The sequence below is a fragment of the Diabrotica undecimpunctata genome, chromosome 3, assembly GCF_040954645.1.
Source record: "Diabrotica undecimpunctata isolate CICGRU chromosome 3, icDiaUnde3, whole genome shotgun sequence".
In the NCBI taxonomy this organism is placed as follows: domain Eukaryota; kingdom Metazoa; phylum Arthropoda; class Insecta; order Coleoptera; family Chrysomelidae; genus Diabrotica; species Diabrotica undecimpunctata.
This window is the reverse complement of record NC_092805.1, coordinates 157,173,952-157,246,040: the sequence shown is the minus strand read 5'-3', so window position 1 is coordinate 157,246,040 and position 72,089 is coordinate 157,173,952. Positions and strand designations below refer to the sequence as shown.

At 33.7% G+C, this 72,089-nt stretch overlaps 1 protein-coding gene across 2 annotated transcripts; it reads right to left on the bottom strand.

Moving 5' to 3' along the window:
• Positions 1–15,871: 15,871 nt before the first annotated feature.
• On the bottom strand, positions 15,872–69,319 carry LOC140437648 (uncharacterized). Of its 2 annotated transcripts, none has more exons than XM_072527277.1 (9): positions 69,164–69,318; positions 44,035–44,228; positions 40,501–40,742; positions 39,145–39,395; positions 36,440–36,782; positions 34,704–34,958; positions 30,826–31,034; positions 30,209–30,407; positions 15,872–24,182 (listed from the first exon to the last, which is right to left on the bottom strand). In XM_072527277.1, exons 1-9 carry the CDS (start codon positions 69,291–69,293, stop codon positions 23,882–23,884), a joined length of 2,124 nt encoding a protein of 707 aa, XP_072383378.1. In that variant the 5' UTR covers positions 69,294–69,318; the 3' UTR covers positions 15,872–23,881. The 2 variants fall into 2 exon arrangements, with proteins under 2 accessions (XP_072383378.1, XP_072383379.1); XM_072527278.1 differs by having other exon boundaries at positions 24,043–24,182; positions 30,205–30,407; positions 69,164–69,319.
• Between the last annotated feature and the right edge of the window lie 2,770 nt (positions 69,320–72,089).

Below are 72,089 nucleotides of genomic sequence, written 5' to 3'. Positions count from 1 at the left end.
CAATAAGTACCATTAGTTACTTGCCGGCACATGAGCGCGCGCAAGATTCAAGGTTACCGGAAAAAAGTTACAACTTCTGAAGTATTCGATTCGTAATGTGTTGTGTCCATAATATTCTGAGAATTATGCGATAAATTCACAGTTCAAAGGTTTATAGCCGTCTCATGGTATTTAATTTTAATTTAAAGTCTTCAACTTGATAAAAAAAGAATTTTGGACAGCTTAGAACAGAAATTTGTTAACAACAACAAAATAGTTTTTTGGTCAAGGTATGTTGATGATTGTATAGCTCTCATACAAGGAACCCAAGATGACGCTTTACAGATTCTGGATGATCTTAATAACCTCCATCCTAACATCTCTTTTACATTGGAACCAGAATCTGACAATAAGCTGAATTTCTTGGATATGACTATATCTAGTAATAAAGATTCTGTTAAGTATGATATTTACAGAAAACCCACCCAAACAAATCATGTTATATATGAGACATCTAACCATCCAACCCAACATAAAATGGCTGCTTTCAATAGTTATATTTACAGGTTACTCAAATTTCCACTTTCGAATGATAACTTTAATTTAGAACTTAACACTCTCGAGCAAATTGCTTTCAATAATGGTTATGATCTCAACATTATCTATAAGCTTCTAAATAGGGCTAAACTCAAAATTGCAGAAAAGCTTGCATATTCATCACAATGTCTTCTTCAACCTAATGCTTTTAACAACATCAGATATTTCTCTTTTACTTATATTAGCAACATTTCCAATAAAATAGCTAAACTTTTTACTTCTACAATTGAAAACATTAAAATTTCCTTCAAGTCACACAACACTTTAGGTTCCGTTTTAATCAACACCAAAGATAGGATGAACACACTTGATAAAACTGGTATTTATAAATTTAAGTGTGATGATTGTGATGCCTCTTATGTAGGTAGAACCATTAGAAAGTTATCTACTAGAATTTCAGAACATTTGAAAAGACCAAATTCTTCAAGTTTTGGTCAATATTTATTATCTAGTAAACACAATTTTAACATCAATACTGGTTCGTCTATTTTACAAGACATCAGTAGAACGAAAAACTATTTGGAGTTGGATTTATTGGAAGATTTGGAAATCACAAAAGAAACAAATGGAAACTCTCATTGTCTTAATACTCAAATTAATTTAAATTGTAAGTTTAAACCTATTTTTAAAAACTTTATTGCAGCTTCACATCGTGGTGGACCCAGCTCGGCTGTTTAGACTTGCTGCACTGAGTATGCCCATTAAGAATTTATTAATTTTATACTTTGATCAACATTACTATTGTATTCTTTAACAATTTACAAAACTAGCTTGCTCAGGTTCAATTGATCCATAGTTGGCGTTAATTACACTCTCCATACCTCTGAATAATTTAGATATACCAATTCCACAGTTGTATATTTCAACATCTCCCACTGTTGGTCAGTTGGTCTTTAGTAACGCTTTTACATATTAGTTTTACAGTTCTCCCATTGACTGGGGGTTTAACTGAACTACTTGAATTATACCCCATTTATACACTGCTTTCAATTTTGTTTTAATTTTTAGTATTTCAATTTCATAGTCAGATTTCTTCTTTTTTGCAGTATTGATAGTGCCTGGTAGACCATTTTGTTGTAGTCAACCACCCACTGTCTAATAGATTGTTTAATTTTAGTCTATTTCTTTCATTTACACTTGATATCCACTTCATTTGCTCTCAAACTAACAACCTTATTATTACAGACAGGTGTGAGTGTGAGATCTGGATTATGCAATCTAGTTAAATTAAAATATTCTATATGTTATATTTCATAAGCTGATTTTCTATAGTAGTGTTAGTTGGACCTTTAGTTAATGCCAGTTTAGTTACACAGTATTTTAATATGTACAGATCACATATCCATAATTGTGACTGCCCATCAAACCTGTCATATGTCACATGTCAACATTTCCGTTAAATACCATTCTCTCTCCTGTTGCCGACAAGAATGTAGCGTAGAATATTTTTTAAATACTTTTAACTGTTTGTCCTTGTTCTTGTGTAGTGTTATGTACAATTTATGTTTCTTTTCATGTTTATTAGATTCTGCGCTTGCTGGATAGCCCAAATTTGACGAAGTAAGTCTAAAAACGTTAATCACAAAAAACTTTTATCATCCATTAACTTTAACGAGTTTTTTATCGAAGTTAATCAATTTTCTTCATTTAAAAAAAAAACGTTTCTTGTGCAAATGTACATTTAATAACTCTAATTCGGCTTAAGTTTAGTTTTTGGTTATAGATAATTTGCTTCTATTTATTGTACATGTTCCTAGCCTGTTCTATTAGTATTTTTATTTCTATATCTGGATCCCACTTATAAATATTGAGTACTACTCCTAAGAATCTGAATTTGTGAACTTGTTCTAATTGTGTTATTTAAGTCAATACGACAATTTTCATCGGTATTACTAATCACCCTTATTTTAGTTTTTTGAAGATTAATTGTGGACCCCATTACTTGACTTACATTATTAACCCTGTTTAGTATATTTTGTAAGTCTTCCACTTTTTCTGCTATCAGAACGGTAGCAAACAGGACAAATTAAAAAAAATGGACATAAGAAGTAAACAGATCCAGACCCATAATACGTCCTAAAAAGCACAATAATTTTGGGACAAAAAGGATTAAGCTTTGAATTACTATGAAATAGCTAAAACCTTTCGCAGGTCCTATCCTGTAAAAGTACCACTACGATATTATGTAAAAAGGCACATATTCAACAAAGGCCTGTTAAAAAAGGTGCATTTTCATTTTTAATATATGCAGACATGCAAGGAAGGACCCTTGTCGGCTTCCCAACGTTCTTCAACTTTTTATTCTTCACTTCGACCAACCCACGCACTTTTTCGTTCCTCGGTCCACCGCTCTTCACAGCTTTCCAACACAAATTTAGCTTCTGCAATTCTCGCATTTACTTGTGCAAACTGAATTTGTAATAAGGACGTTAAAGTGGTTTACCGGTTAGATTGTTTTTAGGTGCTGTTCACTCTATGATTTATTAGCAGAGTCTGCAATTGTTAACATAGGATTTTTTTATTATATATACATATAAATATATATATTTGTCTTGAAAAAGTAGTAATACGTCCCATAGCCTTCTAAAATTACATAAAACCAAGACAAAACAAAAAAGTTTCCAGGAATTAAAAGGAATAGGCAGCATGAAAAATTACATCGAATATTTGAAAGAAATTCATATTCTTTAATAATCTTCCAGTTTAAATCATAACGTTTTTCTATTAATTTTCATCATGAAAAATCAACTGCTTTTTCTTTGTCTATTTGTAAAGTAAATCGTTGCATTTTAAAGCACGTGGTCTAAGAGATTTATTTATTAAGAGCGGTTTCAACATCATATCTCATGGTGTATTGCTATAAGGAATGGAATAATGTTACTCAATCTTTATTTTTTATGTCCATTTGTAGTGTTTTCATCCTTTGCAATAGGTATTTTTAGGCATTTTTTTTCCAATATAGTCCGGTGTTAAATACTTGATCGGCACAATAGTCCCCATCTTCAATAATTTTCGTTAGCTCCTGTGGAAATATTTTTGCTGCTGATTTATCTGCTGTAGCACTCTCTCCTGTGATCTTAATATTATGAAATTCATTTCTTTTTATAAACCCGATTACGCATCCTTTGCTAGCTGAAAATTTTTTACCAGCTTGGGAAGTGGAAGTTGGTGGCTCTGACTGTTTCATTAACTCATACAACTGAAGAGCCCTTTCCTGGATTAATTAACAACTTACAGGAATTCATCTTTAAATTAGTTCCTCAATCCAAATTGCGATGCTCTTTCTGTTCTTTCTAATAATACAACCCTTGAGTAAGATGAGAGTTTGGTGCTTAATTTTGTACCAGAAATTATAGATTTTCTTATAGCAACTTCATTTTTGTTAATTGCTCTTACAGTTGATTTGCTTAAATTAAAATGTTTTCCAATTGACGTAGATCCTTCTCCTTTTCCCAAGCGATCTAAAATTTTTATTTTCTAACGAAATTAACTGTCTTTGATTTTTTTTTCTCCACTGCGCCAAACAAAATCTTAAAAAAAGAAATAAAAAATTAGACTTATAATAGTGAGATGGCAAAAACCTCTTCTAATGAAAAATAAAACTTTACGACACTCACTTGAAATCTTTCAACCCGAAATCGTGCTGCTTATTATACTGCAACTTGGAATCAGCAAAATTTTAAACAACTGATTATAAAACGAAGCACTGCTATTATAAAACGAAGCACTGCTAAGAGAAAAATTATTTTAAAGCAATAACAGGTTACACCTTTCAATGTGAAACTCTCAGTGATGTAATAGAGACACCATCTCTAAACCTTGTCGATAGGTGGTGCGTGAGATGGAGAGTAACATCTAATAAAAATAAAACACAAATGATTCTCTTCAGACGTTCTAGTCTTAGCGGAGACATCTCGAAAAATGTTTTTGAAATAATTGACATGAAGCTTTGGGGAGATCGGCTCCAACACCGTGATCGAGTACCTATGCGTGTTGTTTGAGCTGACGACGAAAACCCTTAACAGGGTGAGAAGAAGAGTCTGCTTACTCAAAGCTCTATGTGGAAAGATTCAGACGAACACATGTACGTAAACTGATTCACACACACAAAACGTACATCAGGCCAGTGATTGAATACACCTTATTTAGTCGCGACCTAACACAACAAGTGCCAGCACTGGAGAGAAAAATACTGCGTAAAGTGAACTACAAATGAAACGACCACCCCTCGGCCCATATTAATCAACTATTGGACATCCAACCCATAAATGAGAGGCTCACCTCTCTGTGCAGGAATTATATAATTAAAACCATCAGAGGCCAAAACATCCTTCGATAGTGTATTCATCAGACACCCCAAAAGAAAACTAATCTTCTCCCCAACAAAATTGCTGACTTCAGCCAGCAACGAACTCCCTGATGAATATGTGGACATCCTAGAGGTAACTTAATGTTTTTACTGTATTGGAGCTTTGACACGTATTAACAAATAAGTTCTGAGAAGAACCGTTTTAGCACCAAGCCCTTTCACCTTTGACCACCCTCTGAAAACGACCTCTTCCGCAGGACAACAATATCTATCGAGCCAATACCACCAGTGAGACACAACGGTCCCAGTACCATCATCCATAAAACACACCACGTCCTGAAGAAGTGACAGACACCTAAAACAGGATACATACACACTCACCGAAGACAAACAACCAATCCAGAAAACGACGTAACAATAATAGAAGTAGAAAAATACATCATTTGATCAGTGGCGGATCTAGAAGTTTTTATCGGGTGGGGGGGGGGTCATGGGTCTTGAGGGTGATTTTGATACAGGATTTAGATTTTTGCACCTTTCAGTGATTTTGATATAGGAAAAGAGATGTTTGCACCTTTACGATTGATATGATTTGTGCCTCATGTAAAGGAACAATTTTCTTAATAATTATTTTAAGCGATATGTTAAACCAATGAGAAGTTATTAAAACCCAAATACCCTACGGGTGCAAAGAAGGGTACAACATTAAGGGGTCTTTAATTTAAACTTAAAATTTAAAAATTTAAACAAGAAAAAAATAATTTAAACCCACATACTCAGTAAAATCAAGTGTACAAGACTATTAAACCACAGGAAAGTTATTAAAATATAAATACTGAAAAATCAAGGACTGTCAATTTAAACTAGGTGTTTTAAAGACAATTCATTTAAACCCACCTATTTTATAGCTACAAAACCAAGAACAAACCAAGGATAAATAAGTATAAACCAAAGTTAAGTAATTTAAATGCAATAACTCAATGTAAGTGTAAAAATTAATGAATGTATTTAACATTCCTAATAAATTCTATCTTATCGTTGGATATCCATCGATATTTGTAATAACATTCATTTATTCCTTATTGCTATACGGAGTGGAAACATGGACTCTCGGAATTACAAGTATGAGGCGTATAGAAAGAAGCCTTTGAAATGTGTGTTTTTCGAAGAATGCTCAAGATTTCGTGAACAGAGCACGTGACCAATAACGAGGTGCTGAGAAGAATGAGGACTGAGAGAGAACTCCTAAATATTGTTAACAACAGGAAAACGAGTTATCTAGGACATATTCACAGAGAAGAAAAATATAACTTTCTACGACTCATAATGGAAGGGAAAGTAGAAGAAAAAAGAGGTCCAGGAAGAAAAAAATGCTCCTGGCTGAAGAATGTAAGAGACTGGACAGGCATGGACACATATTCGATACTAAGAACAGATCAAGATAGAGAGCAATTTGCTGTAGTTATAGCCACCCTTCCGCCATGAAGAAAAAACTTTAAGAATAAGTGTAAACAGCATTTTATTTAAATTAATTTATTCAACAAAAAACATAATATAATTAAGGAATAGTTATTTCTTTAATTAGGCATATTAGGCTATAAGTGCACAAATCGTCAGCAACAGCCGGCAACGAGTGGTAAATAAAAGTTCAGTGATTAAAAATACTATAAGAAAAGTAAATATATAAGTTCTATTTCTAAGCCAAGTCTTTGGACGCTTAAGCGTAGAACGCTTTGTTGTTGCTGCACTGACTGGCAGTGTAATTAATATTTGCCGAAATATTCTGATATTTGGATACATAGGTATGAATATCGCAGTTTTCTAATACTTCTAAAATACAATCAAAAAGTTTTACATTATTTTGCACGACTCTTTTTTACTTCTGAATCCGCAGTGAAAACCCTTGTTCTACTGTGGAATGTGCAGTAAGTAGTTGGTCCAATAATATCCTGGAAGGTGGAAGTTAAGATATTGTCTAAAAGGGGTAAATAAATAGATCTTCAGAAATATTCTTCGCAAGAGTTAGCAGATTGGTTTTAACGACAGGTTTGACGAGAAACTATACGAAGCATCTTCAACTCAATGTCTAATTGTTCAGCTATTTGTTCACTTCATAGTAAGGTTTGCTAAAAACAGATTCAGCATTTGATCTTTTATTTTGAAGAATGCATTTAGTGTCCTCTATGGCCTCAGTAGCCTACTTAAAATCTAATTTTGGTGAATGAAGAAGACGACTAAGTGATACAGTTGTACCTAAAACATCACTAAGACAAACTACTGTTTCACAGTTTTACAAATACCTTGGACATCAGCCCCCAGTTCCTTTATTTGTATTTACTAACGTATCAGACAGAGCTAATGCAACAACAATAGTCACTTTGATATTTATTATAGATAAATTATAAAATGTAGCACACAGTCTCAACAATTATAATACATATTCAAATTACAAGCAACCAATTCGTAGACAAAACTGAAGATAAGAAATACCTAATAAAAACTAAAAATGTGCTGATTTCGTGCGAAAAGTCATGTCATGTATATTAGATAAGCAATAATGTGTGGCCGGTAATTTTATCTCATCGATAATCGAACGATTTTCTGGCACGCAAATGACGAATTGTCAAAATTTGAAAATCGCGTAACTCTGAATTCGCGAGAAAGTCAGGTTGTTAATCGAGGTATTACTGTATTCAGAATTGTTGATTTTTTTAAAGAGCGTTTATAATTCTACACTTACCCCTACAATAAATGAGTTTGAAGCATTTCAACTCTTGACTTCCTACTTTTAGGGTTGATGGGTTTTAAATTATTTTTTTAGGATTATTTGATTGTCATTTAATTTTGTTTTGGGGGTGGTTATGACCCCCGTGACCCCCCCCCCTTGGATTCGCCACTGCATTTGATAAAGGTACTCTGCCGAAACAACTGATAATAAATGAATAAATTTTGTAAAAGTGTAGAAAATAAACATTTTCAGTTGTTTGAGAAAAGGAAAACTTTTTATATTATTTATCTATGAGATAAACATTTACTTAATATAACAAAAATTGTGTTATTCCCTTTTTATTCAGAATTTACGGAGCAATCCTTGTATATTAAATCAAATATGACTTAAGCGTAATCACTAATTGATTTTTTCCTTTTCCATTAATTCCCATGAGATATTTAAGCATGCATTACTAATAAACATTCCTACAATTAAAAATATTAAATACGACATGGTGTGCGTAGCTCGTTTATTTTTATTTCCACTTCGAAAACGAGTTCGCGCAGGTTCAGCATCAAATTAGAGAAAAAAATATTGATATCAGCTTATTAGTACATGCCTTAAAACAAGGGGCATTCATTTATTTCACTTACTTTATTTCAATGGCCGCGGTCAGATAATATATTTGGTGCTTCGGGACTTCTCTTAATGCGTTTGTCTCTGAATGAGCAGTGTCGTTCTTTATCTGAATATTTGCAGGATGTTTCAACTAAATATGAAGCTTATTTTTAGTTTGGTTTATAAAGAACAATCGAAAAAGATCGTAATTTGGGTACTCATTAGGTACCCATACCAAAGGTATGCATTAAACATTCCTTTGGTATGGGACGTTAGTTAGTTCCAAACAGCATGTTATTTGGAGATAACACGTATTTAAGTGTTTTTTGCATTAAAATCTGATTGAATTAAGTAAAATATACATATTCAATGTTAATTTCTACTTTAATATACATTTTCAATTCTTAGAAACCATCGCTTATGAAGTAAGTGACGTTAAAACATAATTTTTTACGATGTAAACTGCTTAACTTATAAATTAAATCGTTTGTGAAATGATGTTTCATTGGTTTTAAGTGTGTAACCCCTACAAAACATCCCTTTATACAGAAAATACTAAAAAAGCCAATGTAGAGTTTAAGATGCTGATCCGTCTCATAATTTACTTCATGTTGTTTGTCTATTTTACTTTATTAATTTAGGATTAAAGATTATTAAGAATATTAATTAAGGATTAAAATGTTTATCAGTTTTACATATTTCTGGGGAAAATTGGTAGATAATAATCCCTGTCTTTAGAAATTAGGTAGTTTTAACATTTACAGTTAGTCGAATCAAGCGGTTCATTGTTCTCGTGCCCGCTACGTATTTATGTATTTCTGAGAAGGACAATACGGGTTTTCCCAAGATGAAATTTTATAGTTTTTAGAAACGACCTCCCCTCCACTAGGGGCTTCTGTTAGACGTTTTGTAATGTATTTTTAGCAGTATCATTTGAAACTCAGTTCTGTACACACGTTTAGCTTAATCAATAAAAGTTCTATCAAAATTGTCGTCGTATATTATTTTAATTTGATAAAATAATATTTTATAGCAACTATATCTTTAATTGCTTTAATTTTCGATTAAGGTAACTAAAAATTCATTCCTTACTTATGGAACGATATTTTTGAGTTTAAACTCTTCAACCCCTAAAAATCACCTCAAACACAATTACAACGTTAAAAATAGTTTTGTTTTAAAAATAGATAGGTTTTGGCGCCAATTGCGTCTTTAACACTGTTTCAAGTAGCTAGTGTCGATCCTAGGGGACCGACGACTTAACGTGTCCTCCAAAGCTCGTATCATTTTTAGAAATGAAAATGTCGTTGTTGGTGCACAGATATTCATCTACAAAACTATTATCCGTACTATTTTTCACACTCCAAAATTATCTCCCAAAAATATCATTAGTTTTTCTTCCATAAGTTAGTTAATTTTCAACTTTGATATATGTCTACATAGCCATTTATTAAAAGGTTATTCTGACGCCTTTGGAAGAGGATCTTGGGGTGTAAATAATTCAGGGTAGCACCTAAAGAAGTCTTTAGACCACCAGCTAAGTTACTTAATAAAATTTATTACTTTCCTGCCAACAGAGACAGAAGAGATGTTGAATTTGTTTCTTGGTCTAATTTTGGCACTTAGAAGTATATTCAATATGTCGTTATTAAAAAGACCACGACAAAATAGGCCAATTAGACAAAATAGACTCTTTAGAATCTTTGGATGATATTCAGCGACGTTGACTTTGCACAGCCACATAGGTGTAGTCCGTAAAACCAGGTAGGCTTTGTATAGAAGGATGTTATTTTGGATGTTAAGTTTTGATTTACTTTCAATTAGCCAATACAGTGCCGAAATTTTCAGTCAAGCTGTCAAGTTTTTAGTCTGGATATGTTTCTTCCAATTGAGCGTTTGTTATGGTTTGTATTCTTACATTTTCCATTCTTACAGTTGGGCATATGTTATGGCGGTTGGTAAATGTTATTTGAATTGATTTTGATTTGTTCACTTTTGTTCTCCATTTTGTATACCAATCTCTAACTCTATTCAAATGATGTTGTAGTTTTTGTGAGGCTTGTATGGGATCTTCATTTACAGCTAGTATTGCTACGTCGACAACAAAGGAAGCTATTGTAGTATTATTAGTCTTTGGTATATCGGCTGTGTAGAGTGAAAAAAGCAGCAGCCCTAGAACACTACCCTGCAGGATTACGGAGTTGATAGCACAGAGATTGGATTGTTCGTCATTGAAATTTATAGAGAAATATCTATTTAATATGACGGAATTGAGTAGGATCAAATAGTTACTGGATAGTGCTATTTTTACTTTGTAAAGTAGACCTTTTTACCACACTTTGTCAACCGTAATATAACGTTTGCAGTATTTCTCTTCTTCAAAACTTTTTGTTATTTTATTTATTATTTGATGGACTTGTTGGGTAGAGGAGTCATTTTCCCGAAAACCAAACTGATGTTTTGGTAGTAAGGTTAGGAATTCATGATCTGCGTATATCCTTTGTAGCAGCAATCTTTCAAAAACTTTGCTTACGGTTGGGAGTAGGCTGATGCGTCGATAAGATGTTACTTCACTGGGCTCTTTTCCTGGCTTGGAAATCATAATCATTAAATGCAACTGTTAGCAGAGTAATGATCTTGCAAAGAAGTTGTTTTAGTCCTTGTGCCAAAGTTGACCTGAAGCCTTTCGTGAGTTGAGTTTGTTTATTCTTTTCTAGACTTCTATAGGAGTAAAACTTTTATTCTGGAGGGACATTTGACATGCTACGCTAATTAGTTTTTCCACTTCTTCATCAGGGTCTGCTGGTTCTGTTTGAAATACGTTTGTAAGATGTTCAACAAAGACGTCTGCTTTTTCTTTAATGGAACAGGCCCATTCGCCATTTGGTTTACGAATGGGAGGGACAGTTGTGTATGGTTTCTCAATCTTCTTAGTTGCCTTCCATAGTCTGGTCATTTGCTGTAAGGTTTTTAATGTAATATTCGAAGGTTTTATGTTTGCGACTTTGATATGGCTACTTCAAGTTGCCTACGTAGTCTATTGAATATATTGTAGATCTATGTTGTTTCTAGATAATTGCCAAGTTCTCTTCGAACGACGTTTCTTAGCAATGAGTTGGCGAATATGCAGGGCAACATTTGTGGTATGTGTTGATTTGCGTTCAGTTCGTGGTTCAGTTCGTGGTACAACGGCATTGCTATGTTGCTTTTTGCACAAGTGTGATGAAGTATTGAACTGCTGTATCTATATCATGTGTAGATTTGATCCGCAGATTAAGATTAGTATTTTCTTCTAGGTAGGATTGAAAATCTGTCCAGTTAGTATTTTTTGACGTGAGTCGAGAAGAGGGTGGATTGTCTATAATTGTAGTACTCAGGCACATAATAACCGGTGTATAATCCTTCTTCATGTGCCGAGCTCGATTATCGAGCGTTGGCTATCAAACTGGCTATAGTTATTTTGTTGACGGCAGCTCGGAAAAGCTATAATCCTAGCTATGAGAGATCATAGCTGGATTCTAGTAGAAAGTTGTTTCTGGACACTCCTTTGCTTATGTAGTAGTCCAGTAGATCTGAAAGTTTTCTGGAGCCACTCGGCCAGTACGTAGGGATTCCGTTGGTGTGGCAATCATAGTTTTTTCGGTCGTTGCTTTTAGAAGATCTTTTAGAAGAAGCTTTTAGAACGACCTTTTGTTGTTGTGAGTCCTGAGCCCCAGTATATGTGTTTCGTATTCCAGTCTCCCACGGCTACGGATTTACTGCCGAGGGAAGTAATTGGAAGAAGGCTTTGTATTTATATTTGGAGAGTACGTGACGAGGTGGGTTGCACATTGCAGATATATTAAAGTGCCATGACGTTGCATTCACTTGAACGATTGCTGCCTGTATTTTTTCTGTTGCATATTTCGGCAATTCATGATGTGGTATGCAGCTGTGGATGAAAACAGTCGGTCACCATGAGCTGTACCATCGGGGTGAGGTGTGCTGTATGTGGTATAGAGCGGAATATTGAACGTAGTTAGATAGGTAAAATGGGTTTCCGAAATAAGCAAAACATCGATTTGATTCAGGTTTAAGAATTACTTCCTACTTAGTTTATTATCATACTATTTTGACTCATGAGTTGCGAGAATATGTTTTTGAACTCGTTTAGGAATGTAATTAGTTGTTGTTCTATATTAGTTTTAGGTTCTGATTCGTGGTTGGTTTGATGTGATGTAAAGTTTGCATATGTTCTTTGATGGTTTTGTAGAGTGGTGTTTAGCTGATTTGTTTCAGTACATAGGTACATGTGAATATTGATTGTTGTTGTTTGAGGCTGTTGGTTTCCTCTTTTTGGCATTGTCTGTTTTCTACTAGTACCCTGAAGACTACACAGCCCGTATAGTTAGTAGGGTAATCTTATGTGCATAGTGCACACTTAGCTGGAGTGTTTCTTGGAGATTTTTTACAATCTAGAAAAGAACTCGTGACAAGTTTCTTTTTCAGGCCAAAAATAAATGAATAAGTGGCTAATGTGAAGAAATTCAAATATTGGAGCAAAGATATAATTCGTTTCATCTTCATGGAAAAAATTTAGAAAGCCGCAGAAATGTACCTAATAAGTACCCCTTACGACAGCATTGTACTTAAATCGCATCCAAAAGCATGCTATCATAAACCAAATGAGCTCTTCTAATTTAACTTTAACTAATTATAATGCTAACTCAAAAGAAACTCAATATGTATCCTTTCTTGTTCCATATTTTTGGAAAATTATATTAATATTTTAACGCTAAGGTTAGGCAACCAACATAACATTTAAAATCATAAATCACACCGTTTAAGAATCACACGATTTTAGTATAAGGTTTATATAATAACTTGAATTCTATTCTACCTAATGTTTCATTATATTTATTTTGGCAATCCGTACATATTTATTCCTTCTTGAAAGTTTTAGTTTTGATATTTTTTGCAAATATTATTTATATTTTAACACAGATTAGACGACTAGCATAACATTTGAAAACATTGGGTACAAATTCGATTAATTCTAAATCTTGCACGATTTAAGCTTATTATTTACTTGTTATCTTGAATTTTATTCTACCTAATATTTCATTGTATTAATTTTGCTATTATTACGTCCTTATACATTTTTCTTTGCTTTCATTTCGTAAAACTTTTATTTTGATTTCTCTGGCAATTATATTTATTTTACACACTTTAGATTAGATAACCAACATAACATGTTGGTCCGTCAGGCACACGTCTCTGACCGACTCCTTGTATCAGTATTTCTCCCATTTCGTCTTGTTCTCTAATTACTAATGCTCCATGCACTCAGTAGAAGTGTTTTAAGAATTGAATATCTGTTTTATCTAGAACATTCTCTAGTAGGTAGAATATTAAAAAACACTTTGTATTCTACTCAATCGACTACCTCCTCACAGTCGATTAAACATATATTTAAATATATTTTTGTTGTTCTATATATTTTTATAATGGAACATGTAATCCCTAAATCCCATTCATTACAGTCTAATTAACATAGAGATGTTTTCTTCGATCACTAATTTGAATATCTCTGTATTTCCTTTATCTGGACCAGGACCACTGTCTGTTCCAGTTTTACTATTTTTAATAGATCTGATGATTTCTGGAAGTCAGTATATCCAGTCAGGTGCTTCTTCTAGATGTTCCGTGTTGTTAAAATTTCTGGGAATTTGTGGTGCAAACATTTCTATGTTCTCATTCCAAAGCATATAAACTTCAATGTTTTCGATTATTGTTATCGACTATATTATTTTCCTTTTTTTTTCAGATACCCTATCTATCTCAGAACAGATAGAATATTCAAAAAAGAAAATACTTTTGTGTTATTTTTTAGAATTAGAAGCTATAAAAAAAACCTGGATTTCATTTATTCTTCAACAAATTGCTAGAAAAGATTCCCATATTATGTATTTCGTATTTTTGATATAGTCTGAAGCGTCTAAAATGTCATACCAGTTCATGTCCTATACATAAAGTATATTTATATTTTGTATTTATAATCTTTATGGAAAAAGTTCATATTGTGGGAAACTTTTCTTGTTGATTGGCAAACAGAAAGGATATTAATTTAAATCATGAAAATTTTATATAAATTTGAACCATTAGTACCTAATATTATAATAATAATATATCCTTGAATTATTATACAGCAGTAAAAATAATAATTTCAAGTTAAAAAGTATTTTATAGAATCTTACACTTACCGTATGCAACTTCTGATACGTAGCTGCTATAATGGTTGCCTATCTTAAAGAACAAATAATTAAGGATTTTAAGAAAATCAGGGGATAAATTTTGATAGAACCATACAACTTGTTTTATATGGCGAAATTAATTAATTTAATATAATTGCCATTCCATGGCAATTATATTAATATAAACCGTAGCATTGTTTTTACTCATTTAATTCTTTTTTGCGCTAATTAGATAGGTAACTAATTCACGTACGTTATATGGTAGACATATGGTTATATGATTTCTAGATATTTTTCTTTCTAGCCATTATTATCTTTTTATGGAAATTACATTAATTGTTTATACAATAAGAAAGAAATTGGGAAATTATATATCGATGAATAAGAGAATATCGGCAATATTAACGCATGAAGTCCTGATCTCACTATATTTGTAGCCGGTTGAGGACTAAAACAAAAAAGAGGGGCGCGTTAATGTGATTCTATCAGCCAGGAAATGAAGACATTCACATATTTACAAAGCTTTATCATTTCTAAATAAAGTACAAAAAAGAACAGAGGCAAAAATATTACATTTAAACAAAATTACATGGACAAGTCAGTTTCACTATCACTGTCGTTATCTAGATCTATAATAATTGTTTCTTTGAGCAACCTATCTGTATTTATATAAGATCTTTCCATCTTTTAAACATGGGCAACACTATTTTTCCAGCTATTTTCATTGGCTATTTTCTCCATTTCTAATTCAATTAGACGAATCACAGATGAATTTAGGGTAAGCGAAACATTACTTTTCCTTTCTGATGCTTTTAGCTCAGGCCATATGTGTTCAATCGGATTGAATATGCAATAGTAAGGAGGAAATCTTAATACTGTATGACCCATTTCTTCCTCCAAACTGCCGCAATAATATTGTTTTCTGATGAAAAATGATTTTTAAGTTTCAAGTACTTAATTGTTTTTTAGAATAATTATCTTCATAATATATATCATTTTCCAGCATATATTCCTAGATTCTAAGTTTGGTGTCATTAAAACATTGGTATATTTAGCAATAACTTCGTTGAAAATATACGCACGCCGCAATAACTTCAGTTAATGCGGCAAGTCAGAAATCGCTGCATTTTTAGTATTTCTAGTCTATCTCTATCCACTAGTGAAACAAAAGCTACTGTTGACTATTTCCTAGGAATTTTGTATGGCTTATATATGTCGTTGAAGATTTAAGCAAACAGGTATCAATTTTCCTCTTCGATAAGCTTTATAATCTCTAAATAAATATTCTCGAATCCTGGAGCTTTATCATTCTTCATATTTCGTAATGAATATTTTATTTCTAATTTAAGGGAAAGAATAAAAAATATTATAAAAGATTTCATTATCATTTATACACTATTTTCATAAAAAATTAACAAAGTTAAGATATTACACAGAAAAATCGCTTTTTAACAATCATCAGAAGTTTTTTAACTTTTTAAATGCATTTTTATTAAACATAACCTTATTAACCATATAAAATTGTTTTTTTAATTACATGAACAACGCATAGATGGACATTTGCAATATTAACGAGAAACTTTTTTTCATACAGAATTTTGTTTATATACATTAAAATTAAAAAACACTTGATATTTATTATTGCCTCCATCGACTTATTTACTGCTGTATAAATAAAATATAATATAACGTAAATAGGAAATTAAAAAATGTTTAGTTAGGCAGTTATTAGATAGAGTCTTAAGTTAGTGCTCCCATATCTGCGGGTAATATATTTTGCGAATTACCGTGGATACGTAAAACCGCTGATAAACAAATTATGTTAACACACAAATACGATACTAAATTTCGTAAGTAAACCATACAGAATGTTAAAAATCATTAGAGTGGTAAATACATTCAAATACATTCAGCATTATGTTTACAGTAGGTATTGTGCGAATTAATGAAATTATGGTGACATTTTGTGACGTCCTCTCGTGGGAGTCACTATCCGGGTAGCTTTTAGACAGTCAGAGACAGAGTTCAAAAATAAAAATAAAACTTTATTGTCTTCCTTAAATTAAATTGACAAAAATCTTATGTACATATTTACAATTTGGTTTAGTCTTCTCAGTACCTGGCCTATTTATTCAAATTAAGCTTGACCTTGTCATATGGAACTGATCTTATCGGCAAACGAGTGTGTATCTGAAATTTTACGGTAACGTTGTATCGATTTAATAACAGCGGACGATAGGTACAAAGGAAGGAAAGGAACTCAACACGTCCCTTAAGTGATTCGGGTTAATAGGACACTCCTCGACAGTCTCAACACGACTGCTTCAGAGTACGGGTAGTGAAGAGCTCAACACGCACTTCGGATAGCGGCGGTAAAAGGAAAGGAAACAACTTGTGAACTCAACACGTCCACAAGCCGGGGTAGGGAAGAAGAGAACCTTCAGTCAACACCTGTCGATTCTGTCTCTATGAGGAAATGTTGCCGTTTATATAGCGGAGCTTTGCCCTTTCTACTGTCGATACACTCCTACTTCATGGGTTGGTTCGCGCGCACGCTGGTTTAACGGTGATGGCTTGGACTCATCGTTACAATTTTTCAATATTCACAGTTGGCAAAACTGTCCACACATTTACAACTTACCAAGCATTGAAAACATAACCTTACTTTTCTCTGCCTTTTATTTGAGGGCATCTTAGGACATTTCCCACTAAGTTTGTGTTGTTTTTTACTATTTTAAGTTTGTGTTTTTTTCGGTAATTAGTGAGTTTGTTTTGTTTAATTCCATGATAGATATGACGCCTAGTAAGCGTGAAAAGATTATCACGTTAAGTGAATACACTTTTATGTCACAAATATATATCCCTAGCACGTGTAGAATGAGTCAGCAGGTAGTAAGCAAGATTTTAAAGCGTTAACGAGAAACAGGATCAATTGATGCAAGCCAAGAGCTCCAACAAGATTTAGCAACATCAGGTGTAGCGATTTATGACTCGAGCATTATCAAGTGAAGTGATTTATAACTTAACTGCTTAAAAATGACTTTTGGAAAACGGTAGAAGGGCAATGCGTTCACAGAAAAAACAGCTTAGCCCTATATAGAAAAATCTTATTTACATATGAAACTCACTTTATAGTTCAGTGACAGCGGCCGAAATTCGTTAGGAAGTCTGACAACGAAAACCTTACACCATCTCATATTGATCAAACCGTAAAACATTTAGTCAAAAAAATGTTTTGAGGACGTTTTTCATACATGGGAGTTGGATCTTTGGTACCAATCGAAGGCATGATGAACAGTCAAAAATACAAATCCATGTTGGAACAGCGTTTGGACACAGATCTCCAAAAGTGTCAGCCCCAAGGAGGAGCGATTCTTCAACCTCTCTGCCACAAATCAAAGCAAAAGATGGATTTTTTAAAAATAAGAAGATTAATGTTTTAGGTTAGCCCGGTAATTTGTTAAACCTCAACCCCATTGAAAATTTATGAGCCATTTGCAAATGAAGACTCCGTAAAATCGACTGTACTACCAAATAAAAATGATAAAAGCGGTCATTCTGGTTTAGTTTCGAGATGAAAGTATGTCTGGGAACTGTGAGAAGCTCGTAAAATCTATGCGAAAACGGGTAAAAGTAGTAATTGCAGCCAGAGGGGGACATATTTCCCACTAAACGATATAAGTTTACCTTTATAGTTTTGTCAAAATATAATTTTTTTCTAAATAAACTGTTTTTTCATTAAAACAGCCTATGATTCCATTAATTCGCACAGTACTGTATGTATTTAATTATATCCTAAATCGCCTAGAAAATATAGTAGACCACAATCTCGATTACATCAAGCTGGGTCCAGATCTGAAATATCATGCACCAACCAAATTGTCAATCTCATAGAACACGTAGATGAGGGATACGAAAGTAAGCATTGATCAACCTAAGCTCCGCCTACGATACATTCAATCACAGAAGAATGTTATTCTATGATACATTCAAAGATTACTACCTAGTAAAAATTGTAGAATCCTTGCTACAAAACAGACGATTCTGTGTCAACTGAAGAGAAAGGAGTCCTTACTCAGAGTAGTATTGTGGACACCATCGCTTTAATATATAAACAAACGACCAACTAATATCCGACTATATAGTAACATTCTTTATGTCAATGACCCGCCGCGCCGTCCGGCAAGCGGCGATAAGAATACTTCGGGGGCCAAATATCCCTGTTCGTCGTAAGAGGCGACCAATGGGAAGGAATGACAGGTGGAGAGCCGTCATTTGAGGTGTCGAGTTTGTAGAAACGCACGTAGAGCGCTTCGGCATTACGGTCACCGGTCTACACTCCTAGTATACAAGACGAGACTCTCGTGGGGCCACTATAATTTTATTGCACATAAGCGGAGTGAGTTACAAACTTTACACGTCCCTTCCACCATTAAGGACGTAAAATTGCGACACGTACCCACTTTGGAAGAGAGTGGTAAAGGAGTAGGCTCCTCGGAGGCTACCTGCCTAGGTGTGAGATCGGGACCTTATTCCTACATACGTTCACCTTTCCGCCCTATGTTAGGGATAACGGACGGATATTCGTATAGGAACACAGAGACTACGGGAAGGGTGGAACACCGCGATGCTCTGTGCAAATGGCGTCGGAACGCAGCAGCAATAGATTAGTTTAAGGTGATATGCCGAAAGGTTGGATGGACCTGGGTCCCGGTAATGCGCTTGAAGTATCGAAGGTGTCACGAACGTTCTTGATGTATGCCAATGGCCTGGCCATAACTGCGCAATGGGAACCTTTAAGGAACTGGAAGACAAACTAGAAGATGCTCTCGGCATTATGCTAAACTACTACCGAAACAATTTTCTTAAACCGAACCCAGCCAAGATCCAAATGAGCTCCTTCTATCTCTGAACACGCCAAGTAAAGAGGAGACTCCAAGTTTGATTTGATCGTGTCACTTTCGAACACACGGAGGTAGTCACCAATTTACTTACATATTACTCTAGACAGATTGCTGACATATAATATTCTCTAAAAATTTAAAAGTAAAATTCCCAGTTTTTTGCTGTATTTTACGAGGTAAGATGATTTGACCCATTTGTTCCTTTTCAGTAGTAATATTTATATTTAGGATTTTCACTGAGGATGGTCCAATAAGACTGAAAACGTTCTGAAAATTTATAAATCCGTTTTGGATAATTTTTAAAATTTTTAATAAATTTTATACCACTTTAGTTTTTACTTCATAGTAAGTTTTTTTATTCTCTAAAAATTCATCAAAAACAGATGGGAAGCTCGATTAGTCGTCCTGATAACGACTGTCCATGCGCTTTGTTAATTTAGAGCAGAGCACGCATGCTCGGTCTGGTCCAGATCAATTCATGCAAAAAAGTTGATCTCAATCTAAACGAAACACGCTACATGAAGCTAACTCTAACAGTCAAATTTTACAGAGTCACCGGTTTTGATAGCCCCAACTGCCGCAAAAAATACACGAATTCATGGAATGGTCCAAGCAGACAATTGATGGGCCACCCTTTTTACGAAAATATTAAAATCCCGCAGTAGAGTCCTCGACATGTGCCTGGATGGTCCACCTAAAACTTCCCATTTTGCGTAGTAGAGCAAATTCTAAGTGATCAGAATAAAGAACACTGAACTGAACACTGATGGCTTGTGCTGTTTTTTGTCCGCAAATATTTTAATCATGCTTCAGTATGAAAGAAAACAAAATGAATTTGATGTATGTTATGTTAAAATTGTCAGATTGATTATATTGATGCTATAATTTCTCTGTTGTTTATTAAAATGATGAAACAGGATAACCCGAATTAATTTTAGAAACAAACACTAATGTTCAGTTATCTGGTTTTACTTTTATATTCTAATTTGGTCAAATTATGCTATGACTTGATCATTAAATAAAATTGTAAACTAAAAAAAAAGATTGTTGCCAAATATAGGTTAGGGGCCGGTTAATACCATAGACATATCATACAAGATAGATTGATCGATACAATACCAGCCCGTTCCCCCAGTGCGGCAGAGAAAACTGATGCAAAGCAGTCTCTGCATCTCTTTCTAAGTTGCTAGGTTTATCGATTACGAGACCTGAATTACCAACAAGAAGGTCACGTGTTTAATAAACCAGGCTCATTAGATAAAGATGCAGAGAGTGCTTTGAGCTTTGCGTCAGTTTCTTCTGTCGCACTGGGGGAACGCGACTCTATTGCAGCAGTCAGTCTACCTTGTATTATATGTTTATAGTTGAAATTTGGACTAAATATGGCCTCGTATCCTCTTCTTTAGCTTTGTCTAAAAGCTTTTACAGATAATTAAATTTTTTTACAACTGGCAACATCGCATTATAGTAACAATACAATAAAATTAATTCCACTATAAATTACATGTAGAAAAATTTCAGAAATGAAAAGTTACGTTTTTGCACATGTATGTCAATACATAACTGCATTATTTATAGCGTAAATAGTTCTTATTTTTAATGACAGTTAATATCAGTCTCACAGACTCCATCATCTATTACATTTCTAACACAGGACATCAACAGTTACTCTTAATTCTGATATTTTCGGATTTACTTACACATTATTGCAAATGCCCTAACAACACAATCAACAAAATTTGAACAGAAACAAAATAACTTTTATAAAGGGGAAATAAATCATTATATACAAAACAGCAAAATATTTATAAAGGATTAATTAATGTTGAACATAAACTTTACAAATAGAGAATTGTTAATACAAAAAATACGCTAAACTGAATCATTTTAAAATATTTTTTATAATACTGGCACTTACGTTAGATACGAGAGATGTTGATAATTTTTACGTCTAACTAGAAAATCTTACGATCTTTAGTTTTCCTAATAAAAGATAAACCTTGAAACACGTGTACGAGCATGGTGAGAGATTCGAATTTAATCAAAACCCAACCGTCTATAAATATTTATTTTATTCTTACTAGACGAAAAGAGTACAAAATGATTGTGATTTACATGGGCAAATTGTTGATGTATTAGTGGAATATAAATTCCTAACATCACCTAATAGCTTTATTAGTTTGAGTTTACAGCTTACTTTAATCGCTATTGACACTGATTTCATTTTTCCTCGTTGGAGGTCGCTAATGCATACTTTGGTATATTATTTTACTATAATTGTCAACTAGCTGGTATGTTTCGATCCAGTTGAGAGGATATGGCTACAGCGGGACAATGACAAGACTAATCTCTTCCTACTTGAATAACCGAAGTTTAGAGTTCGGATAGGACAAGTCCTGTATGCCGACGACACTGCAATAGAGGCCAAGCACTGAAATGTAGACAAAGCAGTTAAACGCAGTAGACAAAACGCAAGCGGTGCTATTCAAAAAGAGACATCAGTAACCAGAGGAACAACTTACTGTACAGAACAATCCCATCGAGTGGAAAAGTGGCAAAATACCTGGGAGTCATCATGGATAAAACACTCACATTCAAAAAGTACGTAGACGCCACCGTGCAAAAAGCCAACATGGTTAAAGCATTCATCAAAGAAGTCACAGGTATAAAAAGCAAACTAAGGACAAAAACCAAAATGAGATATATAAACAGTATCATTCTTCCGATACCATATGCATCTCTTGTATGGGGACATACCTGTAACAGTACAAATAAGACGATTCAAGCAGTTCCCAACAGCTGCCTAAGAGAAGCTGTCAACATCCCAAGATATGTAGCAGAACGACTCATATTCAGGGAACTACAACAGGTCAGGATAGAGCCAGGACAAAATTCGCAGAACTGGAAAACCACCCTAGTCCCATACTGCGAGAGATCATGAGATATGACGCTTTCCAACGTTGGAAACATAAAAGGCCTAAACAACAAATAAATAAAGGAACCAAATAAAAGCAAAGTCAAACAAAATAGAAAGTAGTGAGAGAAAACCAAATAAATGCAGGAGAGAAAATCAAACAGGGAAACAAAAAAAATGACCAGAGATAAAAACAAAAACCCCAGAGAGAAAAAGAAACAAACTAACAGATGATAGTTTGTAGCTCTAATAATTCGATAAACACTGCAAATTGCCGCACTGTTTGGGCCCCAAGGGGATAGGTCCAAAAGAACACCAATAGGACCTTTACATAGACATCCTACAAAAAAAAACTAACAGAAACCCGGCGAAAGCCAACCAAAAAAATAAACAAAAAACATAAAACCCGGGCAAATAGGACCCAAACACTTGAGCACCAAGTCCCCGAACTGGATGTAGTCCGGAGAGGAGACTTGAGGCCCAAGCAACCAATTTTAGATTCGCTGACAAGTCACTAGAGGATTACAGGAACAAAGAGCGTCACGCTGTTCTGAAATTGAATCTGTCAGGGAACCATGTTGGAGTTCTATTACCCGGGACTCCCACATGAAGGACATTTTGCTGATAGTTGTGCCCCTATCGCGCATCAGAGTGCCATAGTGTGGAAAGGGATGGTCTGGAGCATTGAAGCGCGATGGGGTTTCCAGTTTTTAACTGGAGCTAACACACCTAGCTCCAATGAATTGTTACACCCGAACGTAATTCTTAGGGGTGAACATGTCTCAGGTAGGTTTAATTAAATTGTTTGCTTGCTTGTTTCGGCCCAGTTCAGTCTTTTCGCAAGTCATTCTGATGAAAGGTCCACCTTGGAACACGTGTAGGAGAATGGCGATAGATTCAAATTAAATCGAAACGCAACCGTCTATATATATTTGTTTTAAAAATCAAATAGTCCACATTTTTTTCCTCCTATTTCAAAATAATGATACAAAATCTTTTTTCGAAATATCTTTCTTTAAGAAATTCCATATTTTTTAAACATGGTTACAATAATAGTTATTAGAGCTGTGTACAAATTATTGTACCTTAAATGGTGACTAATGGTTTTAGAAGCAGCTTCTTTTTACGTGATACTTATCTGATATCCGTACTTATATCACCATTTTTAGTTACTAGAGATCCTAAATATGTGAATTCTGCTACCCTTTCAAAGTTTTGAAGATCTGTATGAAAGCAGAGCATATATTTATTTATTTTCACTTTGATTTACTGCGCAATCCTACTTCACGTATCTTTTAAGGTATTCGAAAGTTTCTTATCTTAATCTTAAACCCACCAGTTTAATATATTACTGACTCATAATAATAGACACACCAAATATCAACATCTTTTCATATCTTTACATAACCAACATGCCAATCTATACATAATTTGTCATAATTACATAAATTTTAAGAAAATTTTATAACACTATTTCGACACGTGTTTAATTTCTTAGTGTTTGACTACAGAGATATGTGTTTGACATCTCACTAGTCAAACACTATTGATTTCTTTCAAAAACACTTTTAACACAACGTGAATTATAACATTAAAAGTTTTTTAACAATATTAATATCAATGATTCAAATCTGTAGTGCTACCAGGAAGTGAAATTCTTTCAATTTCAGACTTAATAGTCGCTATAAGATTAACAGCAGGATCACTAGGATTAAACTTCCCTTCTGCCAAAATATGGTCGACGTTTACTCTTGGGTAAGGGTTGATTATTCCTGCGCTCAAGGGTCTTACCAAAGGGGACGGTGCTGTACTTGACCACGCTCCTTTGGGAGCACCACTGGGACGTTGGTCGACTTTTCTAAGATCTGTGGTCCTCGGTCGAGGTTTCGGTGTGGGAGCTTTTAAATCATCTGTCGACCTAGAATATATTTATATATGAAAATTTTTAATACAGCTGTTAAGATTTATTAATAAGATATGTTTCCCATTTAAAACTTCCCATATAAGACATTTTTATATAATATTCTAACACTTATTTTAACGAGAAAAAAAATGCTGTACTAATGATACAAGATTTTCGTCGAAATATCATGTTTTGTCCTTTTTTGAAGTAGAAGAAAGTTTCGAAGTACATCTCAATTCAAATTTTCAACTGTATTTCTACATTTTACCATTTTTCTAAATCTTATTTTTGAACAAATCAAAGCAAATTTCTGAAATTATTACTGCTCTAACATAAGTTGATGACAGAGATCTATAAACACTCCTCAACAATTGAACCAGATACTGGCTGCTCTATATTTCTTGGCTCCACTATCGCAAGAGAAACGTCCTATAATGTAACACATTCTCGTAGAAACTAATGTGAAAATTGCAGTCAAATTGGGCTCGTAGTTTTGTTTGGACCTTGTGTGGAAGCGGACATGTCCGCGGATTTTAGAAAAATGGAAAAGAGCAATATCGGTCGGTGACTCGATTCTCGTTTTTTGGAAGGGAAATCGTGTAGCAAAATAAAAGGGGGTTTCGATACTGTGTACGGTGAATCTTCTTCTTCGATAAAGACCGTCAAAAAATTGGTTTAGTAGAGGCAAAGGAAGCATTAAGGAAATTTAAAAATATAAAATCACCAGAAGAGGACAGAATACCGAACGAACTCCTAAAGAACGTCCTAAAGGACCAGATCTGACCAAACAACTATTAAGTCTAATCCAAAAAATTATAGAACAAAACAGAATTCCTCAAGAATGGAGATCAAGAATCCTAGTACCTCTCTTCAAAAAGGGAGACAAATCGGACCCAGAAAATTACAGAGGAAATAACACTAGCAGAAGAACAACAAAGTTTTAGTTTGGGAAAATCATACACCGACGCTATATTTATAATGAAGCAAGTGCAAGACAAATCGTTAGAATACAACAAACCGGCATATCTATATTTCGTGGACCTTAAGAAGGCATTTGACATTGTAAAATTAAAATACGTTATCCACTTATTGTACGCAATAGAGATACCTCTAGGAATAATCAAAACGATCGAAAATATCTTCCACAACAACACAATGAAAGTAAAAGTAGAAGAAGAATTAACCGACCCTATTGAAGCTGGCAATGGGATAAGACAGAGAGACTCCCTGAGTCCTCTATTCAACCTGATTATGGATGAAATAATAAAAAAAGTAAGAACTAAAAAAGGATACCAAATGGGAGAAAAACAACTTAAAATAATCTGCTATGCAGACGACGCAATACTACTCTCTCAAAGTGAAGATGATTTACAACGTATGCTGCACCAATTTAATATAACCGCCAGAAAATTTAACATGTTAATTTCCCCAAAAAAGAAAAAATGCATGGTTACAACAGAAAATTTACTAAGATGTAACTTGGAGCTGGAAGGTCAGATAATGGAACAAGTGATGGAGTTTAAATATCTAGGCATCACATTATATAGCTACGGAAAGCTCGAAACTGAAGTTAAAGATCAAGTGAATAGAGCAAACAGAGCCGCAGGCTGCCTAAATGAAACAATATGGAGAAATAAAAATATCGGGAAAGAAACGAAAGGCAGAATTTACAAAACAGTTATCAGACCAATATTGACAGAAACAAAACCTGACATAGAGAGGACAAAAAGAATGTTAGGAACAGCAGAGATGAAAACACAGAGATCAATATTAGAGTCCTAAATTGTTTAAATTATCGTACCATCTTTTTCTTGGTCTGTCAATACTTCTTCGTCCATTTGGTGACTTATCTCGTGCTATTTGTACTATGCTATCTTCTGCCATTCTACTAATGTGTTCGTTCCACTCCTGTTTCCGTTTTGTCGCCCATCCATTTATGTCTTCTATATTGCATGCTCTTCTTATGTTTTCGCTTTTCCACCTGTCCAACAGACTTTTTCCTGATATTCGTCGAAGTATTTTCATCTCTGTTGTTTCTAGTAGTTGTCTCGTTTTAGATGTGTCAGGTCTTGTCTCCACCGTGTATGTTTATATAGGTCTAATTGCTGCTCTATAGATTCTTGTTTTTGTATCTTGTCTTAGATGTTTGTTCTTCCAGATTGTGTTTTTTAAGAGATCCCGCCGCTTTACTTGCTTTTAAGCTTTGTTGTCGTACTTCTTCTTCAACAACTCCGTAAATAGTTATGTCTATTCCCAGATATCTAAACCTTGCTTCCTGCTTTATTATTTTCCCATAAATTTCGATTTTACATCGTATTAGGTATTTAGATACATTTGGTTTTTCTGCTGATATTATCATATTGTATTTCTTGGTTGTTGTATTGAAGATGTGTGTTAATCTTTGGAGCTCGTCTTCTGTCTCGGCGATTAATGCGGCATCGTCTGCATAACATAATATTTGGATTTTTTTGTTCCCTGTTCTGCAACCATGACTTTAAGTACTGCTTGTATTATTTCGTCCATTATTATATTAAAGAGAAGTGGGCTTAACGAGTCACCCTGTCTGACTCCGCTTTGTACTGGCATACACTGTGTCAGTTTTCCATTTATCTTTGCCTGTATTAGATTATGGAAGTAGATGTTTTCGATGGTTTATATAATATTGATTGGTATGTTCCTTTCATACAGTAGGTGTAAGACGTCTTCGACTTGGATGCAATCGAAAGCCTTTGTCAGGTCTATAAAACATAGATATGCTGGTTTATTGTGCTCGATGGCCTTTTCAGTAAATTATTAAGAAATATTCTAGATAGAATAACAGCACTAACGACAAGCATTAAAAATATTTCTGTGTGTTGTTCTCCAAGGGATTGTAGTAAAATTTGTAGAATGGTATTTTTAAATTCATCTATAAACAAAAATCAGTGTTTGTTTAAGTGCCCTTTAACAATTCGTTTATACTTAAGAGTATGATTAACATTACGTAAGTGTTTGTAATTTGATATTGATTTTGCGAGTATATTAATTGATTATTAAAAAATATATTTTATGATTGTATATTAAAAAATGAGTTTTATTGACATGATTGTTAATATCTTCAAAACACAGTGTAATTTTAATTAAATCTTATGGTTATATAATAATAAATAATAATTAATACCATTCAATTTAATAAGGAAGGGTGGAAGTAAAACAATGGGACTAATGGTTTAGTAATTTTTATCGATGTAATAAGTGGTAGTATGTTGTAATAGAAATACAAATATATGCATAGAAACTAATAGAAAGCACACAATAGTTTTTAGAATTATCTCTTCAACCTTTGTCTTTTTAAAATGAGCATCAAATATATTAAATTGACGTTTGCTTATTGGATACTGCCCTCAGAGATTGTATCACCTTATTATTACCAAAGAATATAGGCGTCTATATTCTTTGTTATTACAATCGAGTCAGACCGTAAAACTTTTATTTCTGAGAAAATGAAAAAGAGACTGCAGTGAATGCAACTGTATAGCATTTTTCTACAAATTTAAAAGTTATTACTATTACTTAGAGTTATGTTATCTTACCCAGTCTACATATACATGCATAGTTCATATCCAAGTAGATAATAATTTATACACATGAAACTAAAAAAGATACAATTCTGAAGATATTTTTCAGATTTGGATCTTCTCTCTTCGCCTGGGTAGTATAGGCACACATCTTACTTAAAATAGTCACCTTATAATAAAAGTGCATGTTACTCAGAGAAAGTAACGATCAAATCCTCAAATTTAATTTTGTTCCTGAACAAGTTTTTCAGCTTTACTGGCTATACTAAAACAATTTTTAATTGAAGGTGATTACTTGGCATCATCGCACTTAACGAAGCTCTTAACGATAACTTTTCAACGAAATCATATTACACTTATCAATTTTGCAGAGGCGTACCAAAAAAATTTTAATTATTTATTTAAACACAAGGTAATTACGTAAAAATTAAATCTAGACCGATGTTATTATTAAATTGTCATGTGTCTTTTGCCAGGTATCTTATAGTTGTCTAACAAATTAAAGTAAAATTTTATTCTTATTAGAGAGTACCTAATACAGAATTTCAAAAAACAGAAAACTTTGGAAAATACTAATTTTTTTATTAGGCTAAACAATCTGAAATTTTAATATGCGATCTCGTCATTACACATCATTCTCTATTTATAGAATTGCTGTGTGCTGTAAACGTTATAATTGTTTTTTTTTAACTTAATTTGAAAGTTTTGAAATTTTGTTTATATAAATATAAAAATATATTATGAAGTTCATATAAATCAAAATGAAGTAAACTATTATCATGTGAGTGCGTGTATATAGTAGTGCATTTGTTTATTTCAGTAAATTCTCGAAATATGAAATGAAGATGGCACTAACTACTAAAGATTTAATAGCTTTATTAGAAGAAGACTCAGATTGTGAAAATGCTGACTAACTTAATGTGGTTTATTTGCCGCCGAGATTAGATTAGAAAGTTTCTAATGTAGAAGACATTGATGATAATATTATTTGTAAAGAATCAATAAAATCGGATATTGCAGGTACATCTTCTTCTTCTTCTGGTTCCTATCCGTTTCGGATGTTGGAAATCATATTGGCAATCATGACCTTGCTCGCTGCGGCTCGAAACAGCTCCGTTGAGGTTTTCTTAAACCATGTTCTTAAATTCCGCAGCCATGATATTCTCCTTCTACCGGGTCCTCGCTTACCTTTGACTTTACCTTGCAATATAGACTGCAGCAGGGAGTAACGGTGCTGATTTCTCATAACGTGTCCCAGATATTGCAATTTTATGCGTTTGATCGTAAACACAATCTCTGGTTCCTTCTTCATTTTTTCTAGAACTTCCTTGTTCGTGATCCTTGCTGTCCATGATATTCTCAGCATTCTTCTATAAAGCAGGTACATACGAAATACAATTGATGAGGAATTTTGACGATTCTGATTATGATATTCCTCTGAACCACAGATAAAACGCCAAAAGAAAAAATTAGGCAAAAATAGTAAATCCAAATTTGTCTCAAGCTGTAACAACAGACACTCATTCGTGCTCAGTAGTAATTCAACATCAGTCTGATTAATATTTAGACAATATAAAAGCCAACCAGGGAAGCAAGTCATATATTGAAGTTTTTTCACTCTTTTTTGATAAAAAAGTAATTGAGAGCATTCTATATTTTACAAATATTTATGCATCGCAAAATAACCGTCACGATTTTGAAATGAATAACGTAGATTTAAAAAAAATTATTAGCATGTGTATATTATCTGGTTCACACTCTGTTTCAAGTTAATATGCATTGGTCAAAGAATGAGGATAAAGAAGTGCACGTTATAAGAGAAAGCAGGAGCCGACATAGATTTATATTTATAATTTATAATAGTGAAGAAACCGCTACATCAGTGTCAAACTTAGTACATGGACGTCAATCTAAATTTACTTTACCAGACGAAACCAGATTCGAAAATATTGGCTACACTACAAAAAGAGACGATAGTGCAAGAATGTAGGATGTGCAAAAGTAATACTATTTATTTATGTAAAAGGTGTAGACTGCATCTACAACCCAAATGTTTCGAAAACTCTCACCTTCGAATTTAATTTACATTTAAGATACAATATGTTCTTTTATTAAAAATTGTACGATTTTCCCTGAAAATGAGAAAAAATCTTTTTGGGTGTAAATCAGTCTTAATTTATGTGTTTTTAATCCAATCTAATAAATTAATTGTCAAATTTCTCTTTGTATATTGAGCGGCCGTTAATGGGTTAATAATTATAAATAAAAAAGGTCCCTAGTAACTTTTTTTCAAATTGCCTCGTTTACGAGTTATAAACAATTTATGGATTTATAACTCGTAAACTATTATGAGAATAGTGTTCCTAAAATTTGTACTGCCTTGAAAAATGCCTGGTTGCCTCCCAAATAGGAGTGGACGTGGAAGATAGTAAATATTTATATAAATCAATGAAATGATACATAAATTAAAATATACCTACAAACCTGTTAACAGCAGAATGACTTTTGACTTCGCTGGGGGCAACTCTAGAATGGGGATCATGTCTTTTCTTTTCGACTGGACTGGTTTTTCGGCTACCAAAAAGACTAAATGTGTCATCCAGAAGATCGTGAAATCTTTTCCTCATTTTGGTAAGGTTTGTAGAAACGTTAAGATCATTTATGCCTTCGTCCACGCTTACACCTAAAAACAGAAATAAACAGTTTTATTTAATATCGAGATCTAAGCCATAAGACTCTCACTTAAAAAAAAATGCACCCATCCTAGATGCCTGTATAATCAGAAGAATTGAGCTCTGGGCAAAACTTTTTCGCATTATCAGTATCTCGTTGTTTCAACAGTTTCGTTAAAGTATCTCCTAATAGTTTTCGTAACCAGCTGCACGTTCCAAGTTTCGAAACTTTCAACATCGCCCTTTTCGTAATAGCAATCACGTCGATTTTTTTTAACGAGAAAGTACATCACCTCGCAAAAGCTTTAGAAATACTGGCGTCAAATATGATTTAATGCTTTAGTTTCTGATGGGTTATGAAGGAAATTTTTAATATAGAAAATGTGGACAATTCTTCTCTAAAAAATATTAAATACAATCATCTCTTACCGTGGCTGATTCTTTCTTTGTGCATATTCCACACAATTGGTCCTATTACGCCCGGATCTTCTACTGCTCCTAAACTGGCATGCCGGGCCAAGCCCAATCTTTTGTACATTTCCATATTATCATCTTCCCTAAACTCATCGTCTGGAATATCTAAATGATGAATACTGACCGGCTCCAGAACTTTATTGAGTGGTTCTGGAATGCTGACCCTACGAACAAAAATTAAAACTACAAAAAGAAAATACCTAAACCCTAATATTTTTTGTACTGTTAGTGTCCCTTTTTTATTGTTTCTACTGGAAATTTTTGTATAAATTATTTAGTATTTATTATTTATTAGCTGCATTAAACCAAATTTCTTTAATTAATAAAAAATAATATCCTTATAGACCAGGGCGAATCTGGTTTGAGGTGGATGTGAGAGGTGGCATTTGTGTGTTAATTTCAGTAATAATAACTGGCTTATCCTCCCTCTCAAATAGATCGAGAACATTAATGAAAATATTTAAAAATTACTAAAAACATCGATTTTTCTACTTTTCTTGCTTATAACTTTAAAACAATTCATTTTGGGACAGTCGTAATGAAATAAATAGCGACAATTAAGTTTTCCATTACATACGGCTGGTTAAAAATATTTTAATTTATTACCCTTGCTGCAAAATAGTAATAAATACAAAAAAGAGGAGTAACAAGCCTTATCTTATTTAATGTTTGTCAACCACTTAGATTGCACTTTAGATTTATATTTATGAACTTTTAAGACTATTTTGGTTCTTGCAAATCTTTCTAAATAAAAATTTTTAAAGTTTCTGTTTTAAAATTTTTCTTGTATATCTTTCATAAAATATATCTATACACGGTTCACAATTTGTTGATAGCTCACTACAAGTTTAACCCTAATTAGAAAACTGAAATACAGAGAGGATAGGTTATAATAGTAAAAACCAACCTAAAACTGACGGTTTAAGACGTTTTCGACTAACCCACCTTATATCTGAAGGAATACAATACCTTATAATCCTATTACGGGGGTATTTTGAATGGATAGAAATGAACGACCAGTGTTGTAGAGTATATGATTGAAACATTTATTTGAACTAAATAAATATATTTTTTAAATTGTACTTATGTAAATTGTATTTTTTAATAAAACTTATTTATTTTATTCAAAAATAAAAAGTTTCTTGCCATTTGTAAAAGATACATTTATTTAATTAAGGAGCCAAAAAGGCGCCAAATGTCGCCTGGCAAAATTTCCAATGTGTTTTAAATGTATCCATTATTTTCGAATCCGGAGAAAACTAATAAATATTTTTGAAAAATTTAAACGCAGAATGAAAGATTACATTATTACTCAGGGCAGAAAGTCCCTGAAAACTTCTACAATGTTTATTTTAATATGTTATGTAACAGGGGTGAAAATAAAAGAGAAAATATAGTATAATTTTTAATTGAAAATATTGCATGCAAAAGAAACTTTTTATTTATTCTAAAAAATATTTCATTCTGCCTTTAAATTTTTCAAAAATGCTTTTTAGTTTTCTCATGATTTGAAAAAAAAAATGGATACATTTAAAACACATTGAAGATTTTGACAGGCGACATTTTGCTCCTTTCCCCTTTAATACCTTACGAATACAACTACTATTACTTACCTTATATAATTACGATTAGAAAACTATTCAAATTCAAAATAAATAGGATCAACTTCGGAATCCGAGTCATCTTGAGGGTTAATAATTAGGTTAATAATATCTACGGTCGCATCAATTATGTTATCAAGATCCCACAGTTTTTGTTCTTCTTCTATTACATGTCTTACTGCATCTTTCCAGTTTTGTTTTGTAATATGTTATAAAGACTCGTATAACAATTCACGTACAGCTTGTATTTTATATGACGTATTTTTTCTAGCCACATAACTTTTCATTTGTGCCCAAATGAGTTCAATTGGATTTATTTCGCAGTGGTAGGGTGGAAGTCTAAAGACTGTGATGTTTCGCCTTTCCGCCATTTTGTCAACTACGTATTTCTTGAACTTAGATTTGTGTTGCCGGGCAATTTTTAAAAGTTCTGCTTTTACCATTCCATCTTCGTAAGGCAGATACTTATTCCGCAGCCAGTCAAGAATATCCTGTTTCTTTCACGCATTCGTTAGAAGTCTTTTTACTAGTCGTGAATGATAAGGTGCATTATCTTATACTATAATTGAATTTGGTGGTATGTGTTCAATCATTTGCTCAAAATACTCTTTGAAAACATCAGCTGTCATCTCCCCGTGATAGTCTTTTGTGCTTTTGGAATGAAATTCCAACAAACCATGCTTAACAAATCTTTTTTCACTGCCAATGTGAGAAATTATTAATCTACTGCCTTTACCAGAAAGTGGAGAGATACCAGTAGACCAACCTTCCATAAAGGCTTGCCTGGAGCTTAATATATTTTTATCTGACCAAATTTTTTTTAGAATATAACCTGAGTTTACCCACGTTTCATCCTGGTGGAATATGGGCCTTTCTTCAGCCCGGAATTTTCGTATGAATCTTAGATAATTTCTTCTCCAACATCATCTTCTCCTCCCGGTCAATCAAAAGTGATTTTCGGTTTGATTTCTCCCACCGGAAATTTAATTCTTTTAAAACTTGCCACAATTTAGTTCGTCCGATATGAGGCAAATCCGGGTCGTCTCTAACTTCTTGTAAAATTTTGTTTAGGTTTGGTATTTCTTTTTTGAAAAAAAATCCATGAATTTTCCTTCGAATACCATTTTTGGCAAATTCATCAATTTCAATAGGCTTTTTCCCTCTCTTTAAGTTTTCGTTTGTGTTTGGGTTAGCTATACCGTGTTTTTTTCTTTCTGATAGGAACCTATATAAAGTTGACTCTCCTACGCCAGTCATGTTGGCACAACTTTCGACTATGTTGCGAACAGTGTTTGTGGGATTCTGAGAAATCAGAGCATCGTGAACATTCAGGACAATAGTCTTCTCTCTTGGTGAATAGACAGACTTACTGACTGTACGCAACAGTACCGGTGTAAAACTTGATGATGAAGCCATCACAAACAATCCAACAAAACGAGCACGAGCGAAAGGTACGTATATGTTCGTAGGTATATGGAATAAAAAAATCACTCACGCACTGCAGCAAAAGAAACATTCGAGACGCTAATTACTGCCGTAGACGCGGAAACACCGACGAGCCATAAATTACATGCGATCAAAAATGTACTAAACAAAAAAATTGTTTTCTTTCGTAATAACTTCACCCTTTCAAGTTAAGTTTCGAATATAATTATATTAATAAAAATCTGGGGAATTCCATCTTAATTATCTTGCAGCGAATAGTACATTCGGATATGAATTCCAGGTTTTCTAGTAAAGTGATTAAACGCGAAGATTAGTATTGAAATATCCAAAGAGATAAGGTATTCTTATTTACAAAATTGTTAAAGGTTAAATTCTTATTTTTATTAATATAATATAATAACCAACATTAGTCGTGAAAGTTTTAATTGTTTTTTTGCTAAATATATTAGTATTAAAATATTATCAATATTATATATAACAGTATTAAAACATTATATTATTATTTAATGAATAAACACCTTAGGAACGCCTATGATTTACGACCGTTTTATGAGTTTGAGGCATATTTCGTGCTCTCAACAATTTGTGAACAGAGAATAATTCTTATTTTTATGTTGATTATAAATTGTAACTTTGATTTGAAAAGATTTTTCCTCTATTACATAAAAAATCTTTGTCACTGTAAACTTAACATAATAATTTTTATCTTATTTAAATAGTTAAATAATAAGAGAGATAAAAGGAATAGTGGCATAGTATATTTACAAAATAACTATTGTATCTTACCTTGGAAATGATTTTACTGACGGCATCGACAAGTACGACTTAGGGCTAACCACCCCTGGATCCATGTTGCCTCCATATATCGTGTCTGGCGATTCTTTCCTGCTACTATCTGAATCGAATAGTTCTGACGGAAATCTTCGAACTTCGATGGGAACCGTTCTATTTAAGGCTGCTCTTGGCCTTGGAGGTTTCTTCGGTGGAGTTCTGCGGTGTTTCTTAACCGCCATTAAGGGTGATATGTCCAAACTGCCTGAACTAAAATTAATATTTTTTGATCAAAGTTCACTAGCACATTATTTAGGCGTCAAAATTTATAATACAGTTGAGATTTTGTGATCTTAAATGAATTGTATTAGTTGACCAATTATAGATTTACATTTAACAAATGATTTAGTTTTTTATTCATATCTTGTCTTCTTTATCATTATGAAATAATTATCGTAGGTAAAGGGTAAGACAAAGAAGCGAAGAAACTAAAATACGAACTGATTTAAAACCTAGGAAATAAAACATTTTCTGCTGTTTATCAGCATACAGTTTGGAGTTGCAAACACTTGCGCCATTTGGAGGTTACTCCAGGCATTGTCCTTCATAGGGTTGCATTTTTTTTCAAAAATTTATTAATTAATGCACAGAATTATTAATTTTTGTCTCTATAGATTAGACTAAATATTTAATTTCACCATGCACGGTAGTAGACAGTTTTGAAGTAATTGTTGATATTTCGCAGCATTTACGGTACCCTCAATAAATTCAAAATATCCTAATACTAAAACTGGCACTATAAATATACTCAAATAGTTTTAATTGCACTTTACATATTATTTAAGACAAAATTTTTAAAATTAAAAATACTCTTTTAATCCAATATTCCGCAATTATTATCACATTTAGATATTAAAAAAAATAATGCGGTATTTTTGTATAAAGGTCAATGTCCTACAGGTCAGTGTGAGTAGTGTAATGACAACACCACAGATACTTACCTATATGTGCCATGAGTTATTGTTAGCTCGTAATCGATTTTAACATTAGGTTTAAACATAATTATTTTGATTTTTTACCTACGACCAATTTTAGGAAGTGAACTACATAAACAACTGAATTACTTCCTCGTTTGTATTTTATTTGTACGATTCTATATAACATCGTAATTTGTCTTATTGTCTTTTGTTATAGTTGTGACGAGAAGCAAAAATATCAGTAAGCTGTGATAGGAAATTACATTGTTTTTCTTTGTCAATTTGTTTACATGTAAACATGAGTGATATTACTTTATTTTTTAGAAATTTTTGGAATGGTTCTATACCTTTTATCATCATCATTACCTTAACATTCCTTAATGGGTTTTAGCATGCTCAAAGCATTCAATGTACTTTGTCTTTCCAGTTGGTTATATTCAGAATTTTCACGGAAACGGTTAGACCCGGTTATCGCTCAGTTCCACTTATCGCTTATAAGTTCGGGCTATTACTGCAATATAGTGTAGGAGTGTTAGTCTTTCATTTTTTGTTTTTAGTAGATTACTTCCTAAATTATTACAGTTTTATATTCGAAATAAATATGAAAGAAAATAGTTTTGTTTTATATTTCTTCTACAACTATTTAAATTGTCGGTACTATACTGTATTGTAAAATGTTGATTTCTATAATAATTCTAATGTTAATAACAAAATTGAAGTTGATAATTTGATAACAAAAAATTTAAAATTAATAATTTTAAATAAACTACTTACCTAGTAGACACGGAACTAATTGAACTCTCTGGCCTCGCCACAGTACTGACGTTCCTCAGCAACGTTGAATTATCATTATTATATTTAACGTAAGTGGGTGAATCTCTTCTTTGACTGTCTATGGTAAACCCTTTATTATCTTGCCCTACTCCTCGTTCGAAAATATGCTGCCGATTTTCTATACCTACGTTGGTAGGACTACCTACCTTCCTTTTCTTTGCGCAACCTAGTATGAACGCTAGGATGAGAAGGAAGACCAAAAAGGCTACAATAGACACTCCGATGAACAGCCAGGTGTTTTTGGCGCCGGAAAGACCTTGAGGTTCGCTTGGTTTCAGGTATGCTAGAAAATAATTATTGGACATACAAATAGCGATTTGTAGCAAAATCTGACAGAATATGTGCAATTAAAATTAAAGGAAAAGAGAACATGATATCGCTGATAAATATACACGCTTCAACAGAAAAAATAAGAGAAGTGAAAAATGAATTTTATAAACAATTGGAGTCATTGTCTGAAGAAATGCTCAGACTCTAAAATGGGACTCAAAAAAGGAATAAACACCAGGGGCTTCTTTAAATTAGAGGTAGAGGATGGATGAGTTGTAGAATTCGAGAAGGTGGATGAATATATGTACTTAGGTACTCTTATTAATTAGACATGTAAGGAAGAAACTGAAATCAACCTAAGACTGACCAAGAGCTACAGATGTGCTGGAGCCGTGAGTAAAATAATTAAGGCCAAAGATATATATAGATAGACCCACAATGCTATACGCTGCCGAGACATGGACTATGAAAAAAACCATACAGAACAAATTGAAAGCATGAGAAAGAAAGATACTTTCCAGAATGTTTGGTGGAAAAGTAGTAGAGGAGGAATGGAGAAGACGAACTAATGCAGAAGTTTACCAATTGTGTGCTAACTCTACAATAACAAAAGTGGTGAAAAACATAGACTAGAGTGGCTCGGGCATCTAGAAAGAATGCAAGGTAATAGATTAGTCAAGAATATTGCTTGGAGAGAGAGTACCTGAGGGCAAAAAAAGAGAGAAAGACCAAGAAAGAAATGGAAAGGTGTAGTGGTGGAAGATGTCAGAGGGATGGGAATGAGAGATTGGAAGCTGATAGCTAAGAACAGAAAACGATGAAAATTATCCATCCAGCAATGGGCCTAAAAGGCCTGTTAACGCTATATATACATACATTACTGACCAATATAAAGATTTCTCGATTTAAAGGCAAATAATACTCCAGTCGCCAGAGACGAAAATGAACCTCTAAAAATCATACGAACAAGCTCAATTTTACTAAAAAAGTTAATTTTGGGACTACAAAAAAGATGTAAAAAAGTTTAACACTCTATTCCCTGGCTTTCACTAAAACCCCCTCTCGTAGGGGGAAAACGAAAAACATTTTACCAAGAATCTCTACGCCGTAGATGTTTCAAATAACAAATGTAGTTGAGATAATTTTGAACAGAAATGTATATTAACACTTTTCGTGTAGAATGAATCGTAATCTCAGAAGCAACGCTTGAAGCGACCGGCGATTTCGAATGTCAGCGACTCACGCGAAATCAATTTTTAAATTTTTTATCGTACCAATTCGACGGAAATCTTTTGATCAGCGGTTGTAACGGGATTTAATTAAGCATCCAGAAATCAGATCTAAGTAACCCAATTCAGTTTAAAAATTTAAAATCCTTTTAATAATATTAATTATTGCTTATTACTCAATTCGATTGTTTGTTTATGACATTGAAAATATCGGTGTAACTAGAACACGCTTACCAAGACGCTAGTGAAATTTGCAATGTAATCAAAAGCTTATACAATATTGTGTACAAATTATATTAGTAAAACATTATTATATAAACAAATGCACGTGAGTTAAATAGCTGGAAAATAACGGGAGTAGATTATTAAGAATTAAGAATTAAAAGTTAACAGTCGAAGCTAGTGCTGTCATCCCTCAACAGGGTACTCTTTCTATTATTGTACTTAGAGAACCAATAAAGTAATTATGAGTATCCAGTTAGTTCGAGTTAATATGGAACTCCTGATGGAAGCAATCTAATAAACATTATATGATTATCCAACATTATTATAAGGGTCATATGGACAAAAATCAAAATGCGTTTTCAAAGTGAAGAGTGTAGCTTTCGTAAGCAATACTTTGTTTGCGGAAAAATGCAAAAACTGCATACAAAAGCTGCGCTCTTTACCTTTAAAACGCATTCTGATTTTTGTCGATAAAACACTCTTATCAAAAGATAGCGAATTGTTACCCTCGAGTTGATACAAATTTGATTTAAAAACTGCAAATTTTATTTCGCCCGCGTAACTGAGATTCAAAATCGCCGGTCGCTTAAAGCATTGTTTCTGAGAAAACAGTTCATTCTACACAAAAAGTGTTAAACAACGTTTTTTTTTATTCAAAATTATGGAGAATTATGGAAAATCGATGTTTTCCAGCCCTTACGAAGAAGGTTTTAGTGGAGAATAGTAGCGGCAAACTTTTCTCAGCAATATTCAGCTTGTTCATTTGGCTTTTATAGAGCAAATCTCTGACGACTAGACCTAAACCTAAATTCCCAAAAACTGTTTGCGGAATTTTGGTTACATGCTTTATATACATTTTTTAAACTTTGATCTACGGCATTGTGTTTAAAAAAATAAAATTTAAGGTTTCGTCATACTTACGCTCTGCTTTTATTAAAAACGGATACCCCAGCTCATTTCTAACCTCTTCATCTGACACTAAATTCATATCATTGGCAGCTACAATAGCTGACACTGGTTTACCATCTAGTGATACATGATATAGGACCTCCGTTTTTGGATGTCCATTTGAAACAGTTGTGTTTATCCTATGTATGTAGACTTTAACTGGTTTTTCTTTTATTTCACGTTTGCTTCTAGCCTTCTCTATCCCTAAGTGCTTTTCTTGTTGTCTAAAAATCGAATTATTTACAAAAATAATACCGTGGATCTTACATTAAAAACAAATTAGTAAATCAAAATTACATTGAAATAGATAAGACAGTAAGAGACTGTCTAGCTCCTTGATAACTCACAGTGAGTAAAAAGACTCAACAATAAGTAGAAAAAAATCGTTTTAATTCGTGTACAATATTACAAAAAAAAAAGAAGAAAACTACTATGTCTATGTTTATAAGGACATTTAGGAACAGAATTCATTGGGGTGAGGACGATTCGTCCGAGTAAATGACAGACGAATTTTCCGAGCCCCAATGCTCCCTAAGTTCTCCACCACTCCCCACAGTTTTGTCTTATACGGTTCATATGTGAGTCTTGGGAACAAAGAGCCTCATATTCCATCTTCACTAAACAATGCGGGAAAGCGTGAGACTCTATATTTCTGCTTTCACTATTAGTGACAACATCATACTGCTGTGCTTGCCCAGATGCCGAGTCAAAATTTTTTTACACCTACTCAATTATCTAGTCTTCTTAATGTTCTTTAGATATTCACTAAGATTTGTTGTTTTGGTCTTCTGTGCCTTCCATCTATGAAAAACATCATACTCGAATATCTCTTAAAGGATATGGTTTGGATGATCTTATTCAGCGAATTTTATTCTGGCTTTTTCCTTCATTCTCTTCAGTACTCTTACTTGCTTCTCCAAACAGAAAGGGTGTATCTGAGTATGTTTGCAGCTTCTCTAAGGCGTTTATTGTGGGCTTCTTGTATCTTCTTTTTATTAACTCTATATGAATGGCCCAATCCGAACGATGCATATATGATTATAGGCAGTATGAAGCTGCTGATCAGTCTCATCTTGGTCACAAATCACCTACCTTGGTCTGTGATATTGGTTGTATCGGCTAATTTGCTTTTTCTCCCAATAAAATTTAGCGGCTTTAGCTTAATATATCTTATGTATTGTTGTGTTTACCTAAGATACAGACATACACACATACATACATATATATATATATATATATATATATATATACATATATATATATATATATATATATATATATATATATATATATATAAACAATTAAAAAGATTTAAATTACTTTATTTACCTTTGAAAAGCAGTTTTATACAAATTAGCTAAACTGTTTTTGAGATCGACAATCATAGGATCCTTGCCGTCACTTTTCAGTACTGTCAGCAACCAGAACTGTCTGTCAGCATCAAAGTCTTCTTCACTATCATCTAGATCAGTATCATTAGAATACGTTGGACTAGGTCTAATGTCACCGTCAGGTACGTTCGGAGATGTTACGCAGTCTATGGAACATTTTGTGGCATTTGGTTTTGAAGTCTGTAAAAATATGGAAATTGTGCCTGTAAAATAAATACTTATACGGTTTAAAATATGTTGTAATATGTCTTATTTTGTCCCTAGAAAACACAAAATAAAAATCAACTGAAATATATACACTGTACTTTATACATTTTGGTATTGAGGCTACAAACCATTAGTAAACTAGTATAATAAGAAACCCCAAACGAATGTGGATATGGTTAAATCCCAATGGAATAACGAAAATACAGATACACTTCATTCTTTCCTTTCACAAATATATTGTATGTTGCTCATGCTAGGTTTATTCTTCTTCGTAGTTTGCATGTTTGGCTGTCTCTTGTGATCTTTATTTCGTGTCCAAGGTAAATGTATTTTTCCACCAGCTCTACTTCGTTGTCTCCAATATTGATATTTCCGCTAGGTACTAGGTTTATCATGAATTTTGTTTTGGAGATGTTTATTTTAAGACCCACACTGGGACTTATCTCCTTGAGGTTGTCTGAGAACAAAACTGTTTCGTCTGCGAATTTCAAATTTGTAAATCTTCTTCCGTTAATGTTCAGCCCTTTCTCTTTACAGTTTAGTTTTTTCCAAGCATATTCTAGTACTGCGGTAAACAGTTTAGGTGATAAGCTATCACCCTGACGGACTTCTCCGCCGATTGGGATATGATCCGTGTTTTTATGTAGTTTCACCGACATAGTTACGTTCTTGTATGTATTGTAAATTAACCTTGTATATCGGTAGTCAATGCGGCATGCTTGTAGTGCTTTCAGGATATTGTCAAAGGCTTTATGAAAATCTACAAAAGCCAGAACGAGTGGTCTTTTGTATTCGATAGTCTTTTCTATTACCGTCTTAATGCTCTGTAGGTGATCATTTGTTCCAAATCCGGTACGAAATCCCACTTGCTCTATTGGCTGGTAGAAATTAAGTTTTTTCTCAAGACGATTCGTTACTATTCTTGTAAGGAGTTTGTATAGGTGACTAAGAAGACTTTTGGCCTCAGCCTTAGGCCTGTAGTTTTTTAATTCATGTGGATCTCCTTTTTTGTATAATAGAATTACCTAAGGATTGTGCCATTTGTCGGGTATATTACTGTCCAAAAGGCACATGTTAAAAAGGTTTTTTATTTTCTTGAGTAGGCAAGTGCCTCTGATTTTTATTGCATTAGTAACTACACAATCTTCGCCTGAAGATTTTTTTATTCTCAGCTTTTCTTAGGGCTAGTTTTATTTCGTCTATCGTGATTTTCCGTAGTAGTTCTGATCCTTGGTTGACAATGCTCTTTTTCCTCTAGTATTTGATCATCTCTGCTATTTGCTTTGTGTTGGCTAGTGTATAGCAATAACATTGTGTCTAATGTGTAGATCATAGCATTAGACAAAACTACGACAGATGGATCAAACAGGTACTGCATTGGAGACCCCGGAAGTCCCAAAGGACACGCAAGAGAAGATCACAGATGAGGTGAGCATATGATTTAAAGAGACATGATATTCCAAGGTGAATTAAAATCGCAATGGACAGAGAAAAATGGAAGTTAGAGGAAAAAGCCTATATCCGCATTATTAATTTGTAACGTTGTGGTCACAGAAGTATTGGACCACTTAGCTATAGAACTTATGTGACTTTTTCTTATTTCTTAAATAAGTTAAATTAGACACATACTATAAAATTATAGATTTGTCAAGATGTCATTTAAATAATCACAATACGAGGTCTGGCTATTAAATAACGAGACTGCGCGCGCAGAAGGCGTCCTAGAGGGGAAGAGTGGGAAACGAATGCAGCTGTAAGTATCTACTCTTTCAGTATGAAAACAAGTTTTTGTCGCTCTAGTAGTATTTTTCTGTAGAGGTTAGAAAAGATCGTGTTTTTTTCTCGTGCCGATAACAATGTGTGACGAAAAACATGAGCAAGGGATTAATGTGAAATTTTTCGTTAAAATGAAAAAAACTCCGACTGAGTGCTATAATTTGTTGAAAGAGGCCTATGGTGAGAATTATCTATCTCGTGCGCGTGTTTTCGAATGGTATAAACGGTTTTCTGAAGGCCGAAAGAGCTCCGAAGATGACCAACGTCCAGGTAGACCTGTCTCTGTTTCAACTCCGCAAACAGTGACCAAAATAAATGAAATTGTGCGCGGAGATCGTCGTATGAGCATTCGTATGATTGCTGAGACTGTAAACGCCGTTATTGAAACTGTCAGAAAAATTTTACATGACGAATTGAACATGAAGAAAGTCTGTGCGAAGTTGGTCCCAAAAAATTTGACCCCTGACCCAAAACAGATCTGCTCAGATTTTCTTGAGAGGTTACATGAAGAGCCTAAACTAATGGAAAACATTATCACTTGCGATGAAACCTGCATCAATCCTGCCAACCCACCTACAAAAATCCTGCATCGCCAAGAATAAAAAAGCAAGGATGTCGAAATCAACATTTAAAGTTATGCTAATCGTTTTTTTTTCGACATTAACGGCATGGTGATGACTGCATGCGTTCCAGAGGGTTAAACTGTAAACCAAACTTACTATTTTAATGTTTTGGTAACGCTGTGAGAGCGAGTTCGTAAGAAACGACCAAAGTTGTTGAAAAACAAGCCGTGGATCTTGCACCAGGACAACGCACCTGCCCATAACGCGCTGTCTGTGAAAAGTGATTTAGCCGCTAGAGGATTTCAGTGCACGAACACCCGCCGTACTCGCCTGATTTAGCACCCTCTGACTTTTTCCTGTTTCCGAAGATCAAGTCTGCTTTAAAAGGAATCCGGTTTGAGTCGATGGAAGAGGTGAAGCGAAAAACGGCGGAGCTCCTAAAAGCTCTACCAAAAGAAGACTTCCAACATTACTTTGACCAATGGAAAAAACGATTGGAACGGTGTGTGGCGAGCGAAGGGGAATATATTGAAGGAGAGCATTCGATTGTAGAGTAATTTTTAAAATAAAACTCTTTTTCATAAACAGTCTCGTTATTTAATAGCCAGACCTCGTATTACAGTCAAATGTAGGTTTTTTGCTTTATTTGAAAATTTGGCAAGAGCCGAAATAAAGAGTGGACCTGAAGAATTATGGAGTTTACATGACAGACAATTTCATTATGACAGTACAGACTCGATAAAAAGACACCTTCACCTATCACATCATATGAACGTACGCTAAAAAATATCAGATTTACCGCTCAAAAAAGAGAGAGGGGAGATTCAGTGTATTCCTCGCTCAGCATTGGTGGTCAGTTCTATCGCATATCAGTTGCCCAAAAATCCATGTTTATATTTTCTTAAATTATTTTTTGTAATACTAACCTCATTGTATGCAGAATTGGGTGATTCGATGAACACAGTAGTAACAACAGTTTTTGTCTTATAAATAGTCGATGGATTTTCTTCGGAGCCCCAGTTCTGATCGTCGTCAGGTCCATCTCCTGACCCAGTCCAGAAAAAGTCTTCGAATTTGTATGGTCCTTGGTCCCTGTAGTTGCTTTCCAGAAGCAGGAGTTCTAAAGAAAATTAAATTTAGTACTACAAAACTATTTAAACAGATCTTAAGATAATTTTTGCATATACAAAGTATATTATAGGATTAGAAGAAGATAACAAACCACCTACTGACTTAAATCCATAAGACTAATATTTATGGCCAAATAAATACATTGTTAAAACAATGAACAAATTTAAGTTTTATTTAAAAAGAAACTGAAAAACTAACATAAATATCAGATATAAAAATTATACATTTGTTTAAAAAGTTAAATATCAAGAACTAATTACTAAGATGGCACAAATGTAATACTTCAAACATATATCATAAGCTGTAAATGTAATTAGAGTTAGTTACAGAATTTATATTTAAAGGCGCTGGTTGAAAATTCGGCCATTTTATAAATCATATATGTTGATATATGACATTTTGGATATTTCGTTGTAGATATAAATTTTGGTTGTAAACAAATTTGATTAATAAAATTGTAGACAGCATGTTAGATTATGTGTGAGTGTCTAAAATTTCAAACTACCTGGTGGGAGACATTTGGACGTGTCGGTAAAAGTGATTGATTTTGGTATGACCCAAGACAGAAATTTATGGAGAAATGTAATTTGAGAAGCCGACCTTGCATGGGGTTTAAGATAAAGAGAATAATAATGATCAGCGGGAGAAAAATCACAGCGGGCAACAAAAGCAAAAACCTTGTGTGTGGTATGGCTATTTGGGCTACAAAACAAGTCCTTGAATGGGTTCTAGAAGGGAAACCAGGACGAGAATTATTTTTTCTGCTATCGTGGTAAACTGTATGTAAACTATATAAAACGCTCTCCCGATTTGTTAGATAAAATAAAAGCAACTGTATTTCAATGTCTAGCAGTATTTCCCCCATTCTTCCTTTTAAGATCATCTCCTTTAAGTAATGCCGAGTGTTGTTATATTTAGACTCTGTATTTCCACAATTTGCTGGTGCTTATATCAAAACTGGTGTTTATATGGATATAAACACCAGCAAAACCAAGCTAATCATCATCAGCAATGAAGACATAGCTGGAGCAAATCTGTTCTTTTTCTTCTTCATTTGCCGAGCTCGATTATCGAGCGTTGGCTATCAAATTGGCTATAGTAATTTTGTTGACGGCAGCTCGGAAAAGAGATGCAGAGGATCTGTTAAACCAATCTCTCAGGTTTGTAAGCCATGACGTTCTTCTTTGACCTGGCCCTCTGACCCTGACAAATCTGTATGTGAGTCAAATGAGAATTGAACGTGTCTCATAGTACAACTATTTGGGAACTATAATCAATGAGTCATGGGACAATACCCAAGCAATTAAATGTCGCATCGGAAAGGCAAAAAGTGCATTCTTGACTATGAGCTCTGTGTTCAAGAGCCAAGACCTCACTCTAAAAACAAAAATAAGGTTCATTAAATGTTACGGAGTAACATCAGTGCTTCTGTACGAAGTAGAAACATGGAAATTAAAGGCGGAAACTCTATCAAAACTTCCACACGCTTTGCTCGATGCACTGTTCCTTTTCGGTCAGTATAAAGGTGCCCTTTATTTCTTGCCTGCTTTGCACGTACCCGTCCCCAATTGTCTGACCTTCTCAGTCCCTTCTTACCGGGGTGTTTGTTATGTTCTTTCCATGGTCCTGGTTTAGGTAGTTCAGGTTCTACTTCGGATTCACTGTCACTGTCACTAGATTGAGGCTGGTATTGAGTCGTCTGAAAAAATAAGACATGCGCTAGTTTTATCTGATAATAATCTGATTCATAGCCTTTATAAACACAAACTATGGGCTTTATAGAATTTTCACTTACCGCTAAAGATACTCCTGTTCTGCTTCATCTACAATACTTGCGATGTCCATTTCGATTAAGGTAACAAAACTTTGGTTACTTTACTCTTGAAGTTGCCAACTATCGTAGAATAATATGGGTAAAGTTTGAATTAAAAGATACGAAAGCAACAGTGTCGACAAGCGTGTACAACATTCAACAACAAACAACTCTTATAAGAGTCAGTTGCATGTCAAGGGGTACAAGTGGCGCTTGTACACTTCCCGTCATATAAAACTGGTACACTTTTTTTCACAATGTAAACCTGTGTTCAGACTGGACCCAATGGTTCGTGAATCAATTCGTTGTTGCCATCACAGATAACGGAATTTCAGTAAATTTAAATAAAACGTCAAACGTAAAAAAAACGTTCAAAAATGTATAAGTTTTTAGATAGGTATTATTTTTATTATTAACAACAAAAAACCGTATCTAATAAATTTAATAACCAGAGGGAGGATTGAGTTAATGTCCAAAATTTTGAACGATATTTAAACTTAGGGTATTTGCACAGGGAACATTGGAATGCATCTACTGTAATTTTATACTTCAATTACTTACAGAACACAAACTGTTGACTGTATGTTATGTCAATAAGTTTAGTAACGGGCAAACTACCTAAATTAATTTATTATTTATTACATAAACGATAAATGTGAAAAACTAACATTATACTTTATCCTACGTAGATTATAAACTATAAAATATCCGGGGCGAAAAATGCTTTTCAAAACGTGACAGTATTACATTACAATCCAATATCTCACTGCAATGTTCCTTATGGAGGTTGAATCTACACCCTAATTGTAATCCGTTTTTATCTATAAATAGACTATTACTTTTTTACATTATTATGTATAAAATGTAAACAAAAAACATTGACCTACCCATTTAGATGCATATTTTTTTCAAAATTAAATGATTTACGGTGTATAAATGATAATGAGAATAAAATTAAGCGGAGTAAGACATCATCTGTCTTAAAAAATCCTCTTATAACTGAAAAATGTTGGTTTAGTATCTACAGATGTTATCAGTGCGTGAAAACTTCCCGAACGTGTCTGAACGATTAAACATAAAAATTAAACATACAAAATATTGTTTGCCATCAGTCAGATTTGACAAGTTTGTCAAAGTGAATTTTTAAAGATGCCACGTCAGTTAAGCCAGTTTGATAAAACGAGAATAATTTCAAAAATAGAATGGTTGGTCTATTCGACAACTGGCTCAAGAGTTAAATAGAAGCAAAACCACAATCCACAACATTAAAAAAAATGGGAAAACGAGCAGACTTTGAATAGAAGGAGAGGGAGTGGGAGACTAGAGTTATTACTACAGCCCAACAAGATGAAACATTAACTAATTATTTAAGAGCGCATCCCTTCCATACGGCAAGGCAAGCAAAAGTTAATACAAACTTTAATGCTTCTATATCTACAGCATTAAGGAGAATTAGAAGAACAGATTTAAAAAATTGTGCAGCCGCCCGAAAATACAAATTTAGCGAGTAACGCAAACAAAGTAGACTCCTATTTGCAAATTACGTTTTAAATGATCCAGTCAATTTTTGGAACCGTGTAATTTTTACTGATGAAAAAGTATTCCAGTCTCATTATGATGGCCATATTAGGGTTTATAGACCGCCTCGAAATAGGTTTAACGAAAACTATATTTTATCAAGTGATAAGTCCGGACGGTTCTGTGTAAATGTTTGGGCTTGGACGTATAGAGGAGGTTTAGGAATGTGTTGGAGAATTGAAGGACAATTCAATACTGAAACCTATTTACATATATTAGATAATGTGATGTTGCCATCGGTTAGGGAAATTTTGCCCAACAATAACTTTATTTTCCAGCATGACAACTGTTCAATCCACACAGCCCACCATGTACGGGATTACCTTATGGAAAATAGCATTGAAGCTCTTCCATGGCCCTCTAAAAGTCCAGATATTATTCCAATAGAGAACGTTTGGGGACTTATGATCAACAAAATACAAAAATTAAATGTAGTTCTCCAAAACAGGGATCATTTATGTACCATCATTGAAGAAACCTGGGAAAGCTTGGCTTTCCAGAAAAGATGAAAATTTGTCACTAAATTTAATAAACTCAGTTCCCAGAAGATTACAAGAAGTGATTAATAATAATGGAGCTATGACAAAATATTAACTTTTCGAATTGTAATACATATATTTAAATTACACACTTGTCCAAATTCCACAATAAAATTTGTCCAGTGGGTTTTATTTACTGTAGTATTCCACAACTCAATACAGTTTTGTGCTACACTTTACGAGAAACCAATCACTCCTCTCGATTTGAAATTAAACATAATAATTTAAAGTCATGTCTAGACTTATTATCTATCATTATTTTTGAATTGAAATATTTTCATAAATTATAATAAAACACGAATCAATGTATGGGTAGTGAGATAATTTCAAAATTAATAAAAATTTTTAAGATGTAGGTATGTTAAAATAAATGTTTAAATATAAATGTGACTGACTGATCGAGAATGCTCGATATTGTTTTAGTTTTTAATATACTTAAAAACTTGCGACCTGTCGCACAGACCTGCTTTTAGCTGGTTTGATATAATATTTTCGTTGAACTGGCAACGTTACCTTCGAAATTAGAATGACACATGTGAAAAGCTCAACTTACACAACTTGAAAACCACGATTTTCGGTTATAAGAGTTGTACCAGTTTTTTATGACGCGAACGGTACCTCTTAGCTTCCCAGGAAAACAGCTGATATTTGAGGTAGTACTTATACCATCCACTAGATTGCAGCACTGTACAGTGATACGCTTGTATCCCTTTTGCCACAACAATATTTGACTCCATAGCAACTACTTAGTGCACTTAACTTTATTCTGTTTAAAATTGCACTTGTACCCCTTGGCTTCTAGGCTCCTCATATAGACCACTCAATTCGATCATTGCTCCATAAAGTAACTAAGTGTATAGAAAATTAAAGAGGAGCCACTCATTATGAATTTTTTGACGAAAATGACGTTGCAAATTTGTTTATAATGTTATAAAATAATAAGAATATTTGAATATATACTTCCATAAATAAATATTTAAGAAAATATTTGTCTTTCAAAGTGACATGTTTTTGGTCATCAGTATATTTTAGCAAATTTAATTTTGGCCTACTAAACAATTATCTGAAATGCAAACACGTCTTTTATATCTAGAAAAAACAATGTTTATTCTTTAAGTTATTCTCAAATAGTGTATACATTTTTTTTTAACTAATAAAATAATTAATAAAAAAATGTAACAATGTAAATATAATGAAATCAAACATGTACGTCAATGTGGGAAAAGTTTTTTAAAGGAAATTCCTTTATTGTTTTCTTAATATGGTAATCTCTATAGAATAGTATATTATTTTTATTGCGGTTGGTTTAAACATATTTTTTATTAGAATTCTTTTAAACGTAAATAATTTGTGAAGCAAGTATTTTACAGAATTCCAATATAAATAAATTGGTATGTTTAGATTTTCAAAGTATTTGTTTTTGTAATATGTATTTGTTGCTTATTATATAATACGTTTGGTTTAATTTTTTTTTATTTAAAACTGCTTCAACCACAAGAGTTATTAGCAATGGTCGATTTTACAGATAACATAAATATAAAAAAACAAAGAATACAATTAGATTCTGTTGATTAGTCCTGAGGAAACCAAAAAAAGTATGGTACGATTGAGGTCACTATGTTCACTTAGAATGTCTTTTATTGTTGTAGGTAACTGTTCATGTTGTGTTTCAAATGCGTACAACGGACACTCCACTAATAAGTGATGTACTGTTAGATCACTATCACACGCGTAACACAAAGGTTTGTGTTGCTTCTGTAGTAGGAAATCATGGGTGATCTTGGTGTGTTCTAATCGTAGTGTGGAGATGATAACTTGATCTCTTCTTTTCATAGGTAGCCTCCATGGTAGGACAGTTTGTTTTATGGATCTAAGGTTAGAATTTGAGACATCCCATGTTTCCTGCCATTTGTTCATTATTTTCTTTTTAAAATATTGTTTGACATCAAGGTGGTGACAAGTAGACATTGACAATGAAATTGTTTTCTTATTTCCTTTTATTCCAAAATGTGAAGGGGTCCAAAAAAACTGAACAGTTCGATGATTGATTTGGCATATCATGAGTTCCGACTTAATTAATCTTGAAATAGGGTGTTTAGTAAAAAGTTTGTTTAATCAGGATAATGAACTCAATGAATCACTAATTATTAAGCTATTAACAATGTTATTTTTATTGACGACTTTAATTGCCTGAAGAGTGGCAAATAGTTCAGCAGAGAATATAGTGAATTGCTTAGGGAGTTGAAATGGCCATTCGTACAAATGCAGCACCCACTCCATTTTCCGATGTTGACTCATCAGTATAAATGTGTATGGACTTGTGATGACTATTTAACTTCTCTAAAGATTTGGTTTTAAAGAGGTATGATGAAGTATCAAATTTTTTAAATGATGTAAGACTAATATCGCGCTTTGGGATAAATATTGTGGAGGATTATCAGAATTTGTAGGTGTGTATATAGGATGTACAGTGATGTCTAGATTATTTTGAATTGTGCTAATACAATAATATAATGGTAGATCTAATCTTCTTTTTGAAACGTCGAGAAAAATCTGTCAGCAAAATTGTTTCTGAAAACAGGAATGGTTGGATTTGCCGCCACCCTTGTAGCATATGAAAGACTTAAATATTCCCTTCTAAGCTGAAGTAAAAGCTCCCTAGGGTCACACTACAATGCTCTTAATAGGGCTTGTATAAAGTGCCCCCAATGCTATCCTAATTGCGGAATTATAACTGGATCGAGAATTTTTAGTATTGAAGTTTTTGAGCGAATTAGAGATCTGCATAAAATCATTATTATTTGAAAGTCCGCACCCCATTTCTTGAGCTATACTTCTTAACAGATTTAGTCCATTTTATGTAGAATCGAAGAAAGTGCACATGTTCTTTCCAAGTTAAAGGATTATCTAATCTCATGTCAAGAAAATAAATAGATTTTACATATTCAATAGAATCGTTATTTAATACTAGGTTTGGAGGGATTAAACTAGCTCTAAAGCGTTTGCTGAAAAACATAGCTTTTGTTTTATTAAAAGAGAACCACAGACCAGTAGTATTAGACCGGTTTTCTAGTTTGCTATTGACTCCTTAAATATGATGTGGTATTAATGATAAGTTTTTCCCTCTTGGGTAGATGACCAGGTCGTCCACAAATAGATAGGCTTTGACTAGAGGTGCAAGTGAGTTGGCAATATTAGTGATTGCAATAAGAAATAAAGTAACACTAAGAGTGGACCCTTGAGGAATACCGTCTGATTGGGTTTTAATATCAGAATAAGTGCTGTCTACCCGAACTTGGAAATGTGTCGCTTCAGGAGAAAGTTTCGGATAAAATGCAAGATGTTTCCTTGAATTGATCAGCTGGACAAGGTATTTAAAATACCTTGTCTCCAAATTGTGTCATAGGTGTGAGTTATATCGAAGAAAACAGCTAAACAGTTCTACCCACAGCCAAATGATTTATGTACAACAAACTCTATGTCTACTATGTTATCAGTAGTAGGTCGCTTTGAATTGAGCTAAGAAGTCTATTTTCCTCTAGTTGCCACAGTAATCTATTACTGACTATTTTCTCGAGTAGTTTACACATGGAACATGTTAAAGAGATGGGTCTGTAAGATTCTGGTGTCGATTTATTTTTACCATTTTTAAGTACGGGAATTATGATAAATTTATACCAATCAACAGGAAAGACATTTTTTGTCCAAATAAAATTGTAGAGGTCTAGTAGATACTGCTTGTCTTCTACAGGTAAAGCTTTAAGAAATATGGTTGAGATGTTGTCAGGTCCGGGGCTTGAATTCTTTGATTGAATAAGTGGTATAATTTTGGTGTTGATAAAAACCATTATTTTGTCCATAATTCGGGAAGGTCGTACTTGCTATTGTCAGGTCATGTAGTTAGGCTTGTTGCTGCTGCTTGAAGTTTAAATTTACTTCAAAAACTGGCAAGAAGCGTTACTACCTGTCTTGACAATTGCAAGTGCAACAACTTGACGAAACGTCGTCAAAACACAAAATTATTCAACGCGGAGTCAAACCTGAACATCTTTCATATTTTTTACCAGTATTGGGGGTGGTAGTAAATTCTTCTTAGTAAAAGTTTTAGCTTTTGTTTTATTTTGGGATCTTTTTGGTGAGGTGACAAAAATGTATCCATCTTCCTTTTGTTGGCAATTTTTTGTTTCATTATAACCCATTATATTTGTATATAATACAGGTATTCTATTTCTTTAGCTATTTTTTCCGACTGGTGAACGTTTACTTCAGTTCCTCGTATTATATTATTGTTTTCCACCTCGTATACAATAGGTTTAAAGTTTGAACTCCGGGAAGCTAAAATTGGCTGTAATTGTTTGTATATTCGCTAACATGCAAGTTTTATAATTTTTTTATTTATTTACTAATTTGACAGAACCGTAGTGTAAACCCGAAAATATTTTGGAATTTACGCCATTTATTCTTTGTTTTCTGATGGATGATTGCGCATAACACATTATTTAACTAAAAGCTACATATTCTTGTAAGATTCATATAGAAACGTTTTTGGTAAAGGATGAAGTAGTAAGACCCTTTGTTGTCTTTTCTAGTCCTTTGACCGATGAACAATTAACCTGGTGAAATAAATATTTAACATATAAAGAACAACAGGACTTATAAGCCCATGGCTTGAAGTTTTTTAACTACGTCTCTTTGACCGTTGCACAGTTCTCGACTTCCTTATTTCTATTATTTTAAAGTCTTCCTGACAAGCTTTAAGCAACTGTTCCGTGGTCTTTCGCCAATAATCACTTCTACTCTCTGGAGGGAGTCTTTTATCCAACTTCTTTTTGCTATTCTGACCACTTGCTTTTGGCTAATTTCAGCATTACCGAAAAACTTTTTAATTAACTCTAATTTCTGCATTTGTCCTTTACCTTCAAAGGTTTTCTGCATCTCTTACTCTTTCGAGATCTTTTCTCAAACCACTTCGCTCCCAGATATTCTACGTAATTTCTGGTTTTTGTTCATGGTCCAGGTTTACCTATCATAAAGAGCTGTGGGTTGGATTACCCTTCCCTATAGCCTCAGCTTTGCTGCCCTGGATATGTTTGTTGCTTTCCATAATTTCTGCAGCGCTTCAACGGTTCTCCTTCGTCTCGCAATCCTCTTTTCGATTTCTAGGTTATCTTCTCAATTGTTTATACAGTAATCCCTAAGTACTCGAACTCATGAACTTTTAAAAAAACAATATTTCCTACTCTTATTGTTTGTGTCTGTATTCATTTGCCTATTAATATTTGTGTCCTGTTCAATTTTCATACACATTGTTTTCTGCTCGTGTTTATTACCAATCTATAGGACTGGGACTTTTCTTTAATAAACTTGAATATTTCCAGTAATTTTCGTTTCATTTTTGCTATTAGCACTATATCGTCGACAAAGGCAAGAACCTGGCTTCTCTTATCTAGATAGTTCCGTTTACTTTATTCATATTCTGCTTCCTCTCAGCACTGTCACCAACACGAAATTAAAAAGTACAGTTGACAACTGATCCGCCTGTCCCAATCTTTTCTTAACTTCGAATTTTTCTGTCATGCTTCCTACTATCCGTAGCCTTTTGTCGGTCCACAGTGCAAGATACAATACATAGTCATTTTAACTAACCTAATTACCTCCTCCCAGAGAATAGAAGATTGAAAACAAATGCCGAAATTAAAGAAGAATTAAAGGGAGAAAATATTGTTAGATACATAAAATCTTATCGCTTAGAATAGGACATATAGAGAGATGCCCACACTCAGATATGCTGAGAAGGATAATTAACTGGACACTACTATCGCCTAGGTGTAGAGGAAGGCCTAGAAAAAGATAGCTGGAATGTAGATGATATAAGAATCATGAATATTAAAGACTGGAAAGTTCAGTGCAAAGACATGAAAAAATAGAAAAGAGTCACGACAGCAAGATATAAATGACACAGAGGAATAATCCACCTCACCCAAGAATAAGAATATGATTTTGAACGCCATGGCGTTAGCTATAATCGCTAGGGATTGCAAAGCCTAATGAATGAATTAATTGCCTCCTCTAAAGATTTCCAATAGTCAAGACAGTTAAGATTTGATTTTACGTATAGTGCTTCTACAATTTACTTATACGTATTTCGTCCTATTTAGGAGTCATCAGAGCGCCTTAGTAGGAATCCCTAAACGTAAAATTAAATCTTATTTACTGGTATTTTGAGTACTAGAAGCCAGCTCATCAAATGATGTTGTTACTTAGATGAAACGATATGATGTCCAATGCAATTTTAGATTCCCCACGTCGCTTTATTCATCGTCTGTTTCCTTTGAACATCGTAGAAAGCACAGATTTGAGTGAGAATCTGAATTTTGGTTTTAAACATGTAGTAGATATCTTCGAATTTTTACTTTTTGCTGTATTTTCTATAGAGTTTACAATCAAAACCTTATCTTGGGCATAACATATGTTAATCTTTTTAGGTTTTCCAAAAGATATGTTTAAAGTAAATGTTGGAAAGCCTTTTATTTGTAGTATCTGTTCTTCTTAGGGTGCCTGTCCGTTCCGAACGTTGGAGATCATTCTGGCTATTTTGACTTTGTTGGATGCTATACGGAATAGCTGTGTGGAGGTCTTTCTATACCATGCTCTCAGGCTAGCAAGCCAGGATATTATTTTTTGTTTTTGGGCCCTTTTTCTTTCAATTTTACCTTGCAAAATACATTGGAGTAGCTCATATTTGCCTTAATTTCTCATTATATGCCCCAAGTACTGCAGCTTACGGCCCTTAACAATGTTGACCAAATCCGCAGTTGTGTTCATCCTCCGTAGTACTTCTTCATTGGTGACTTTGTCTGACCATGGGCTCTTTAGGGTCCTTTTGTACAACCATTGCTCAGATATTCAATAACAGAATTGCTGCAGTTATGTTTTCATTGCTGATGATCATTAGCTTGGTTCTACTGGTGTTTATATCCAGTCCATATGTTCTACTTGTTTCCGTTATTTTGTTAATTAAGTTTTGCTTAATGTTAATTTATATGATATTGGAAAAGACAATTGTATCATCTGCACACCGCAGGCTATTGAGCTTGACTCCATTTATTGAGATGCCTTCATCAATATCTTTTAGAGCCTCTTTAAAAATGTGCTCCGAGTACAGATTGAATATCAGTGGTGAAATTATGTATCCCTGTCTCACTCCCTTTAAGATTTTGACCTAATCTGTATATATTCCATCTCCATCGATACAGATTAGCTATTATTTGTTTCTTCCGTCTCTTATTTGGTCTCTTCCGTCAATCTTTCTCCTCTTTAGCACTTCCATCATTTGTCCATGACTGACTCTATCGAAAACCTTCTTGTAGTCAATTAGGCATGCAGAAACAACAGCTGACACCTCTACATTTCTGAAACAATAGCTGCACGCTAAATAAAGCTTCCCTCGTACCAACGGCGTTCACAAATCCAAACTGATTTTGCTCAATTTGTTCCTCATATTTCCGGTAAATTCTTTTGTGATGACTTTGAAAAACAGCTTTAGCAGATGGCTCATTAGGCTTATGCTCCTATAGTCTTTACAAACTTTTGCTTCTGGTTTTTTGGGCAATGGTACGAACTCCGATTTGAACCACTCTACTGGTATTTTTTCTGCCTTGTATATTTCATTAAATATTTCAGTTATTATTTTTATTTGTTCTGCATCTACTAGCTTCAGTAGTTCTGCAGGAATTTCATCAAGTTCCGGTGCCTTTTCATCCTTCATTTGTCTGACGGCTGTCGTTATTTCTTCTGGTAGGATTTGGGGACCTGAATTTTTTCCAATCGTGTATTCTTGTATTGTTTTAAGGTCGTGGAATCTTCCCATACTTTCTTTTTATCTTCTTTGGTTATGGCAAGATTGCCTTCATCATCTGTTATTTTTTTGCTGTTGCGTTTTCGGAACCTTCCAGCTATTTCCTTCACCTTTCGATGGACATTGAAGTTATCATATCGACTCTGATGCATCTCTATTTCTTGACATAGTTCTGTTTTTTGTTTTACTTTAGCTTCTCTTATCTTTCTTCTGACGATGGTATGTATTCTCTCATACTCTTGGAGATTTTCTTTGTTTTTTCTCTGATCCATAAATTTAAGTATTTTATCGGTCATCAACGATTTCCGTTTCTCTTTATCTCTCTTCAGGTATTGTTCTTTTATTTCTCTTATTGTTTCTGGTATGATGGTCAGACTTTCCTCTATAGTTCCTACATTTCTGCATTTTATAGTTTCTGGTATGTGTTGACTTAGGTCAAATATGGAATTGCTGTAATTGGTTTTAATTTCTGGACTATTGGCACCCACTTTAATTTGTATAACTTCTGTTACACTTTGTATTATATTTACTTTTATTTTATCCCAGCCAAATTCTGAATCATAGAACCGCTATAAAAAATTTTTTCGAAGGTTTTGCTACGTGTTTCCTCTTGGTCAATCAAACGTTTTGATTACTGCTGATTTCGTTAATTTGGTTTAGATAACAGGCTCTGCTTGTATAATTTGCAAATTCAGAATTTATATTCAAATTCAGATAAGTTTTGTCAACTAACAATCAAATTAGAATACGTAATAACATTTATTACATCCACCAATAATTTATTTAGTAACAATGATTCAAATGTCAAGGTTACAACAAATATAACAATTGGATCAACAGCTGCGAAGTTCACTCTCAAAATAACAACCTAATTTACCGCTTCGCAGGTGGTCAATTAGAACGGACCCGGTCCTGAATGTTTGATGGATTTGTTTCCAGTTACTAATGCAATAGGTACACAAAAGAATGCACGATGTGTATGTGTACTGATCCAAGAAAATGGGTCAACGAGCGATCATTTCTCACAGTATTTAGGTACAGATGCCAAATATTTACGAGGTCAGTAGAATGGGTATTTTTATTGATTGATTCATGCACTACATACAGTTTTATTAGATCTATTTTTGTTCTAAAAATTGAACTAAAAGGACTTAAAAATTATTCCCCAACATTTTGAAATGATAGAAAAGAAATACACTATAAAGAAAGAAAATGAGTTACTTTATACACTATTTTTATAATAATTTATTTATTACTTTATTTATACTTTATACAAGGAAAAATAGAAGGTTAAAGGACCAGGGAGACGACGCACGTCCTGGGCCCAGATTCTATTTCATTTCGATGTCGAAATTTAAAAGCGACTACGCCATGACAGTCGCAATCGCTAGCGATTCTCATTCATTTCGATTGTAGTTAAAACTGGGGATATTTACTTTATCATTTTGACACTGCTGAAAATTTGGGTTGGCCCTGTTGTTTATTGGCTGCACTACGCTTGTTGAATGTTTGTTGTTTGTTTTGTTTACGTTACGTGAACGTCTTTTTTTTCTTGTTTGAGTTGTTAAATCATAAATATTGGCCATTCTCAATTATATTTTGAATTGAAAGAAAAGATGGCAAGAAAAAAAAGGCGATGTGGGAGATCCTTAAGTTATAACCACTAAGATTTGACTTAGTGGTTATATTCTAATATATTTTTAAATTTACTGGAGCTTAGTAATACTAATCCTAAACATTTTGGGTATCCTAGAGGCATAAACACCTTCTTCCAAATATGGTTCTAATACCCTTATTAAATAATTTGCAGCTTGTTTATTAAGCCGGAATTGCTGATTAAATTGAGCATCACTTAGTGAAAAAGAATTTTGAGTATCCCGTAACATTCTTTTTATCCTCCGTTATGAGCGTCGGATATCTATCCTCTCTAATTCCTCCAAAACTAGCAAATGTCCGTAAAACACAGCCATATTAATACTTTTTGCTTCAGGACTGGACTGGGAGAAGTTCACTTCTCCTAGTCCAGTCAGTCATGTCAGATTAATTTCAACTCGAAATGAAATTTCAACCACTTTCTTGAAGTTGAAATTAATTTCGATAAGTCGAAAATTAGTGACGTCGTTTGGTTAGTTCAGCTGAAATCCACAAGGTTCGCAAACTCGCATTTCGACGTCGCCATATTAATTTCGACATGTTTTGAGTCGAAATCTCAATTAGAATCAGGGCCCTGGTTGAAAAATTTAAAGCAGTGGAGTGAAAAAATAACACTAGAGCTCTTCAGAACTGCTACACAGAGTAAAATGGGCCGTGATGATCGCCGATGTCCTTAAAGGATGAGGCACATGAAGAAGATCAAGATGTATATAGAGGAATGGGACATTTAACAGTTGGAACCTTGAGACTGAAATCAAGAGCAGAGTGGAACAATGCAAAAATATTTTCTTGAAATTTCTGAACTTTTGAAAGAAAACTGCTGTCTCAAATTGTTAGAATATCACACACTACTATACTGATCACTAACCAGTAATGGGTATACATGCAGTAAGATGGAAGACTGAGACTTCGAAAGCCCCGAAGAAGACATGGAAGAGGATGTCGAAAGCTATATATATATACAAACAACACAGTTTCTTAGGGCTGCAGTCAGAAAGTTTGGCCGGGATGTTACAGAAACACTCTTTTGGTCTAGCTTTCAGAATTGTTTTATTCCTTCTTCAAGACATAGTCGTCGAGATTATTGAAGATTGTCTTATTAAATTGTTATGCTCTTATGTTAAATCTATGGACCAGTCTTTGCAGACTATCTTCATCTTGCGTAACAGAGTATTTTGATTTCGTTGTTTCCCATTCTATATCCACTTCCTTTGTTAACGTTTTTGATGATTTCATCCATGATCAAATTGAAGAGCATGGGACTTAATGAATCCCGTTGTCATACTCCGCTGCCTATGACGAAAACTCTATTTTATGGTAGGTATACAGTGTGAGCCAACATGTTCGCGGCAAATGGGAAATGTTTTATTATAAATCTCTTGAGAAATCCTGATAAAAGTTGGTGCTTAAGAGAATTTCAGTCTTGGCAATGAAACATTTAATTTTTATACATAGTATTCTCATACTAAACTCAAAGTTTAAAATATTGAAAGATTTACAACAGCAAAACTAGAGAGTATCATAAAAGATATAAAAATGCTCTATAATTGATTTCAGTTTCTTGTCATTACTCTGTTTAGAGTCAATCCTTTGAATTTTTGTTACTAAAAGTGAAATTTGTGACAGTAGGTACGAATTTGTATTAAGAATAAAAAAACAGTAATATTCATTTACAGATAGTATTCAAATTTAGTATCGAACATTTATTTTAAAAAATATTATTGGTGTCATTTTGAAACAATATAATAATTTTAACTGATGAGTGTTTACCAATAATTTCCCAAGAAATTCAGATTCACTCAAATAATAATCAATGTTTGGATATTGACACCCTAGTTGACCAGCAAAATTACTTCAACACACAAATTAAAATTTGTTGTAAGATGTTCAAAAATCACCAGTTCTTAAAGAAACCGTGGGTATAAACTTGTGTAGTGGAAATGGCGGAGACGTTTCAGCTGATGATGTCACATCTGGACCTAGCAATGTAGCTAACTTTAGTAGTAAGTTTTAAAATCGGCCTATACAGACTTTTTAGATGAAGAAGGAAGAATTTTAGAGCACGAATACGATTCAAGTTCTTGTAAAGGGTCGTCTGAGAACAAAGATAGGACAGATGAAACAGATGCCAAAGAGATATTGAAAAAGAAAGAGAAGAAAAGAAAAGCGGTTGCTGCTGAGACTGGAACAGTGGGAGAATCAGCATATAAGAAAAAACAACCTAATAAAGCGAGCAAAAGGCAACTAATGTATCGAAGTGGCAAAAAATATAAAAAAAAAATGGCATAGAAGTTCCAGCAGAAGAAATAGGACCAATTCTATGTCAACGAAATGCACTAATTACTGTGACGATATATCTGAGGAAAGAAGGTTGAATATATTTAATTACTTTTGGTCACTATCTCACAGCGACGTCGCGATTGGCTTGTTTCGATATCAAAGAAAGAATATGTTAAGAGAAAGAGAGTAAAAAACGAAAGCAGAAGGTCCGATACATTTCTCTATTTTATTAATGAAGGTGAAGGCCAACGTCAAGTTTGTCTGAAGTTTTTATTATCTACTTTGAATGTATCACAAAGATGTTTATTACATACTTTCTAATGCTTGTTATGGTTTGGGAAAAGAGGATCTGCGAGGAAAAACTATCCTTCAAAGGATGAAATCTTAAACTCTGTAAGAAACTTCATTACAAGTTTGCCAGCAGTGCAGTCACACTATGCAAGAAAATATTTCACCAAACTTTATTTGCCCAATAAGTTTAAGAATAGTACAAATCTTTATAATCTATATAAGAAAAGAGAAATAGATGTTGAGTCAGAGAGGTTATTTAGAAACATATTTACGGGAGAATTCAATATTGGAATTCATATTCCCAAGAAAGACAAAGGTGTCAAGTGTATTGGTTTCGAAAATAATTCTAGACCGGAAACTGAAGTAGGAAAGCATGAACATGATGAAGAAAAATTTGAAAGCAAGAAGAGATTTGTATATTATCAAAAAATCCATGAGACAAATAAAAGTATCTTGTGTGTCTCGTTCGACTTACAGAAAATTTTAAATACACCGTACGGGGAAAGTAGACTACTTTATTACTCCAGAAAATTGGCATTGGCACATAACTTTACTTTCTATGAAAGTACAACAAGAAAAGACCACTGCTATTATTGGAATAAGCCTAGGAAACTGCCACATGTCTAGTATCGTTTATCGTTTATGAAAAAAATTGATGACCGTGGACAATCACGAAGCTACTGCTTTATTGTGACTCATGCCCAGGTCAAAATAAGAATCGTACGCTTCTGGTCTCTCCCCACTACAACTTGATGTTCTGTAAAAATATACATATGATCCAGATTAATTATCTTCTGCCATGTCACTCTTACATACCAGTTGACAGCATGCATTCTGTTATAGAAAAAAGCATAGCTAAGCATATTATTTGGGCACCTTCACAATGGCCAACTGTTTTTGAATTATCTCGTAACATTCCTGAACCTTATGCAGTTCACCCCATGCTTCATAAAGATTTCACATCATGGGGTGACATATCAGACAAATATTTTAAAGGAAATCTTGCAGGAAAAATAAGCAAAATTAGATTTGCTTCATTCAAGAAGTCTGAACCAACTAAGAAGTATACAAAGTTTTCGATTGCTTCAGATGCTCAAGAGGAGATCATACACATCAGCGGTAAAGTAAAGAATACGCCAAATTGTAACTTATTTTCAAACCCTTTGTCAATTTCCGCACAAAAATATAACGATCTTAACGAATATTCAAATCTACCTAGAGGTAATAGTGTAAATGATGTCCTTCCAGAGACTGACGAAGAAGTTGGAGTTGAACTTTAATATTGCTGATGTGTTTTTTATTATTTTTGTCATAAACCTCACTTATTTTTTCGTAGAAATAAGGTATTTTCTAGTAACTTGAACTATTTCTTTTTGTCTTTTGATGTAAAATGTCTTGTATATGTATCCAATAATGATGCAACGGATAGAATAAAATAATATCAGAATTTAAGCCGAGAATGACTTATATTCTCCTAATTTTCACAAAAGACACTTCTAATGGCATTTATCTCATAAGATAAATGCATTATAATAAATTTCACGTTGTCATAAGATTACTCGTATTTGGTAGATAGTTTTAACAATCTTTCGAGAAAAGACATATTATTGCACAATATTGGGAATATTTAGTAGCATGTCATTAAAAACCTAGAGTTCATTGATCTAATATTCGTGATTTGTACAATTCTTGAAAGAAATTACTTGAATTTAAAAATAAACACAAAGGATGTTCATTAAAAAGCTATATAACACGATAGGTATAACTTCCCTTTGTTGGTTTTCATCCGTTCTCCTATAGTCATTGTTGTTTACAAATTCTCCCCCAAACAATTAAAACCGTTTAGAATATTAAATAATCAATCAGTGGGTATAAAAAGTAGCAGAAGCCACACAACATGATGGCATGTTTTGAATAAATTTATACAAAGAAATGCGTGAATTTCCGCAATCCGATCATACCGGTGCATGGCACTACGAACTCCATCAAAGGGAAAAGACCTGAAGGCGAAGACCCCCAAGGATTGATTTAACTTAATTTTGTCTTCCTAGCAACCCTTTACATAAAATATTTACTCTTAGAAATTCGTGGTTTTGTGAAAGAATGTCAACGATTATAAAGTGCCGTAGTGAAATCGCTATAAATTTACGGATGTCATGCATTTCCTGATGTACTTAAATAGTGAATATAGAGTTTTTGATTAAAGATTTACCGTATATTGTTTAGACATTTCAACTTATTACACTGCTCAAAAATATTAGAAGATATTGGAAAAACAATTTTCTATATTTTTTTCATTAAAAATATTATACAAATTAAACATCCAAACTTTTAAGTCCATTTTATTCTCCTAGTAGGTTAATAAATACCTTTTGACATGGTAACAAAGAGACCAAAGTCACCTCTGTTGACCACATTAGTTATTCCATTCTGGCGCGTCCACATTGCGTATCACTTTAGTGATAGATGCCCGGATGATAATGGGTCGGAGCGAATCGAAATTCAGAAGATTGTGAGCCACCTTCATGAAATATTACACGAATCCCTACCTATAAATACCGATAAAGATGACAACAATGGCCAAGACAAAGATCTTTAGTTTGATTTCAATAGCAGAAGTGGCGGCTTACTTTTCCAAAAGTACTACACGGCAGAGGGCAGCAGCTGTAACAATCAAGGTTAAAACTAAATATTTCCCCAATACGCTAAATTCTAGATACTGCCAGGTGGCAATTTTACTTGACTACGTAGACTATGACACTGCAAAATTACTTTGCAAGTTTTTGGAAAGTCACCAACACAATCATGCTTCCTAATAAGGGCAAACTCTTGACTGATCTCAACTCCTACAAACCGATTTTTTTCAATACTTGCTTGGTAAAGTCTTCGAGAGAATTCTTAAGAAGAGACTCTCGGATTTTACAGCTAAAAACAATATCATTCTCCCATTCCAATTCTACTTTCGGGAAGGTCACTTACCTCACACTATGTTCACTGAATGCATCACCCTCCAAATATAAAGTCTAAACAGTACAAAATTTTCACTCGATGTTCATAAAGTCCTTGACCAAGTCTGGCATACCACACTGATGTAGAAACTACTGAACATAGCTTTGACACTTGGTAAAGGTCATAATTCAACTATATATACCCTTTATTTCCAAAGCAGGTATGCTCCAAGGTTATATTCTCTAATCTCAGATATACAAACAATACCTGCCTTTCGCAGACGAAGCTGCTTTCGTAACAACATCACGAGACACAGATGTCATAGCAAGGCGTGCTTAAACTTATCTAAACCACATTGATAGGTGCTATAGGAGATGTAGAGTAACACCGAACCCAAGTAAAACACATCTCTTACCTACCTTTAATGATCCAAACCTGAGCGGCTACCACAACCAGCAAGCTGAAGAGGGAATTGTCCTGGTGCTAGTGAGAAATCGTCTTTAATTCAGCGATCAAATCAAGTACCCGGGAGTAGTGTTTACTAGAATTTTACAATGATGACAAAATCTGAGATCAACCAGTAACAAGGTCAGAAAAAGAGTCAGTCTGCTCAGTGCTTTATGTCGCAAATTTGGACGGATGCAAGAGAAAACACTCATACAGCCTGTGATTGAGTATAGAGTAAATATATATGCTCTGCTCAATCGAGAATAGACATAAGAGCTGTTTGTCTGACGTATTTCCGCAAAAAGTAAATTACCAATATACAGACTTTATCTGTAGGTTCGACTCTGCTCGAACTCATGAACTATTGAATATCCCAACCATAACTGAGAGATTCTCTGAGATCGAAACATTCTCAAAACTCCCACTTATCCTTCAGAAATACTCCAGACATCCTAAAAAACTCTTTTCTTTCTACAAAACTGCTAACGTCTGCCAACAAAGAACTCCCTGACGAATACATCGACACCCTGGAGATAATGCCTCTTTAGTATCGCACCTAGTTAAATAGGTGATGCAGTGTTCAACTAAAAAATCTCCGGAAAAAGAAAGAAAGAGATAAATTTCAAGGTCGAAAACGAAATAGTAACGATATCTATCCCAGCACGAAATGAAGATGCTCAAGAAAGTTGTTTAAAATGAAAGTATTTTAAAATCAAAGTAAACAAGGTTAACAAAATCGGATTGACGAAAAACGAAAGGACGAAATTATAACGCAAGAAATTATGGTCCTTATTATTGAAAGACGAAACCCAACTGAATACATTAAGTTTAATAAAATCATGAGAAAATAGTATTTTTTTCTTCTTCTTCCTCTTTATAAGCAATTCTGTTTAAAAAAAATATTAAAATTCTTTATAAAAGGTATATATTAAAAACCCAATCGGGCTATATCAAAACGACAAAACGTTTTCGGAATCCATATCCCATCATCAGTGTCTAGCTGTACATGTTTAGAGCCACTAAATATCTGGGTAAAAACCCGTTAAAGTTTATTTTACATTATTAGATCTTATATGTTAAGATGTTAGAGTTACCAGTGGATTTGATAACATGCCAACGTAAGACTCTACATGAAGTTGCAACTTCATGTAGAGTCTGACGTTAATAGCAAACAACCTACCAGAGCTTTAAAATAATAGTTTTTTCAAAGGTATTATTTCCTTGTTCACATCCCCGACAAGTCAAAAATGCCTTCAAGGATTATAACAAAATGGAAAATCCCTCAAAAAAACTGGGAACTTTTCAGAACCACTGTTAGGGGAAGAACCGATGAATTATTCTATAACAATGACATAGATACTTAACTGAATCTGTTGAGGATGTATTGGTAAATGCGTGATTTATCCTTCCAGGAAACCTGTTCCCTGTGGAATAAATCGTGCAAAATACTACTCAAACAATGCAAAAAAGCATTTAATACATTCCAGAAGACCTGTACGACCACGGACCTAATAACTTTTAAAAAACTTAGATCCAAGTCCAGGCGTATTTTAAAAGAAAGTAGGAAAGCCTTATGGAATCACTACGTTAGTTCAATCACAAAAGACACTTCATCCGAACAAATGTGGTCAAAAATAAGACTGTTCTGAAGCTATTTTCTTGTGGCATCTTAATGGAATTTACTATTTTTGATGAAAATAAGCCACAATTTAAGTTTCTTTTTGACGTTTCGATTTCCACTTTGGAAATCACTTTTAAAATACACAACATTAATGATAAGACGTATGAAAAGTGATATTACATCTATCAAAATTGCCGCCATTTCCCTGCAGGATTAAACAATTACCGATAATCAACATATTGCAGATATCTTCGCCTCCAACTTTTCGGATAAATCAAAGATTCTGAATCTTAGCAATAACTCAGATACCAACATATCCAGCTCCAAAATGTTTTCTAACACCAGTTCTATTAATCTTTCTTTTAATCTCGTAAAATTAAACGAAGTTATCTTCTAATTAAATAACTCAGCTGCCGGTCCAGATGACATTCCATCAGTATTTTGAAACAATCTTTATCCAGATACATAACTCAAACTACTAATTTATATAATAAGATCTGGTCTCAAAAAGAGTTCCCAAGGTTATGGCGACAAGCAACGACAATTTCTATTAGAAGTATTGACTCATCTCCAAATTTTCTAGAATCATATAGACCAATTTCTCTCACTTGTTCACTATGTAAACTGTTAGAAAAGATGGTCAATAAATAATCAACAAGAATTTTAATCGAAGATTAGTAGAAATCACTAGTATCTTAGATAGACTAGCTAGCTTAACCTTACAATTATCAAAGAGATATAATATACAAATATACGCCCCAACGATTACTCACACTGACGAAGAAATACGAAACGACAAGGAACAAGTCGTGGGAGTCGGTGATAGAAATGAGAGGGGAAATAGATAGGGGATAGAGAAAGACTATTTTAGTTTGCACACTACCAAAACATTCTTTAAGAAAAAATCAAACAGAAAATGGACTTGGGTAGCACGAAATGGAATCACTAAGAACGAAATTGACTTTATTCTAACCAACAGGATTGCTACAATAAAAGATGTCACTGTAATGAATAAATTTGAAACAGGCATCGACCATAGACTAATCAGAGCTAAAATTGTTCTGGATCTAAAACTAGAAAGAATAAAATTAATCACAAAACCAAGAGTAACTAGTGTGAGTATTATCAATCTAAAAGAAAACTCAGATCACTACTAAAGGACAATTGATGAAAGAATACATGACCAAATCGACAGCTCTCAATTAATGAAAATCATCCTTGATAGTGCCAAAGAAATCGGAGGCCCGCAACAACAAAATCTTTATAGTAAACTGTCTGATACAACTAAAATAATACTAAAACAAAGAAGGAAAATCAAAGTAAGCAGCAATATGCGGAAAATACAATAGACAGAACTTTTTAAGACAATAAGGAAAAGTATTAAGGAAGGCATAAGAAAGTACAATGAAAGACTGGTAGAAAACGCAATCAAAAAAAGGAAAAACTATAAGAAAACAAGAAAAGTATTAATCATTGGGAAGAAGAAAATCGTTGCTCTAACAAACGAAAACACCAGAATTACAGACAGAAATGAAATAATACAACTCGTAACTAAATTATACAGTGAACTAGACAAAGCCATTAACACACTTAAAGAAGTAATCAGTAACCAAGAAGATGTACCAAAAGACCTTCCGGAAGAAGTAGGATCGACAATTGCAAAAATGAAAAGCGGTAAAGCAGCTGGAATAGATGTTATAACAGTGGAACTGCTTAAATACGCTAGCAATAAAACCTGAAAAATCTTAGCAGGCATACTTACGAACTGCTTAAGTCTAGATGCATACCAGACCACTGGAATACAGCAAACATAATTCTCATTCATAAGAAAGGTAGCAAAGAGGATATCAAAAACTACAGACATATAAATCTACTACCAATCGTAAATAAGATATTCACAAAGATCATCAACAACAGATTAACAAACGCATTAGCTGCACAGCCGAGAGAACAAGCTGGCTTTAGAAGTGGATTCAGTACCATAGATCATATTCATACACTTCGAGAAATAATGAGTAGAGCTAAAGAATATGAAATATCGCTAGCATTAACCTTCATAGATTTCGAGAAGGCATTCGATTCTATATATCCTAAGGCAGTAATAGAAGCTTTGACCAACCAAGGCATTGACAAACCGTACATAGAGGAGACGCAATATTACCAAAGTTCTTCACTGCAACTCTAGAAAATATATTCAGCAAATTGAACTGGCAGAACAAAGGAATATCCATTGATGGAAAATACCTCAGCCATCTAAGATTTGCAGACGACATCGTTATAATTGCTAATAATCCTGCAGAATTACAAGAACTTATAAGCGACCTAAATGCAGCTTGAAATGAAGTTGGCCTAAAAATAAACTTGATAAAAACAAAAACCATGTACAACGAGCTAGTGGATGTCCAAGATGTAATAATAAAAAACACTGCACTTGAGACAGTAGACGAGTATGTATACCTGGGACATAAATCTGGCTCCTTACTTCCAGAAATTAACAGAGGACTGAAACTAGCTTGGACATCATTTGGTAAAAATGCAGTTATATTCAAATCGAAGATGCCAATCCACCTGAAGAAAAAAGCATTCGATCACTGTATACCAATGGAGCGATGCATGCTAAGTATAACAAAGAAAGATCGAAAAAGAATAAAATGGATCAGACAGAAAACCAAGGTTATTGATGTAATCCATAGAATTAAATCTTTAAAATGACAGTGGGTGGCATTTAGTGAGAAGAACTGACAATAGGTGGTCCACTAGAACTACACTGTGGTATCCAAGAGGCGTCAAGAGACCAAGAAGACGTCCAAATTTAAGATTGGACTATGACATAAAGAAACAAGCCGGTAGAACATGGCACACAAAAGCGAATTTTAGACAATCATGGGCAGATATGAAGAATGCATACGTAAGGAGGCTACACCATAATCGGTAGAATATGCTGATGTCAGTAGGAAGACGTCAGATCCATGGTTAAAGAAACTGAGGAGGTTTATCTGCAGAAATCTTTCGTGCTGCTGTTTCAAAAATAATTGTAATTGGATCGCCAATTTTTGGAAGGAGACGTAATAAGAAGAAGAAGCCATGTTCGCATCCAACATCCGGAACTACATAGATAAATACTACAAGAAAAAGAAAAAAGTCCTTTTATAAGATCAACACGATATATAAAATGTTTACTTATGTTACGTTAAGCAGAAAAACTTTATGTGAAAAATATGAAGAAGCTAGAATGTATTAACTATTGAAGACAACTACATCTCTTTATTCACTATATACAGAATGGCCAGATGAGTACGAAACAGAGGCATTATCAGGAAAGGTGACATTTTTGAAAAACCCAGCGACTTGTCGATTGTTGATTAAGGTAGGACAAATTTTTTTGGTATTTTCGATGATTTTACATTGATCCCTAAGCCAAGAAGCCCCTAAGAATCATCCCAACATTTTTCAATGGCAATGGGGATCAAATAAGATATCGTTAAGTCCCTGCAAATTCCCTATACATTATTAGTCTTTAAATTTTTAGATTAAGAGCAAAGCCAATCTTCTCTCTGCACATACTCATAAAAGACGAAACTTCGTGAACGAAGTAAACGTGATATACCAAAATAAATATCAATTTTATTGTTCTTTAAATGCTAGTAGGAAAAAAGTTATTACAGAATTTATTAGTTCTGTACATGTATTATAAGACATAATATTATAATAGACAGACACACAACAAAATTTAATATATAGAAGAAACTTTTCTCATCGCGGGGGAGTCATCTTTCTTAAATAGTGATTGTTCTGTGATTTTTTATGTATAGAGTGCCAGTTAATCGAGTACAGTGACAATGTTGATAGTAATGTGCAATCTAATATAGGTCCTATTACAAAAGCTAACAACCACCTGTTCCGTAGGTCTTCGTAGCCAATTTTCTGACATCCACCGTAGAAAAGTCCACTTCCTCATTAGAATTCACCCTCCCTCCACTTCCCCACACTACAACTAGTCCGATCACTAGCCATCTCCATAACATTCCGACCTGGTGCACGTGCGAACCCTTCGAAGAGGGCCCCAAAAACTAATCTCGAGGACGTTTCCGCATACTCTGATGGGACTCCTCATGGTCCGAATGATAATTTTTTTAACTGTTTCGGTGATTGATCAAACGCGATCGAGCTGCGCTTGCGCTTGTTTGGGTTTGTCTGGTTGCTATTGTCGATGCGGACAATAACAACAATGATCATATGTGGGTATAATGGACTTTCGTGTATGTATCGGGTGAGCCAAGTTATGAAGAAATAACGGGAATAATGCCAATATATGATTTTCTTGCTGAATGCAAATGAGCTTTTATTTATAAACAGATGAAATAATTTTTATTTTATTGTATAATGGCTAATTACATATATATATATATATATATATATATATATATATATATATATATATATATATATATATATATATATGTATATATATATATAAAAGTAGTCCAAAATTTTTTGACTAGTTTGGAAAAAATATATGTAAATACTTTTTTCTTTTTGGGTGTGGTAGTCAATAAAAACAGAGCTTTGCTAAGGCGTACTATTTATTCTGAATCCAAGCTTTCGGTGGTTTTTTGCCACCTTTATCAAGGTCTACAAAGAAAATTACTATGTTGTAACAAACTGAATGGTGCCAAAAAAAAAGGCTATAAAAACTATAAAAAACTTACCCGAATGTAAGATTCGTGGCATAAACAACAACGTTAAATAACATGATAATACTGAAAATCACGAGTTTCTTCTTCCCTTGAAAATATAATCATTACTCTTGAAATAGTTAAACATCTTCAAAGCCTAAAAAATAATTCATCTCCTGGTCTCGACGTAATATCTTATTTATTTTTGAAGAAATGTTCTGATGCTTTAGCTTACCCACTATATGTGATTATGTCATCATTCACCACACATATTTTGCCGCCTATATGAAAAACCGCATCTGTAACACCAATTTTTAAAAAAGGGAACAAATTGAATCCTAATAACTATCGTCCTATCAGCTTAACACCTATAATATCTAAGATAATGGAATCTATTATTGCCGAGACAATTTCTGATTTTCTGTATCAGAGGCAATATGTTAAAATTTATTTCAAATTTTCTTCAATCTCGCAGCTTCACAGTTCGATCAGACAACGTTAACTCAGATAAAAAAGTTCAAGAGATCGGAGTACCACAAGGATTAGTTATAAGCTCAACCCTTTTTCTAATAGCCATAAACGACATACTTCAACAATGATCACCGATTGTTAAAGGCTACATCTATTCAAAAACTCAGAAAATACAGAAAAAACTCTACATCTATTCAAAAACATTTACAACAAACAATCAATCAGTTAGAATCATGGTCTAGGACTATCGGATTACAATTTTCACCGACAAAAACTAAATGTATTTTATTCACACGAAAACATAACACTCTAACTCCACATCTGAAGCTATATAATCAAACCCTCCCATCAAACATACAGAAGAACTTAAAAAATCATGCCAAGCAGGATTAAATTTTATGAAAACTATTTCCAGCAAAAACTGGGGAGCAGATCAAGATACACTATTACATGTATATAAATCTTTAGTTAGATCCAAACTCGACTATGATGCGATAGTTTATTCATCAAGCAAAGTATCAGTATTGAAAACCTTAGAAACTGTTCAAAACACAGCTCTACGAATAGCTACAGGTGCGTTTCGAACAACATCAGTTGAAAGTTTACAATGCTTAACGGGAGAACCACCCCTAAGTTTAAGATGCAAATACCTTTCTCTCAAAAGAACAAAAACGCAGAGAACACCTTACTTATACCTATACATTCACAGATCGATTTCAAGACACTTTCTCTACAACAAGACTAGATCCACCATTTTACGAAAGAGAAACCTTCATGACCCACATCTTGAATTTCCTGAAATTCTCCCAACAAATTTCCTAACTTCTCCACCTTGGTTAATACTAATTCCCAAGATTAATACTAACCTTAGTATATATAAAAAAAAGTGAGACTATAACAGACCTGATCAAACAATCATTCTTAATAGAAATGGAAACTTATAAAAATCACTGGCGCATCCAAATCTTCAGACGGTGTCGGTGCAACCATCCTCACACCCAATACATCCTTAAAATTTAAATTCAATCCCATTACTTCGTCATACACTGCAGAGTTGTTTGCAATATTACAAGAACTTATCCACATAAAAGAATCGAAACAGTCCCCGTCTCTCATAATAACCGAATCAGTAAGCTCACTTCACACTATCAAACGTTTATATACCAATAATCCAATTGCCTCACATGTCCAATCAGAAATAGATATTCTAAATAATAATAAGATCACTGTTGACTTCATGTTTGTTCCATCACATTCAGGTATACAAGGAAATGAAGAAGCAGATGAACTAGCCCGCTTAGCATCCTTTAGCCAGGACTCCATTCTTATTAATGAGGTTTCTTCAGATGACTTCAAGTCAGAAACAAAATAGAAGTGTTTAGTGCGTGGCAAAATCATTGGAGTGCATCACAAAATAAATTCAAGGAAATTAAACAATTAGTAGAACCGTGTCTCCAATCCACAGCGAATAGACACGATCAAGAAAGAATAACACGTTTGCGACTAGGACACAGTAACTTTACACATAAACACCTCTTTACGCGAACTGTGCCACCAATATGTGAAAACTGTCAAGTAACACTCTCCGTGAAGCATATACTAACTCAGTGCAAAACATATGAAGCAGCAAGATAGAAGCACACTATCCCAAATAATATAAAGGAAGCCTTAGGA

What these genes read in the sequence shown, in the direction of transcription:
- LOC140437648 (XM_072527277.1), bottom strand. Translation starts at nt 69,293, where the DNA reads ATGTTATGGAGATGGCTAGTGATCGGACTAGTTGTAGTGTGGGGAAGT. An exon ending in TACGAAGACCTACGGAACAG is followed by an intron (nt 44,229 to 69,163) that starts GTGGTTGTTAGC and finishes AATTTTCTTTAG; the next exon opens with AACTCCTGCTTCTGGAAAGC. An exon ending in AGTCATTCTGCTGTTAACAG is followed by an intron (nt 24,183 to 30,208) that starts GTTTGTAGGTAT and finishes AATATATTCTAG; the next exon opens with GTCGACAGATGATTTAAAAG.